The 70,924-nt window shown below is 41.8% G+C and overlaps 8 protein-coding genes across 8 annotated transcripts in view; 6 read left to right on the top strand and 2 right to left on the bottom strand.

The window, feature by feature from the left end:
• The window catches only part of fgf22 (fibroblast growth factor 22), a gene marked incomplete at both ends in the record, with an annotated part of 25,205 nt that extends 5,551 nt beyond the window's left edge, over positions 1-19,654 (top strand). The window contains 2 exons of the mRNA XM_079220573.1: positions 17,879-17,982; positions 19,460-19,654. Coding sequence (XP_079076699.1) covers positions 17,879-17,982; positions 19,460-19,654 — 299 coding nt within the window. The remainder of the gene's footprint in view (positions 1-17,878; positions 17,983-19,459) is intronic.
• A 12,375-nt stretch (positions 19,655-32,029) lies between these two features.
• Positions 32,030-33,215, top strand: LOC306739015 (mast cell protease 1A-like; the record flags this gene model as incomplete). The annotated part of the gene is made up of 5 exons (XM_079220955.1): positions 32,030-32,090; positions 32,174-32,321; positions 32,428-32,560; positions 32,694-32,960; positions 33,054-33,215. The coding sequence occupies 5 exons, from the start codon at positions 32,030-32,032 to the stop codon at positions 33,213-33,215; spliced, it is 771 nt and encodes a 256-aa protein (XP_079077081.1).
• Positions 33,216-38,496: 5,281 nt separating this feature from the next.
• On the top strand, positions 38,497-39,603 carry LOC306739099 (serine protease 1-like). Its single transcript, XM_079221051.1, has 4 exons — positions 38,497-38,618; positions 38,782-38,920; positions 39,069-39,317; positions 39,423-39,603. Exons 1-4 carry the CDS (start codon positions 38,518-38,520, stop codon positions 39,588-39,590), a joined length of 657 nt encoding a protein of 218 aa, XP_079077177.1. The 5' UTR covers positions 38,497-38,517; the 3' UTR covers positions 39,591-39,603.
• Positions 39,604-43,086: 3,483 nt separating this feature from the next.
• On the bottom strand, positions 43,087-44,345 carry LOC306738894 (duodenase-1-like; the record flags this gene model as incomplete). The annotated part of the gene is made up of 5 exons (XM_079220822.1): positions 43,087-43,254; positions 43,360-43,608; positions 43,757-43,895; positions 44,059-44,206; positions 44,288-44,345. The coding sequence occupies 5 exons, from the start codon at positions 44,343-44,345 to the stop codon at positions 43,087-43,089; spliced, it is 762 nt and encodes a 253-aa protein (XP_079076948.1).
• Positions 44,346-46,189: 1,844 nt separating this feature from the next.
• LOC306738840 (serine protease 57-like) lies at positions 46,190-47,882 on the top strand (the record flags this gene model as incomplete). The annotated part of the gene is made up of 5 exons (XM_079220762.1): positions 46,190-46,232; positions 46,336-46,489; positions 46,773-46,902; positions 47,048-47,302; positions 47,568-47,882. 5 exons carry the CDS (start codon positions 46,190-46,192, stop codon positions 47,718-47,720), a joined length of 735 nt encoding a protein of 244 aa, XP_079076888.1. The 3' UTR covers positions 47,721-47,882.
• A 1,763-nt stretch (positions 47,883-49,645) lies between these two features.
• On the top strand, positions 49,646-52,698 carry LOC306738838 (spindlin-1). The gene is made up of 5 exons (XM_079220760.1): positions 49,646-49,737; positions 50,452-50,493; positions 50,759-51,006; positions 51,127-51,360; positions 52,465-52,698. Exons 2-5 carry the CDS (start codon positions 50,474-50,476, stop codon positions 52,668-52,670), a joined length of 708 nt encoding a protein of 235 aa, XP_079076886.1. The 5' UTR covers positions 49,646-49,737; positions 50,452-50,473; the 3' UTR covers positions 52,671-52,698.
• Positions 52,699-54,935: 2,237 nt separating this feature from the next.
• micos13 (mitochondrial contact site and cristae organizing system subunit 13) lies at positions 54,936-57,058 on the bottom strand. Its single transcript, XM_079220761.1, has 4 exons — positions 56,927-57,058; positions 56,321-56,477; positions 55,322-55,379; positions 54,936-55,075 (listed from the first exon to the last, which is right to left on the bottom strand). Exons 1-4 carry the CDS (start codon positions 56,953-56,955, stop codon positions 54,978-54,980), a joined length of 342 nt encoding a protein of 113 aa, XP_079076887.1. The 5' UTR covers positions 56,956-57,058; the 3' UTR covers positions 54,936-54,977.
• Positions 57,059-58,439: 1,381 nt separating this feature from the next.
• Positions 58,440-64,046, top strand: hsd11b1la (hydroxysteroid (11-beta) dehydrogenase 1-like a). The gene is made up of 6 exons (XM_079221513.1): positions 58,440-58,581; positions 61,268-61,398; positions 61,614-61,817; positions 61,915-62,008; positions 63,052-63,217; positions 63,326-64,046. Exons 1-6 carry the CDS (start codon positions 58,497-58,499, stop codon positions 63,507-63,509), a joined length of 864 nt encoding a protein of 287 aa, XP_079077639.1. The 5' UTR covers positions 58,440-58,496; the 3' UTR covers positions 63,510-64,046.
• The last annotated feature ends 6,878 nt before the right edge of the window (positions 64,047-70,924 follow it).

The raw sequence follows: 70,924 nt of genomic DNA, 5'->3' as shown, positions 1-70,924 counted from the left end.
CACCATTAATTTTCGTAGAGCTCAGACTGGGACGTGTGACTGGATCAACAGCACCGGGGGCTGGAGGGTCTAAAGAGGGAAGCACCTGGCCGAAGGAAGCGCTTTGGTGTTTTGAATCGGGAGAATACACATGTTAATGAGGCTAGGAGAAGGGCTGGGGCGTGCTCTGCTCAGTATTGAGGTGGAAATTAAAGGCTAGAGAAGTGCTGGAGCGTTTCCCGTTGCTCATTAGGCATTATGTAAGGTTTCCTCTGGGTCGTCTCAACTGAGAGCGGGTTTCGTGGGCATTTTGGATGCCAACAGGAGGGTAAAATCCCACGAATCATGCATTTATTATCCCTTCAATAAGGACAGTGCATGGCCTCGGCATGTGGGAGACAAATGGAAATCGACCCTTTGCCAGCTGTGTCTTGTATCAAGAGGCCGAAAGCTAAATAAAACATTACTGGCACACGCATGCATGTTAAACATGCATGTCAAATCGGTCTCTCTCTCTCTCACACACACACACACACACACACACACACACACACACACACACACACACACACACACACACACACACACACACACACACACACACACAGACGATAACTGTCCTGGGAACATTGCAGGACAAGAGTGTCAGTGTCACCCTAATTAGCGGAGGATCCCTGGTTTCTGCCACCAGGGTTTGATATCATGAATGGGCTCTAGAAATGTAGCAATTAGTAGCTAACAACCTTTAGCAGTCTGGCTCTGGCTCCTTTCTGGGATTTACTGGGTTCATCAGCAGGTTTATAGAGTCTGACTTTGGCTCCGGCAGCCAATTCCTTTATAGCATCCCACAGCTCTTGACATCCTGTGGGTGTGAAGGGAACACAAAAGGGAAGACTTCACAGTGCCAGTCAGCGGCTACTTGGATCTTAAGGCCATTGATAAAAGGTGTTTGCACTGATGTTCTGAAAAGCTTCTTTAAGGCGGAGATGGACGCTGAATACAAGGTTCAAGTATATCCATTTCTAAATACTTGCAGGAGGAAATAGTGTGAACATCAGTAGATGATTTAAGAGTGTAATAGAGCAAAATTGAGGTTTGACTCTTTAAATATTCTTTGGGCCAGAAAAAATAAGCATTGTGGTCCTATTTTCCGTCTTTTTTGACGTAGAAAAACTACTCCCTCAATGATTTAGGTGCTTCATACATTATTGTAATGAGCCACAATTAATTACAGCACAGCAATACAACGTTGCACATGGTCACAGCCTGGCAGTACGTTTTTTAAAACAGGGGTAAAGAGTTTGGCCTTTTCCTCAATGAGAACACATTAGCACTGTTGTTACTGTGTGCTTTTTTTTCTTCTTCTTGTGAAAGGTGTAAAATTAGTTTTAATTAGATCAGATGGGAACAGTCGGCCAGCTAGTCTTACTCATGCAGCAACACATGTTTGAAACCTTTCGCCAAAGGAAATTCTCACCAAGGAGCAGCCGCCACTCACATCTCGGATCCTACACACACACACACAGTGACGTAATCAGCCCATTGAGTCAGGGGAGACCGGTCTTGCCTCAACCTCAGATAGACCAAGACAGATTAATGGTTTTGTTTTGACCCTCCCAATAAAGCCTCTCACCTCCCTGCTCGATCTGAACCAGACATCATGTCTTGGAAGGCGTTTAACCATTGGCCCGGGAATAAAGAAGCTGGAAGAGAACCCCTGGGGGACAGCTTGGCATCCCTAAATACATCTACGGCTGACTGGCTAAAGCTTCAAGAGTTTAAAGGTGTTTAAATTTAACCTAAAATCACAAGGAGTCCGAGACGAGGAAGCAATAATAGCTGGAATGCATTGCACCTGTTGCCCTGAAGACAGACCCTGTAGGATTTGGTCCAAATCATAAAGGAAGTAATAAGAAGCAGTAAAATCAGGCGCTTCTTTTCCCATAGGTGACATTGAGGTAAATCTGGGTATCCTCGCCCTTGTTTTCCACCCGTGAAGCTTCAAGTTAGCACATGGGAGCTCTGGGGAACGTCAATAGACTTTAATCTCAGCCACAACCAACTCACACACGCAAACAGAGCAACTACAACCTGCTTATCAATCTGTGTAGTTAAATATTGACTTGCTGTCATAAAAATCTAGTTTGCAGCTCCTAGCAATGTGTAGTAGACTGGAAATATGTTTAATCATGACACTTCTGTGGAGAAATGGAGCTGCACTGACAATCATAACTGGAAATGACACATTTACTGTATTTAACTGATCATACTGATCTGAGCAGAAAGCCAACATTTCTTATCATTCATGTATTTCTGTGCGAGTTCTGGTTATTTGAAGCAATATTAAACAAGACTAAGAGTCTACACAGCCATGCTTGCTGCTCTGCGAGGCTGTCATGCTCATTGTAAACAGGTGGTGATGTCAGGGAGTCATTAGGATGCATCCTCTGGGGAACATGAATGTCTGTACCAAAATATCTCGCCAATCCATCTGGTTGATGTTGAGATATTTCACAGAATAAGTAAACACTTTGACCGGCTGTTGGGGCCAGAAGAAAAGTCACAAAATCCCCAAATGCATTCACATTCATCCTCAGGGAACCATGAATGTCTATACAGATCGTAATGGCAATCCATCCAATAGTTGTCAGGAAGTAAAGTTTACATTTTGTCGTTAGTCCGTCAAGTTAACGTCAACTAACCAACCAAGCTGTGTTATTTGACGCATTGGTGCCACTCCAAAAAAACGAAAATGCCACGAAGAGAAAGACACAGGGATCAGTAAAGTCAGCAGGATTTATCCTTTGGGGACCATGACTATATGTAAAAACTTTAATAATAATCCATCCAATAGATTCTGAGGTTATTTAGTCGAAAAAGTTGACACCATAAATATAGAAATAGAGCTGAATATAGGGACTAAGTTCAAGGGATACAAGACTGACAGTTTTGATACACGTGAAATAATTTGCTGTTCAAATTGTTAATTATGATCATAGCATCTTTTTTATCTCAATCTCAAAGCCCCAATGTGAGATTAGAGAGCATGTTTGAAGACAATGTAGAAATGCAAACTATATGGACTGACACCTGGGTGGGAACAGGGTACACCGATCTCAAATTGGATCTCACTAAAAAGGTTTGATTTAAAAGGTTTGTCTTGAATTTCGATGTCAGTTTTATGAAAGCAAGAAATTGTGTGACTTCAAGATTGAAGCAGAGAAGTCCGTCTGTTACAGACCAAATACATTTCCTGAGAGTAGGATAATTAATGCAAATGTGGAAGGGCTAAAAACAACGACTTCGAGGCAGGTCTGCGCGGATCGACAGGTTGAGACCGTGCAGCGTCTTCTCTGCACTGCATTACCCACATCCACCCGTACCTGCTTTTTATCTCTTCGGCCGTTTGGCTAAACGAACCCGAGCAGGATGTGAGTGTCGTGTCGGGGGCTCTTTGAATGTGTGTGTACATTTTAGAAAGCATGTGCCTGTGTTTATACTTGTGCCATTGCAGGAGCATGAAGTGGACCCTAAACTGAAAAAGATGTGCGTTTCCTCTCCCTAATGGCTAATATGAACCAGACTTTACCTTGCACTCAATTCAAGATGCACACACATGTGTGTGTGTGTGTGTGTGTGTGTGTGTGTGTTTGTGCGCACGCTGACATGTGCAAGCTTTTGTGCACACGGGTGTTTTCCCGTCTGGAGCGTCCATGCTCCTCATTAGAACACAGAGGGTGGCAAGAAGCGCTGCAGTGCTATAGAGCTAACGTGGGACAGTACAGTCCTCTACATGCATCTCTGTGGACACACTGAGATCTTCGTCCTGAACGCAGCTTCCTTCTTATTCAGTTCATGTAATCTGGCTATTTAAAGACGCATTCACACATGCGCTGCAACCCTGAAATGATCCAGACGTTACCCGGAGGAACTGTGAGGCCGCAAATGCCCGAATCATTAAACGGAGATTACCGTATATTATAGTATATATTCCTATCCTACATTTGCATCAATTAAGTTACCCTCAAGAAAATGTTATATAATATGAAATTATTTTACACAATCAACTGTTGTGTGCTATATGTGTGAAAGGGAAACAGGAAACAAATAAAAGACCATAATTATAACACTGTTCTGAGTTCGTATGAGAAAACTGCTTCAGTTCTCAGAGCTAACATTCATAACATTCATCTACAACATACCTCCCATTTCATCTATTTTTCAATGATTCAGGAAGAAAAAGTCACGTTTATAATACGCTTTTCTGCTCCATAACTGAGCAGGCAGAGAAAATCTTCAAATGCATGTGAAACACCGGGTTCTCGTCCCATCTTTGGGCAGCCAGAAGCTGGTTTGATGTGAACCTCCTGCCCCTCTCTCTCTGGACCAAGTGCTTTTCATATATTTATTTCTATACACATATCTTTCACTATCATCCTTTCGATTCTTTCTTTGTATCTGTCTGCCTCTCTCCACCTATCACCATCCCTCTCTCTCTCCTGCTGTCTCCATTTCCCCGTCTCCTCCCCTGCAGTGGATAGGATTAGGGTCAGGCCCCTTTGGCCAGTGGAGCAAGTGACAGCTCTGACAGGGCCCTGATTTCACTCTTGTGCCTTCTGTCACCTCCCTGTATGCCCATCTCATTTTAATAATGTAAATATGGGGCAGGCTCAGGCCACAGAGAATATTCTGTGTCCTGGTGCTCAGTCACTGGAACCTGGCTCCACACCTGAGCACTTATACTTGGCAGTATTCTCCAAACTAACTTGAATTTGGTGGGTTTTCAGACTGATGTTGAATACAGAACTACTAGCAAAACAAAAAAAAGTATTCAGCTTGTTTAGGGGCGTCCAGGAAAGTTCTTTCAATCATCACACCTCCAATTTGTTGTACTTGAAAATAATTAAAGCCTCAACCCTCAAGGCCTAAAGCGAGATTTCACATGAGGGTCCTTTTTTCAAACTTTGTGAATCTCCCACAACAGAAGACATTAAAATAAGCTTTATGTGTACAAGTTGAGTGCCCCTTAATAAGTATTTTGTATCCAAGAAATTTGGGTTATATATCTTCAACACAATAGTTTAAAATACTTTAGGACATGTGAGGCATCTATGTTTGTTTGTTTTTCAGCCTAAAATTACAGAAAAGTTTCCCAGTTGTGATTACAACCTGGAGTTTATACGTGAGCACTATATTTACAAGTTGAGAAATCGCAATTTGCGATTAGTGTGATGTGACATGAATGCAGCACGAGCGAATATACTTTGACAAATTTAACCAGCCAGCCTGCACAATCACCTGCAGGATCTCAGTTAATTTAGCTGAAATAAGATGCTCAATCTTGTCTACAAAAACAAAAGAGTATTTACCAATGTAGGTACTTGAAACTGACTGGACGGGAATGCTGGTTTGGCTCAGATGTGAATGCTCTTAAGAACTACCATGGAAGAGGATGATAGGAAAACTGTAAACAAGGCCTTTGTTTCATCCTGATTATGTTTCCACTCAGGGTGGCTGAGTCTGGTCTGGACGGCCAACCAAACCAGCCACAGATGCCACACGCCAGCTTACTGCAATTTAGTGGCACAGGAGAATGACCTCAGCCTAATGTGGATCCCGCCATCCCAGCCGCCCCCTCCGTACCAAAGTGCAGGAAACTGCAGAAGCCGTGAGTCACGAAGCTCTCGGCGGGGCAGATCTGTTTGTAACTATCTGTGAAGCCTTTGATAGCTTTGCTGTTCGCCTGTTACGGATGTGATGCATGATTTGGAGGCACTTTGCCCTCCTTGATTAAAGAAAAGGCCTCTTGGTCGGTAGGATTGTGGCCCCTCGGTACCACACAGACACAGAGGAGTGCACCGTGGGCTTCGTTAACCTTTTTCACCTCTGCTATCCCTCAGCCTCACTTCGCCGGCGCTCCACCACTCCGCACACTCCCCCAGGTTGTCCTCTAGTGTTACCTTTTCTGCCCGGCTCTTGCCCCCACCGTGCTTGTAAATTTGGGGTTTGATCAGCGGTGGGGTCTTTTCCCGTTTGGTTTAAAGTCCTGGAGGCCCCTAATGAACTGACTGATGTTCCATTACATACAATCACAGCTTAGCATGTCCAAGGAAGTTAGTGTTCAGTGGTGTAACTACCATGGAGTGCATGCTGACAGGACATGCAGATACACTAATCACTGTTTGATGGGGACCGTGTGTGGTAGAAGAGATCCCAATGCTGCCAGAATCTTTGACCTGAGCCATGCCATTGTTTCTCATTAAACTCCTGTCTTTGTACTAATATTTAATGTCCGTTAGTATTACTTTTTTCAGTTTCACTGCCTCTATTTGCCGTGTTTTTGAACGTTAAAATTGTTCAAACACACATAGAGCTGAGGCACAGAGATATACCCAGATGTGGGAGGTTAATCTGAAGTATTGGGTCAGTCTGTCTGGGGATAAATCAGACAGACTAATCTGCCCTGTGAGGGGATGGAGGGTAATTGGTCACATTTGACCCCCGGCCTCGCGGACTGTGGGAACGTGGGCTTTATCTACCAGCGGTAATTGGCTAATGAAACACTTCCGCAACCCCTCCATTAGATTGTCATCCACCGGTTGGGATTGGGCGAGTCGTGCACGTGTGTGTGTGTGCGTTTGCGTGTGTGTGGCCGGCACAAGTTGCCAATAGGCCTGTGCGTGCAGGCGGGAGTGTGTGCGACTAGTCTAGAGAAAGGAAAATGGCAGGATGCGGAACTCCCAGTGGCCATCTCCACAACGCTATCAGAAGCATCAGCCACGCGATGCCTGCAGCGTACTGATAAATTGACGGATTAATGGTTGTGTGGTTGCAATTTCAAATTTAGGTTTGACATAGAAATGGTTAATGTAAGTCAAATGACATCTTTGGCCCAAGGCGAGGCTTTTTGTGTGGCGCACAAACAAGCCATGACTGAGTGTTTGCAGCATTTAGATCATTCTCCCAATCCCGCGGTCGATATGACACATGCCTTGTGTCGTATTTCATTGAATTTTTCTCATGTTTTATAGTCGTTTTTGTGTTATCGGTCATCTGGGCAAAGCCGTGCCCACATCAATCGAAAGACGAGAAAACCAGGGTGGGGAGAGTGAGTTGGGGGGGTTGGTAGGAGGGGTACTAAGAAAAAAAAAAGAGGCTAAAGTTACGGTGGTGAGACAATGTCTCTGAGGTCCCATCAAGTGAGCCATTCATAGATGCAGGCCTACCAGTTTGTGGAGCCAGGGAGACACTCCGATAGAGTGGGGCCCAGGGTGGCCTTGTCTTTTTGTCCCAAGCTGACCCCTGCTCTCCCGCCTGGCCTCTGCGCCCCTCACCTGGCCTGTCCCAGCGCACTGGTAACAGGATACCTGTAATTTGCTCTAATGGCCTTTGAAAGACCTGGCTGGGCTAATCCCTGGAGTACTTCTCCCAGCAGCACCGTATGAAAGGGTGGGGGTAACGGGGCCGATTGCGAGTCCTGAAAGAGGACCGGCCTCTGGATTGTGTGTGAGAGAATGTCACCCCTTGCGGCCGGGGCTGGGGCCGAGGGAGTGCGGGAGTCAGCTTTCAGCGGATCACCACCATGTGGCTTGTTCACATGGCTTTAAAAAAAAAAAAAAAAAAAAACTGGGCCCGGCTTGTAGGGGAGAAGATTGTCTCTGCTTTACACCTCCCTCAGTGGCTTCGTCTGGCAGGCACGGGGAACTGGCCGAACACCAGCCTGCAAACACACAACTCTGAGAGAAGGCACTTCAAATTGTTTCCAGATTAGCTTTTGTAATTTGTGCAAAGGGGATGACATTTGCTCACTCAATAACAGAATAGATGTATACCCCTGGTGCTCCTCGAGAGGAGCGGAAATAGAGAGGGAATGATTTGACGGGAAGTTAAAAGGGTCAAGGGGATGAGACAGTTATTCAACAATAATGATCGTGATAAAAATGAAAACCAATGCTGAACAAAACGCTATGGCCATAGACAGTGATTAAAAAGACAGGAGAAAAATAATCTTATCCGTCTCATCTTGACTCTCATCCCTCCAGAGATTTGAATGGAATGTGGGAACAGCAAGTGATATGTGGGCAGGGAAGACCAGCCCTCCGCGAGTCTTTTCTCTCCTTTCTTTCTGTCCTTTCTATCCATCGTCCTTGTTTCTTTGATGGGGCGGGCCACATGCAGGGGAAAGTATACTCACAAAAATACTCACACATGCAGACCGGTCTTTCTTCTGTCCTATACTTCCTCAAGGTATAAAAAGACATATTTAAATGGCGGCACACATGAACGCCATGTAGAGTGATTGAGAGTGACGCCGTGTTTAGACCTGTGAAAGTTCAAGTGTGCGAGAATTTTTTTTTTTTCCTGTTTCTTATTTCCTTTGCTGATACTTAAATTATGCACTTTATACATTTTTGGGTGATCAAACGTGAGTCGGTTTTGAAGGATTCCTCACTGAGCTAAATTAGGCAAGAGAAACACTGTTCAGACTCCCAGACAGTCTGAGCTCATTTGAGGAACTGAATTACTCCGCTTATTGTCTTGAATGTGCTGCTTGTTCTTATCCACTATGTGTACTTATACCGTAGAAAAATAATGCACCCTAATTCAAATATAACCCACGTAATCACGAGCCAGGACGTACGGGTCTGCCTCTCAGGTGACGTATATTAAGAGTGAAAAAGTAAGGAGGTTAAAGTGGATGACCAAAAAGTCAATGTTTACCTATTTTACCTTACTTTTGTTATGTAATTTACGTAATTTAGGCCACAATCTTACAAACCAAATAGTTTTGTTGCCTGTAAGTAATTCAAACATACTATTTTTAACCCAAAGCACAGCTGCACTCAATGCTTGTGTTGCCTTAAATGTGAGCAATAACCTTTCGTAAGATATCACATGAACGATGTATTAGGAAACGCTGGCTGCTTTGACTAACGTGGTGGATGATGAGAGTAATGGCTGCTCACTTCATTTCATTTCATCCATTTTCATTTCACTATCGGATATCGAGACAATACATTGTGATATATTTTATTATCCTCCTTGTTTTGTTGTCAGTGTGACAAAAAAACCTGAGATTTGTAACTGCAGGCGGTGTGTTTTGTGTGTTTTTTTACGTGTGTGATAATAAGTCCGGCCCAGCTCAGACATATCATAGCTGTTAAGGGATGAATAAATCATCCCAGTCCTACGAGAGTTAATAGGTGTGATGCATGTCCGCCGACCCCGCTGCAGACAGGCCGCCAGGCAGGGAGAGGAGGGCTGACCCGGGACAGAGAGACCAAAGAGGTACGACAGAGGAGAAGTGAGGGACAGACGGGCTGTGAAAGGCAAGCTGGCAGATGGGAGACAGGAGGAAGGAGAGAAAGACAGGTACAGTTTGTAGAAAGGGAGGGAGGAACTGCCGGTAGATCGGCAGCTGCTCTGCTCTGCAACACACGCGCGTGCACACACACACACACACACACACACACACACACACACACACACACACACACACCCTCTGCTGGAACAGTAGAGCTCTATGACTGGCAGTCACAACTCCTTTAAAGTGACTGTAAAATATATGTTTCTGTCCAGAACTGGTCGGTCCATTGAACCAATAAAGGTATTGCATCATATATATTTTTGAGCATAATCGTGACACTTTTTCAAACAAAAATACATTTCATAATTGAACCACTATGTGTATGACACATTATGTGACTCAGAAGGGGTGTTTTTACATTAATGAAAGAGTAAAACAAAGATAATGAAGAGTGATCTAAATCTCCGAATGAAGAGCATAACATTGCTTCTCCTAACCTTAAAATGTATGTCAAATGGACCTGAAACCTCATAAAAATATGTAAAAAATTAACTAGGGGAAAAAAAAAATCAATTGGAGAGTATACCTTCACTGCACAACTGCTTATGAATTGCACAGTAATATCCTTGGCATGCCTTCAAAAGTCTGAGCACAATTAGTAATTGAGTCAAAGATGACCTAATTTATAATGTTATTTAAGATATAGGGCAGAAAATCATTGTGGCACTCCAATCAGTAATGTCAGTGCAGGTACTTTTGCCTTTAAACACAGATGCAAAACACCTGCTCTCTCGTTGGGGCGTGGCCAAAAGTGCTCATGTTTTTGCTTGTCGAGCAGTCCAGTCTATTGTGTTGCAGTGCACACAGTTTGTGTAATACAAGCATACGTAAAAAGCAAAAAAGTTAAAGATGTCCTTTCCACTGGTGTGGCTGCAGGAGAAGAAATGCAACCTGGTGCACCCAGTCAGCCTGATCCTAAAATGACGTTGCTCTCAGATCCTGTTGGGTTTTGTGGCACAAATCAGATTTTAATCAGAGGCTGCTTCAGAGAGGACGAGTTGGATGGTCGGGTCTCACAGGTCTTTGTACCCGGAGGCTGGCGTTCGTGTCCCGCGTGGGACCAGAAGTTATACTTCTTTTTTTTTTGCTTCTCTTTTAAACTAAAACATGATCGAGGGAATTCCTCACCATCTGCTAATCAAGGGCCGTGTGGGACGGATTTGTCCCAGGGGTGAAAAGTTCGGTTGATAGAGTATACTTTACCGGGAGAGACTCTCAGTCATCCCCTGAAGTCTTGGTTCATCAGGAGGATCGTGTTTACTCTTGCCTTTGACGCAGTTCGGGTGTGTTTTGTATATGTGTTGTGATTCGACTCTATCCTCTGGTTTCAACTAATAGTCTCTGTGGGGCTGATCAGTGTTGTTCCTGTCTGTGCCTCCCTGACCTGACCTGCCTCCATTTGACATGAGAGAGGCATGCAGCTAAAGGACCATATACATGTACCCTCCAAAAACATACAAAAGGCTTTTTTCAAGTCAAATCAATAAACCTTCCTAAACACCTATAACTACAAATACTAGTATTGAACCGACGGAGTTCATCTTCACAACGAGCATACCACGGATGCTTCCAGTGATTTTATATCCTCTTTCTAAGAGCGTGGATTACACATTACTATTCAAACTATTTCAGTCCAGAACACTGTGTTTCTCGTAAATACAGTCTCTGTCACTGCGCCACTGTCATATCCTGCAATAAATTGAAGATCAGCTTTCATATCGGCCAACTCGCTGCAGTGAGATCACCACTGATCCAGTATCACGTGCCAGACAGCAGAGATATTGGATTTATTCGTTCGGTCGCAGAAGGAATTTGCCATCAGACTTAGTTTATACTTATTGGTTTAAAAAATAAATAAACAATGATATCTCTCAGACAGAGGGTTCAAATACAGTGGTGGAACTCACCAGTACTCAGGAACAAATTCAAGGAATTTTACTTGAATATTTTCAATTTATGAAGCTTTATACTGTCTACTATTTTTTTTCTCCACTACATTTGTCTGACAATTTCTTACTTTTCAGAATAGCTTCCATTCCATTCCCAGAGAGTGAAAATCATGTGTTCCTTTATGCGTTGAGAAAACTCTAAAACTTAATAAACTGTTTAAAAAGCCTCTCGGATCAGCTGTTAGATTCAACAGGGCTGTTTTTTCTCAGAACATGAAAAGTTGACTTTTTAGAGATGCATGGTTCTCACAAATAATGATTTTATAAAAGATAATGCATTGCTGTTGATTAAACAACTCTGTAAATGTGAAGTAGTTCAAATTAGAACAACCTATATGCAAATGTAACATACACATTAATGCAGCAGTATTAATCCAGAAACATCCTATATAATGGTTAAACATTGGCAGGGAACATTTTACTTCACAATAAGTACTTTTCATACTTTATGTGAGTTTTTCTGATAATACAATTCAGCATTTATACTTGTTGTGGTGTATTTTCAATGCGGTTTTCGTTCCTTTACTTCAGATGCAGGGATTCCTGTGCCGACACACTTCTAAACTTGTATTTGATCCGTCACCACATGCTAAGGGCCATAATCATTTTTATGTGGCTCAACATTTTGTTGTCAGGGAATAAACAGTGGCCTCTGCCCCAAAACCATGTCATGATTATGCTTTAAGGACTATTAAAGGAAAGGGCAGTGTGCAACCGTTGCTCGTGTTTCTCATTTCTTCATTTGTGTGTGTGTGTGCGTCTCATTTGCGTGGCGTGTCAGTCAGTAACAGATGTGACGTCGAGCACCACTTCACAGCCCACAGCAACTTTTCATGGGGATTTCCAGGTGGCGAAGAAGCTCAACGCAGCAACAATGGCTTTGCTTAGCAGCGCACAAGCTAACGAAACGCAAAAATCCCTTTTGCCTATGACGGGATTGTAACAGGCGATGACTCCGAGGGCTTAAACATAATAAAAGGCCCTTGAAAGCAATGCAAACATTATGTTGCGCTCAGAGGAAAACAGGTCGAAGACCCCTGCTGTCCACTAAGTCGTGTAATAGGTCATCCGAATACATCTGAAGGCAAATCTTTGTGGTTGAAGTAGAAGAGTAGAGAAACACGCTGCCATCACAGCCTTCTCCGGGCTGCATAACATCGCCTCAGAGTCTCTCTCCAGGAACTGTCTTTCGTTTGCATGTCATTGCAGCCTCAACTTAATGAATCGTGAATCGATGAATAATGCACCCTCGCAGGCAGTCATGGCATTGGCTGAAGGCCTTCTTAATTAACTCATATCTAGCTACCACATAGCAATACCACAATCCTCCCCCGGGTGGTTAATGTTATCGCTTTGCAACGACGGCACACCATGCAAGTGTTTGGAAGACTTGACTCCTCTGGAGACTTAAAAAAAAAGTTAAAGCTCAGTTTTGGGGTGAGAAAAACCTGCATTTTAGAGGGAACAACGAGCTGAATTAAAGAGAATTCCAATTTTGGAAAAGGGTTAGATTTGACATATTGTTTGTAATGGAGGTTTTTAGTGGAAGGACAGAAAAGCCTCATCGACTGCAATCTGTATTTAAAAGCAAATGACTAACAGGTGTTATGGAAATGTCCAGACTTTGTCCTTTATCACAGTGACCAAGCAGAAATGGCAAAGAAACCCTCCGTGTTACTTATTGGTAAATACATGTTATGCCTCTGCAGAGAGCAAGCCGTTAGTGCCTTCATTAAATGTTCAAGGACAGAACAAGATAAGTACCTAACCAGCGAAAAAAAAAAATGTAATACACAGCGCTGTGCCATCAGTGTCTGATTCAATATAGAATATATAAAATGCAGTTCATGAACATACACTTATATTTTATTGTGTTATATAACAATTTTTAAAGGATTTTTTAATGGATGCTAATTTTAAATGGATTTAAAAAAAATCTCACACACCTCCTGGGTTACACTTACCCACATTTGAGAACCACTGCATTAGACTGTGGCGTGAGTCCATCTGCAGATGCTGAATTGAATTTACAGTAAGACAAAACTCGACTTGATATGCCAAAGTTGCATAAATATGCTTGAACATGATTTTATTTGGGGTGGGGGTGAAAACACAAACATTGTGTATAGGTTGCACAGTTCCCTCTGGTATTAGTTAAACGAAACCAATCCTTCTCCACAATTGTAATAATTTCTTGCTATTTTACTGTACATTCAAGGGTTAATGTCCAAGTTTCCGTATCACACCACCTGTGATGGCCTCCACTAGAGCGGCCTGTTCTCATGCTAATACCTCAAGGTGTTTAAAGCAATAGTGAGTGATGCAGCCTTTGTCTGTGCTGATACACACAGGCGGCTGCTTCGCCCGGTACCAGACCCTCCGAGGGGGTCATGGCAGATCAAAGGTGCTGGTCACAGCCATTAGGCCCGGCTGCCCAGACCCGACATGAAAAGCTTGTGTTTTGAAAAGGAGGGCAGAAGGAAAAAAACAACAGGGCCCTCTTCGTTTAAAAAGCAAGCAAACTGTGAAATAATTGAAAAGGTATGTCAATCAAGGGCAGGAGCACAGCGGGAACTCCACGATTCCCAGGCTCGGCTCTGGTCGAGCACTGAGCCATGGAGGGCCGCTCAAGGGGGCAAACCCAAGAAATTAAAGACCTGAGAAAAGGAAGAAAAAGAAGACGGGAGGAAAAGGCACAGAAAAATCTCTTTTCCTCACTCTCTCTCTCTCTTTGCTCAGTCTTTCACTCTTTTCTGCTTCACATTTGTGATGAAAGGAACCATTTTGCCACACTTTGTAGGGCCCCATTCAAGACGCTTGGTCATTAATAAGATCTTGTCTAGCTCTTCACCTCTCAGGTGAGTAACAAAGACTTATTCGGGGGGGCAGCCGCCATTGGGAGCGCAGGCCCCCACCGCCGAAATCCCCCCCCCCCCCCCCCCCCCCCCCCCCGTCTTATAACAGCACCTTCACCCTGTACTCGCTCCCTCGTCCTCCTCCTCCTCCCCCATACCATGAGTCTGACAAAAGGGAACCCCGTGAGAGTGTCTCTCTCTTTCCTTTTTGCATTTTTTTTTTTTTTTTTCAAAGTCAGAAAAGGCTTGAATGATCTGACGTTGGGCTAACGTCCAAAAAAATGGGGGACGGAAAGAGAAGAAAGAGTAAAAAAAAAAAAAAAAACTGGGTAAGAGACTTTTTCTATGCTTTTAAAAACCCCATAGAGGAGAAATAAATGGCAAGTCCACAGTTGACTAGACATGTATAGTGCAGGATTTGCTTGTAATGGCAGCTTGAGCTTATTGACAGTCCCAGCCAAAACATGTCAAAGGTTAAGAGATCTTGCCAATTGCAAGTGGGAAGCCAAAAGTACCTTTTTCATGAGCTCAATAGGGCCGTCGGTTGATACTTGCTCAGCAGAACGCGGGGCAGGAGTGACCTTCAGTTTCCAATGCAACTCAGGAACAAAGAATGAATTTGTTTCCGTTGTTTCTCTCTCTTCTTTCTAATTGTGATATTGTTCAAAATATTTGAAACTGTTCTTGAATGAAAATTATTCACAGCTTATTAAAAATACTTTAATTCTCTCTAAATGGCGTCTACTATTACACGAGAAAAAAGGATAATTTTATCAGAGCGAACTATATATTCTTGTCCGTTTGTGTTGAAGGTTCTTAACAATTTACACCAAGCCACATGTTAGAAAACAGGGTTCATTAAAGAGGAGAGTTTAATGAGTTCATTAAAATAGTTCATTAAAAGAATCCCACAATGCATTTAAAATTCAGAGATGTGTCCAATTTAAATTGGTTTGCAGGAGCCTAAAATGTCACAAACGTTTTAGGATTTCTTAAGAACCACCAAGAATACAAAATAAATGATTAAATCTAATAGTTTCAGTCAAAAATAAATACTTAGAAAACTGTGTCAATAATAACCCAACTTAGCAAACAGCCTTTCCTTCCAGTCAAGTGACCTCTGGATTTCTGTTGTAGGAAAACCCTCTAATAGCTTGAAATACCTCACTCTGATTTCTCAGGCTTTCAGCACAATGGAGTGACTTTTCAAAGGGGGGGACTGTGAGTTATATGGATCTAACTGGTCTTTATGGATGTGTGGTCAAGCGTCCAGAGCCCAAGTGATTCCTGGAGACAATGGGAAATCCCCATTTCATGTCCTCAGATCTTTTGTGTCTGCTGGCTGCTACACCAGCACGTATGAATGAAATGACATGAAGGCTACCTGTGAGGCTGGAGGAGAGAAAGTATACAATGTGCTATAGAGAGTGCTTCACAAAATGATTGGTATACCATCGCGACAGATATCAGCCAGGGGACGCCTACCATTTTAAATATTTAATTTTATATCTATTTAAAACTATTTTCTAGTGCTAACCTTTTTTTTTTTCTTCGTCTAATTAATTTTTAAACTTTAACAGTTCACTAACAACTCGTTGCGATGTCTCAGATGTGACAAACATCCTTTTCCCAATACGCCCACTGTGCCTGGAACTCAAACCAGCAAATAATGGCTGGCACCACTTACAGGCACCAGCGGTTTTCATTGGCCTGGACTAATCCCCCATAAATCCTTGCAGCGCTCCAATCACCTGCCGGGCCTCGGCTAATTGCTTACGAGCCCCTTGCACGCTCCAGGTGCCACCGTAGAACCACCCGGTGTCTGTAAACACAGCTCGTAAAGAGGAAGGCTGCCATCAAAGTGTTAATGTTTCCTCGGAGGATCAGAGGCACGGCAGGAATGATGGGGGCGCAGCTGGGCCGGTACCTGGATGGACTCGACTCGAGGCATCCCCTCCTCCCCTGCAGCTGTGGCGAGCGGATAGAGGGGCTTCATTTACGCGGTCCTGTCAGAGAAGAAAGACACTCAACAAGAGTGTGTGTTTGTTTACCTTCCTCGTGGTTTCTTTCCTCCTTTTTCACTCTTTGTACTTCTTTGGGTCTGTGCCGAAAGTAGATGACGCCACTTGGTGAGCACCACTGGGGATGATCAGAGCAGAGCTATAAAGAATAAGAAGAAGAAGACAGTTGGAGAAGTTGCGTGTTTAGAATAATGGGAGCAGCAGATGTTGTTGTTTTTTTCACTTTTGAAGATTTTCAGATGTGCCCATTGAGTAAAGTCAGCGTGGACAAGTTTGCGTGTAGGAATGGTTAACCAAACGTCAGACTTTATCACGGGAGACGATGATGTTCACTTACCTCGTCTTTGCTTTTATTTTTCTCTCTAAGTATGACCACAATCGTTGCCAAACCTAGACCAAGTGTTTACTATTGAAACCAGGAAAATGAAGCTCCCACAAGCTTTGCAAAGTGGTAATTTTCGCCCCCAAACCACAATCTTTCTGAAACCCTCACCAAGTACTTCTTTTAACCCAGACCGTGATCTTCCCCTGAACTTAACACAGTCATTTTGGTACCTATGTTTACCAGAGCGTCGCCATGTCATAACACAGAAATAAGACAATTCTGGCAGACACAGATTCGTAATGGCAAAACGTAAGATCAGAAAGTGCTTTAATGTGGCGTTCTCAAGGGCATGGATACATTTTCTATTTTGATTTGTTTAATTTGAAGGACTTCACATTGTGATTTGCACAAATAAGTAGAAATAAAACAAGTTTATTACAGCGTCTTTCCAAAGCAAACAATCCCTTTTTCCCCAAATGTCCCACATGGCCTGGCCTTTGAGCAGCAACATTGCATGTTTTCTTTGCGCAGACGTGGTTTCCACGGGTGTAAAAAGAAGATGTTGTGCCCTGATCAGATAGCAGGCCACATCAGGGCGCTTTTGAAGTGGGCGAGAAAAAATATCAAAACCCGAAAGAGAGCTTCATCTCCAGCAATTAGCTGCCATTCAGAACCCTGCGGTGAGCCTCCAGGTCATCTCCGAAGCATCTCCCTGTCGTAGTCGTGACAATTGGTGTGTGCCGTTGTTCTTGCATGCGGGCAAAAAAAATCAGATCAAGAGTGAGCCACATGGGACTTGTTTGCAATCAGTGCCCAGAGGAAACAATTAGCCCACAAGCTTGCCAGCTTTTTTTGGTGGGGGTGAAGTGAGTTGGAGAGGCTGCTCAAGTGGCCAGCAGACGCGGGTTTTGTGTCCCTCAGTAAAACGAAACATCATCGGGACGGAGTGTCACATCTGGAGTCAGGAGGCTTGAATGGACGCAGGCAGCGAGGCAGGAGTGTGTGCGTGTGTGTTGCAGAAGTGTGTGTTACAAATGTGATGTATCTCAGGAAGTATTCTGAGACATCAGAACAACAAAAGGGTGTACAGTTTAGGTTATTTAATTAAGCTTTAGTAATTTCCCGCCTTTTCTGATTTGATCAAATCTCAACCTTTTGTGCGAGAAGTTCCAAACTCGACTGGTCTTCTTACAAAGGGAGCTCTTTCGAGCCATCCTGCATGTCATGTGTATCTGTGTGTTGTTTTCTCTTGCCTCCCACCCCCTCTAGAGCATATGTCTGTCTGGTATTGTAATCGCTAATGATAGAGCGTCTTTTGATGGGGAAACTCCCAAAGCTACATGTTTCTAACCCAGACTCTTGTTCCCTCTTTTATTTTCCAGGCCTGATGGAAATCCGATCTGTCAGTGTGGGAGTTGTTGCCATCAAATCTGTCAGCACCGGGCTGTACTTAGCTATGTCCAAGAAAGGCACGCTCTTTGGATCGGTGCGTATACAACCCGGCAACATTGTTTCTGCAGGTCAAGATGGGGAGGGCTGGGAAAGGGAAGGAGGGTGGTGAGGGTAGGGGAGGTATGCATGTATAGGGGTCCCAAATGAGTGCCTACCCAAGCATGCTTGATTCCGCGGCAGTAAAGGGAATCTTCCGCTGGAAAGTCCAGAGGAAGGTCAGAGTGTCGCAATCAATCATGCCTGTACACCTGGGCCACGGCTGATGATACCTGCAGCTTGAGTTGGCTTGTTCCACTGTCAAAATAAATAGCAGAGAGAAGACACCAGACCAGCAACGACTAAAAGCCAGCTGGGCTCCTTTTAAAAGTCTTCGCGTGCCATCTGCCAATTGATGCTTCACACAGCGAGCTTTCAAAAGTAATCATCTCCCCTTTGTTATAACCAGGCTCACATCAAACCTGAGGTGTGTGATGTCTAGGTCATGTATTTACATCTTTGGTAAGTAGAAGATCAGGGACAAGCAATCAGTCAGCAGCGATAAGAGAAGTGCCTTCAACAAGCGAACACAGTGAATAAGACATAAGCAGATAGGAAGACCTGAAAGCTCCCATAATAACAAAGAGGCAGGTGAATCACGCCAGGCTCATAGTATCCAGATGCTATCACAGGCAGGGCCTCATTATGGCGGCACGATTACGATCTGGAAAAGGGAATGGAGCAGAACCTCTTGTCCCTACAATATCTTTCAAGACTCAAAAGTGTCTTTTCTGGATTACCGTCACAGATTAATATACCTGAAGACAAAGCTCCTAACTTCAATAGAAAAGAGATAGCAAATTTGATAGAACTTAACATTACATTTTGAAAAAGGTATGTTTTAGTTGCAACTTTGTTCATTCTAATTATTTGTGAGTACATTACCTGTTCTGCTAACCCAAATTATTCTCAGTTTAAATGTGTGATATTTTGGAGGTTTTGAGTTTTTTTTCTCCTGCAACTGAATCCATTAAAGGCTGGCATTCAAACATAGCAACATGTCATTCCAGTAGCAATGTCCCAGTCACACCTGATACTTCACAGACCTCATCGTGATCCAGTCAGTGATCAGTTTTCAGTGATCGGTCCAGATGAAAACTGAAGTGTATGCAAGTAACCAGAACATTGTTTCTGGAAGGACATGTTGCGTTGAGGTTTAAATTCTTAAATGATTTTAGCAGCACAAACAAAATTCCACTGGCAAAAACTGTATTGAGTTGAAAATCGTGTTTTCTTTAACAATTCGGATGAACCAAGCCTTTAATTCAAGACAAAACTTCCATTGTGGCCTCAAAAAGACAAACCAGCTAAATACTTGATGCAAAAAAAAAACCACGATAATCTACAAACACCTGGGGAATCGTTTACTGCAACAACAGACATCAACCTCTGTGCTCTTCTTGGAAGCTGGCCTAATCCGGCACAGCAGGAAAAAGCCTCTTAAACCTCTCTGTCTTTGCTCCCTCTGATCACAGGTGAAGTACAACCCGAGCTGCAAGTTCAAGGAGCGCATCGAGGAGAACGGCTACAACACATACGCCTCCCTCCGCTGGAAGCACAGCGGCAGGCAGATGTTTGTTTCGCTGAACGGGCGGGGAAAGCCACGGCGGGGTCACAAGGCTCGACGGAGACACCCGTCCACTCATTTCCTGCCCATGCTTCCCTCCTAGCTGCCCAAGTCTGAACTCTGACCGGCAACCGGCGGACTGGCTCCCTCGCCTCCTCACATGTTGATCTAGCCGTGACGGCAATCTTTATTTTTATTACTCCATCCTCCTGTCACATACATGTACATTTGTTGAGGACTGTAACAATTGTAGATTTAGTATAATATGTACTTTTAAGTTATTTCCTCTAATGATGTTCAGTAATACAGTCAATATACAGTCGAGTGATACTATATCCAGGCATCTGTCTGGGTACGGTATCGGTCTGTGTGTCTGAACTGCATGTAAAGCGGTGTTGGGGTGACTTTAGGAGGCTGTGAGAGGACTGCAAAGGGACAGCAAGGCTATTCTAGATGTTCCGCTAATTTAAAAAAACGGGAGCGATTGATAGAACACAAAATACTATTAAAAACAAAAAGGGCAACTTTGAAACAGCTCCAATCAGGGCCATAGCTACCAAGTCTTTTGAAGGGTTTGAGTCACACTCCACAATTACATTTTCACAATGTATCATACCATGTTGAACACATTTCTCATCTTCATCACATGTTCACCACCATTTCACATTATGAGAAATTAAAAAATATTTGCAGGCGTCTCAAATGTGAAATCTAAAACATGATGTAAAAATAGTAAGATTTCATGTGCAACACCATTTCACAAATGATGTTGAACATTTGCATATACTGGTACAGGGTTTATTACATGTTAAACAGTATTTCACTGAACTGTCTATGGGCATAATGTGGTTTTGGGACATTTTACATATTAAATGGAATAGCAGAATGTCTTTATAAGGCTGAATCTGACTACTTTTAGGCCAACGTAAATAAATTAATAAAGAACAAAATAGGTATCTATCCCCCAGAATTTAATTTATGTGGACTAAAGTTGTGAGGATCTACATAATTATAATCTCTATACACAGATGTACGCATCCATATCCAGAAAGCATTGGCCAAAATGCAATCTCTGACGATGATCGAGCTTTTTATCGGCTCAAAATAAGCTCGCAAACGAGCTAATTGCGAAACAATCCGGTCGTACGCGACGTCTCAACTCCAGTCACACGCCTCAAGTTGCTAATCAGAGTGTTGACAAGGAACGAGAAACCAAATAATTAATGAAAAATTGGTTGGGGGGTACTTGGACTCATGCCCTCAGTATTTCTAAAATCCTGGCTACAGCCCTGCTGCAAAGCCAACGTCCTCACTGTTGCTTGGGATATACTGTACTGACACTACTGGATGAAAGACACTGATCTGCACCTGAACTGTGCAGACGAGATGAAAATCTCTGTGACTTAAACACATTGATAAATTAACTGTTCTGTCTGTTCATGTCTACGTACGACAAGAACGCTAAGCTAACTACTGGGATAACATGCTGGATTTTTCTGAGATGACCTTTGTGTGTTTGCGCATGCTTCTGTCGGACTGCTTCTCCCATTCAACAACCCACAGCTAGTAGAGTAGGAATCAGTATCAGAAAAAAAGAAGAAAAAAAAAATGCAATGGTTCATATAGTCGCTGATTCTTGGTCCTTAGTTCAGTTGTGAAATAAAACAAATATACGTTTTGAGTCATTTAATGCATTATAGCAGACGTAGGTAAAGCAGATGTCACATAGCAGCAACTTCATTAATTTTGTATACAGTAGAGAAGGGTTATTACATACTGCCTCTCTTAAGTCTCGCTAACATTTTCTCAACAAAGCTGTTGCTAATAGAACATTTAATATATTTAAAACATTTTGTACTCTAACTGTTTGACGTTGAAGTTTATTGTTGTTGTCTACTTTTTGTGTTGGATTGTAGTCATACTGTTTAAAAAAAAAGGGGAAAAAAAGTAATCAAGTCCATATTCAGCTCATTTTATATGGTATTACTACTGGATATCGGTACACATGTGATCCACTTATTAAAAAGATGTCAGCTCTAGGCCAGTCATAGTAGGTTGTATATAAGGCCAACTTCTCAGAACAAACAGTCTTTAGATTCATTTTGGCAAAGTAAAATCATTTGAGTGCCTTGGTCCATGCTATTCAATAAAAAATGTGGATAAATCACGAGTCACGGCTCACTCCCTTGCGCTACAGTAGCGAGCTGTTTGCAAATCATGTCTCCCCCCCCCCCCCCAAAAAAAACGTCATTTTAATCCCGTCTCATGCGTGACGCTGATTGTTAAGTGTTGGTAACATCTCCATCAGAGCTCTCAGACATAATCCCCCTCCTCATCATAATCATGACAAAACTCACAGCAGGAGAGGCGTTGATGTGGAGGACCTCCCCGTGTCTGATGAAAGGTCCGCGGTTATGAACTATGCACCCGAGCATCAAGGTCATTTACACACAGACGAGCCCTCCAGTGGCACAGGAGGCCACTCGGGTCTTTTCAGCCAACAGAAAGGCGAGTCGGGGATGAATAGTGGCTGTTTGGGGTGAATAAAGGCCAACCTTTCAGCTTGTCATAATGTGAGATTACTGTGACGGGGGTACATGTCTGGTCAGGATGGCGTGAAGTCACACTGTAGTTCAGCTCCAAAGGTCTGGGTGCAGCACACAGATATCAGTATGGGGGGTCTGGCGGTACTGTTGCCATGCAAATGTCTTTGTCCTCAGCTGTGCACCCTTGAGGGCTCGTTGCATGTTGAAAAGCAAAGACTCCTTGTAATTGTTCCTCCTGTTGCCGTTGCATTCTAACTGTAAAATATGTCATTTGAAAAGGAAAGGTTTGGCACGTTGGAACACGCGCTCGTTCACTTCCTTGCTCAGAGATCGATACCACTTTCATGTCTGTGCGTTTAAAAAATGGAGCTGCCACCAGCAGACGGCTAGCTTAGCTTAGCTTAGCTTAGCGTGGGGAAACGGCAAGCCAGTCTGTCCAAAGGCAACGCCCGACCGACACGCCTTCAGTTCTCTAATCAAAACACATTTAGTTTGTCTTACCTGTACAAATGCCTAAGTCTAAAAATGAAGGTCCCAGCTGAGACCTTAAATGCCAAATTTAAATGTTTACTTTTGTTTTTTTCGTGCAAGCTAGCAAGCTCACAGTACTACAAAGTTCCCAGTACTTGTGCTACAACTCGAGTGTATATGATGCATATTTCAGCTGTTTTGCTTTCTTGTTGTCAGGAAAAAAAACATACAGCTGTGCAGATTACAGCACATTTTACTTTTACAGGTCTCTCTGGACGTATGATTGTTAACCCTCAGCTGGCACATCATGCACGGCACAAAGCAATCCCCATTTTCTGCCCGTTCTCCCGATTCACCCGCCTCTTTGTCCGTTTGTCGTCCACCTTTTCTCCTCTACCTCTCTCCTTTTTTAACCATCCAAGAATCTCTCATTTCTTCTTGGCCCGAGGGTGCGCACTGGCCATTGGTGCCAGTTCCAGGGACACCGAATGGGTAATTATCATTGCTCCACCACTGTCCTGTCAGTGTGCTCGCCAGCAAAACAAGAGGGATCCTTTGGAAGTCCTGATCAAAAGCTTTGGCCTTTGATCACGAAGGCAAAAGGAAAAACCTAAACACTGTGCAAAATCAACGAGGAATGTCCCAAAGAGGGCCCGGGAGAATGGAAACGACAGCCATCCAGAAGACATCCACGGCCCCTCCTCTGCCACGATGTGTTGATGTCCAGAGCACAGGTGTTTGGGCTGTGTTTGATCTGATCGGTGTAAACAGAGGACCGGTAGAGTGAGTCACGCGATGATGATGATGATGATGATGATGATGATGTTTTTGCTAAAGCATCTGTCAGACAGCACCTGGTAGGCCGCGCAGCGCGTCATCTCTTTGTGCTTCTGCACAGGCCTCTTACGCAATATGAATTTGCTTGAAACGTCTGCCCACTTAAGACATCACAAAGCACATCGGCACATCAGCACATGCATGGAAACGGCGCCCGGCTGAAGGTGTTCCGCGCGGCCCAATAAAAAAGGTTACATTGACTGCTTCGAAATTAATTCGCAGCTGAGTGACGGAGAAAAAGTAATAATAGAAGCCCATTTTGAGGGCCTGAGCCAAAATCTACAGGGGCACAAGTCATGCTGCTTCAGCGACAACAAACCACAGCCCCTGGAACCTTTGAAACCCTGTGTGGTCATTTTCTCTCACAGTGACTGAAAAGAACTGTGGTGGGTGGGAAAGAAAAAAAAGAGCCCCTCGCCACTCATAATACCAATCTTATGTATGTAGACGAAAATGGGAGGGATGGGAGGGGCTCGGGGGTGGCAGACGGACTAAGGCACAATTTTAAAGCGCTTATTGAATTGCCATTACAGCTCCTGAGACTAATTGTGGCTGTTGTGTGTCTCTCGGTGGCCTAGGGGGCTCTGGAGTGGCCCTGTATGCTCTTACTCAGTGGGGTTTTCAGACCGAGTGGCCCTGAAAGAGAACAGGACCACCGTAGATCAATGGCAAACCTTTCACTCTTTCACAGGCCCTCGCTAATCCTTCTCATTTGTCTGCCATTTGTTGAGGCACATTCACAGCTCCCTGAATTTAGGATTAGGCCTTGTTTTGTTACAAAAACAGCCCAAGTTATAATGCTGAATAGATGGACTAAAGGGTGGACGACGGATGAGTGTGTATGTGAGTTTGTGAGCATGTGTGTGTCTGTGTGTGTCTCTGTGTGTGTGTGTGGTTATCAGATATACACTACATACATACATGTATGTTTGACCAAATTCATGAGAGAGCAGGACTCAGGATTGTGTGTTAAATCCCATTTCGTGTCATAAGTGGTGCAAAAATTACAGCTTGTATTTTTCCTATACGGAGGTTTAGTTGCAGATTTTATGTTTAGACAGTAATAAATATCTTAAAATGTGCAGAATCCCCCTCAACACTGTATACTGAGTGATGTGAAACAATATCATGTTTAACACAGTCATAGTGTGATCATTTGTGTTTATGTGGCACAAAAGGTGGCACTTTAAATTGACAACATTTTGGACACAAGTGGGTGTATTACTATATTGTGTTCAGGTCCGATTGCATGCAAGGTCAATAAAAAGCCGCGAAATTGTCTAGAAAATTATGGTTGAATAATCGTTCTTAAAAAAAACACATAGGTTTGAACTATTAGAATATTTACTTTGCATGTTTGGAGCTGAACTTTTGTCCGACGCCTTGTTACTATTTTTTTCTATCACCTGCTTTGAAAGGCCACTGTAGACGAGCTCGAGGTGTCTCTACGATAACTCCTCATTTCACTACAAAGACCATAAAGTGGCAGCTGACTCCAGATGGTCAGGAGATCGCCTGAAAGTTTCCACCTGGCTGTTGGCTTTATCACATCATTTCCAGTGTTACGACATTAAATGTATTCTCCTGTCTTTTTTTATTATTCTTCAAATACATATTTTAATTAAAAATATTCTTTGACAGTCCGAGCACAAACTGATGCGTGGTGCTTTTTTTAACGTGGTGCGCTTCGGCTCCCCTCGTGGTCTTGGCGCTTGGTCGTGCATCTCTGAATTTCTCTAACATGTTTCTTTACAGAGCTTGAGTAAAGTAGTCATAAATATGAGATATGAGTTTACAGATCATTACAATTACTTCTCAGCATTGTGGAGGTTAGTTTAAGGCTCTTTTTGCCGGTTATATCTACAGTCTCGAGAGGTCCCTAATAGGTGGGCCGCGGTCAGGTGCCCGACCCAGACACCGTTGTATCCGGCACTCGACCTACCTATAGATCATTGAGAATTATTACATTTTGACAGAGCGCTTTTATTTTAACCGGCTCACCTTTTCTAGCCTTTGAGGCACTCGTTCATCGGTCAAGGAAACACACCGAGCAGTTGCATGTGTTGTGAATCATATCGCTGATATACACACATGGGAGAGACGGGCGAGAGACCGAATGGTCGGAATAGTACGTGAGTCAGAGAAGTTATGACATGGCGTGCTCCAAAAAGAGAAAAATGGAGAGCGAGACAAGAATGGACTGACTCTTAAATGTTTATTCTTCCAATGGACAGTTCAAAACCAGCATGTCTCATATGTTCACAGACCGTGGCGATTATTTAAAGCGGCGATGTGAAGCGCCACTACGAGACAAAGCACAAATCTTTTGAGCAAACGTACCCACTCACATCCGAAGTGAAGACACAGAATATAAACAATCGAAGAGCCCAATATGATCAGAATCCTCAATGATTTAACAGAAACAGAAATATGGTTGAGTGGTTTCCACAACCACAGATATAGACCTGATATTGGGGCTTTCTTGGGTCGCTTCACACCTCAATGAACTGGATTTAAATCTGCAGGGCAAGAAAAGTAACTTAAATACATTTTGAAACAATATTAAATACTGAACAAAGTAGGGTAGGTGTAATAAGTTAAGGCTAAATCGTGTTCAGTCAGCATTAGTTTGTCACCGCTTCGAAAGCAACGACTTAACGAAACTAAACTAGCTCTGAGAACTTTCCTTTTCCAGAGAAACCAGATATGTGATGCTATAGATGAATGATGTGCATTCACTTATGCAAACTCACAAATTGATAATAACTTTGGAGCTACTTTAGAGGTAATGAACTAGTAATCAGATAGAAATAGGTAATCAGAGTGAAATAGGGTAAAGGTTTCCACTTAGCAATGCAGGTATCATTTACCGTAGCATTGCTCCGTTAAATACAGGGCTTTTAAGTGTTCCGCATGCTGTCTTTTTCATATGTCCTCAACTTCATCTGAGAGCAAAGATAGAGTTCACTGTCCCGAGTCTCTTTTCGAAAATAAATATTTCATAAGAAAGAAGGAAAGCATGAACAAATTGATTCATCACAGTCAAATACCTGCAAAGGAAATGCAATTTCATTAAAGTTGCAATGATTCCCTTTGAAGCCTGGAGTTTGTCCTCGCCGTGCTCCGTCTGAACCCGAGAGGGTGCTCGGACAGTCTTGGCAGCCTGCAGCAGAGCCATCAGACGGAGGCCTTCTCATCACTGAGTGGATTAGTGTTCATGTCTGAAGCCACTTACTGGACATCAGACAGGGCTGCTGAGTGGCACATGCGCCACATTTCCCCTAAAGCCCTGCCATGCCACGCCGCAGGTATGTGGGGCCGAACCGGCCAAACCCCATGTCGGGCATTCTCTGGATGCCTCCAGTCGTGCCAGACACCGGGGGACGAGGTGAAGAGGTGGACGGAGGGATGATTGTGTGAATCAGAATGGATGAGAGGAAAAGTAAGGAAATTAAATGATTGTTTTTCTCATATGGGCGGATAAACCGAAAAGGGTATCATATTAGCGAGACGTACAGAGGAATAAAATGAGAATTATTTGTTCGGTTGAAAGTTAGGGAGAGACAGAGTGAAGACATAGATGCAACAGTGTGTGGATGCGTGGTGACATGCGTGGTGGATGCGTGGTGGCGCAGGTGCCCGACACGCTCTCAGGCCCCAGATTATGGTCTCAAAAATGAGAATTTTAAAGAATAGAAAATAGATTTTTTTTGCTTTCCGGGCAAGAGTTTGATGAGAAGGTTACTACCTCTCTCAGGTCCGCACAGCGGCAGACAATGGTTAGCAAATGGTATGGTTAGCTTAGCATAGCATAGAGCCGGAAAACAGGGATGAACAGCTCTTCTGACTCTGTGCAACGGTTAAAAAAAAGCCACGACAAGCATCTCTAAAACTCCCTATTCAAGACATTATATAAATGAAGTTATATAGACCTAAGTGTGTAAACGGCAAGGGGTTTATGTGCTGAAACTATTTCTTGGCCTGGAGCGGTAAGTTTCACCGAGATGTTGCCAAGCAACCATTGGAGGCTCAAGACTAAACAAATGCGATATAATGTGTTAATTAGCGAGCTTTAGAGGCGCTGGTAAGCACATTTCTTTTTCAACGTTGGACAGAGGCAGGCTAGCAGTTTCCCCCTGCTTCCAGTTTGTAATGCTAACCTCAGCTAATTAGCAGCTGGCTGCAGCTTCAACGTGGTGTAAAGATATGAGAGTGGTCTCGATTTCCTCGTCTAACTCTCATCAAGAGAGAGAATATATCCTCACCCTTAAATTATGTCCCCACCAAGCTTCACATTCGCTATTGTGTGAGCAGAAAAGAAAAAGCAGGAATAACGTGCCATCAACAAATATGTTAAAGTATAGGCCAGAATGAAAATATGTCACACAATGCTACCAAGTGTTCCGCTTACCCAGGGACAAAAAATAAAAATAAATAAAAAATAAAAATAAAACATTATTTTGGGAATGTTTCGGGGACCAAAGAAAGATCTAGAGCGCACAATTATTGTCACACACACACGGACACACGCACACATAAGCCAAGAAGATAATAAGAAATAATAATAATACATAATAAATGATAACTAAATTGTTCCAGTTGTTTGAGTCTACTGCTGATTTTTCTCCGTCCACCATTGTTTCACTCTTTGGTTTTGAGAGACAGCTGTGGGCAACCACAAGCTGCATATAAATAGACCTCTTTATTTAATGTAGACTCAGCTATGATCAACTTTTTTTATACAGACGAGAGTATAAAGGTTGCAACCCACCTGGTAAATTGTCAAAATATAGGAGTGTGAGTCAAATGTATACAAGCAATCGAAATAAAATCTTTAAGAAGACTTTAAGAAGATGATCACAGAGAAGGTGGTGGCAGCCTTAAGGGCACAGACCAGCGGAAGCCGGCCAGCCACATGTTGGCCAACGTCCCAGTCAACATCATAAGGTTGTCTTTGGCTGTTGGTGACTGGAAAAGACCAAAGTCAGTGTCGCTTCATGCAAAGTTTTAGTCGTGCCAAAGCCTATCCACCCTGCCCCTCAAGCCCCGGCTGTGTGAAGTAATTCCTCATACCCGTGAAACCAGACAGACTCTGGGTTTTGTCACGGCGGTACTTTTTCAACACTGAAGTTTGTTGTTTTTTTTATTCAGAGATTAACTGGTGTGTTTTCCTCCTTAAAAGCAGAGATATTCCATGAACAATGTTAAAATCTGCTTTCCTTTTTCCTGTCAGGATATATGACGTGAAGCAGGTGAGAAGGTTTTCGTTGGATCGAGTCCTTCTGCAGTGAGTTGTATCAGACTGTTAGCATTTACTGTTTCCAGGTCTGTCAGCAAGTCGGAGGAGAAAGAACTTGACACCAGCAAGAAAAACTGGATCCACTCCCACCGTGTCTGTAAAACAATCTTCCACTCAAATCCTGGCTGAAACTAAAGCTTAAAAACAAGCTGTAGGTAAAGTGCATACTTTACCATCGCAGACAGGTTGTGGAACAGTACCTGTGACATTTTTACCAAAAGCATTTACCAAAAGCTGCGTCTAGACGAGCCGCGGGGTTCATCTGCAGGCCAAAGAGTGGAGCCTTCAGGACCAATGATAAATCTGTCCTGGCTCGACACGTTTGTACTTTATATGAAGGTTTGAAAACACATGACTTTGAAGCAGTGCCTCTAGAATCGTACTCAACGTTTCTGTGTGTACAGAGTTGGCCCCTTTTAGCTCATAACATCCCATCGTAGCCAGAAAGGAAAAAATCATGGCAGAATAAACTATGATGACGGTACAGAAAAATCAATCTCAACCCTGCTGGCATTTACAGCAATGAAATAAGACAATGTGGTAGGATTCTGTTGCTGTTTCATCAGAAATGTAATTGAATTGGTGGTTTTCCTTTTATATATCGCTGTCCCACTTCATGAACCACCTCACTGTGAGACATGTACCTCGTGTATTTGGAGCGAGATGACATGCTCACTGTGAGTGGCCTTAAAGGCAGCACAGGCAGATGCTACGAGAAGATTCATTAGACGGCTCAATTTGTGACTTTACATTGGATTTGCAGCGATGGAGAAGCGGCACCCTCTGATGGTGAAAAAGCAGAGCAATTCTAAAAGTCTTGTTGCAAACTCTGGCACTCTCTGCTGGATGTTGTGAAGAACTAACAGAGTACCTGTAACAGCTGATGTGGAGTAGATTTTAGAAAAAGGCAACATAATGTAATAAGACTGCACCCCTCTCCCCATCAAGGTTACACTCAAATTAACAATGTTTATTGTGATAGTCAGTAAGTTGTTTTTGGGTAGAGTATAAGCACATATCATGACTATGCTTCAATTTCGAAAGCTGGTGCATTAATATTCATGTGCACATTAATGTAATGTTGCTGCTGGTAAAGGAGGCTTCATGTTAACCTTCCTCTTGTGTTTTAGGTTTTTAAATGCATAAAAGAACCACACACATTTGTTCATTGCATCAAGGCTTTTGGACTTTGTCAGGAACCTCTATTTCAACAAAATAAAAACAAAAAATGTCACTAAATTAGAAAATGCTCTGGTTGAAATTATGACTTTTATGTTTTTAGGGTCGGGTTCGACCCAGTTATAAAAATAGGATTTGCTTGATTGGTTGTTGTTTGCTTGACCTTGCAAATCTATATGTTGTGTTATGACTTTTCATTTTGTGTTTGTATTAAAGTTCTATAAAGTAAATATAGAACTTTAAGTAAATATATGAGTCGAAATTGACCCGTAACACCATTGATGTTACTATAGTTAATAATATTAAAATGAAAAAATAAATAAAACAAATGTATTTAAGAGATGTGTTCTAATACCCCTCAGTAATAGTCAGGTAACACAACAACCTTTTATTTATTTATATGATTCTCTTGAGGTTCATTTGACCATTTATTTAATTGAAATCGAGGGTTATCCTGACAAAGAAAAGGCCCAGAGGCCCACACCAAAAATATTAAAACATACAACAATATTTTCATGGATAAGGAAGTCTAACAAGGTAACCAAGAGATGAGAAACACATTGGATGATACACAGCTGTTTTTTTTAGTGTATTTTATAGCTGATTTAAGACATGGGTCAAAACTGACCCGTTAACATAAGAGATGGTAACAGAAAGCTAACACAAGATGAAGGTTAATACTCACAAAACCTGAGGGTAAGTTAAAGGAGTACTACTCTCCTATTGCTTAACCTTTCTCTGCTTGAGGTGCAGAGACTCTGACCTCTGCCTGCAAATAAAAGGGCCGTACCGAATGCAACACAAATCCAACTGGTGCTTATGGTTTTCAAAAAGCCTTCAAACAATTAAACATGTATTTCATCTGCTGCTGTCTATTATGGTATGGTTTCAAAACTGCAACTGTGTGAACATCAATGCTCAGATCTTGCAGCTGAGAACGGTGGTTTCTGTAGATAAAGATTGTAGCGCAATTCAAAGAAACCTGTGGGTGGTTTCAGGTTGATCAACATTGGTGTTGCATCTCTGTTTTCCACTTCACACGTATACCACCACAGCGAAGGGTCGTTCGATGTGGCTGCAGATTAGTGTTTCCCAGAAGTAACACTAGTACAAAACCCTAACAGATGAGACACGATGGCTCAACCGCTTTCTGGCTGTCAGTCAGTTAAGACTTTACAGTCTTGCACACTTCTGACTGTGAGAATCTAGACACCCCAACCTGTGGTTTCTTTTCTGTTACTCAATTAGGTTTTGGAGCAACATCACACTGATAAAAGCCCCCAACAGCCCAAAGCTCACAGCTAAAAAGTGAAACAAATGATGTTTCACTTCGGTTTATCAAACTAAAGGTCCCCTCGGCTTAAGTGGCTTGGTGTATACAAAAAGACGAAAGTTTAAAAAGTCTCAACAATAATGAAAATACAGTAGTGACAGATGCGTGGATACATGAAGAGAACTAGTGGTTCCTTTAACCCTGCCTCCCAGCCCTCGGCCCAGCATCGTTGTGAGACTCAATCACATGAAGGGAGGAAGGGAATTAACTCTGGATTAGGCTATTATCGCAATTACCAACTTGTTGGGACCTATTGATTTAAATAGGGTCTATTAAAGTGTTCGTACCGGGAAGTTAATTAACCTTCTACAACAGACGTGTCTTTCCAAATGTAAGTCTAAGAGAAAATGTCTTTTTAGGCCCAATGGCATCACGGGACATACCTAGATGTTGTAATTCCAGGGTTTGACCACTAGGCAAAATGTGCTTCAAAGCCTGCCGCTCTTCCTGGAGGCCTCCTCCAAAAGGGAACACTGAAGACATCAAATGGAGGAGCGAAGGAATTGCTTACCGGCACAGACGTGTGTGAAAACTCATCCCACGCTGATCACATAATGCGTGTACGTGCTTCAGGCCACGGAGGCAGCCGAACCACACACTTTATATTCGCTGTAAACAATGGCAATACTGCATTTCTCTGACCACATGCACTCATCACTATAAGACAATTAAAGGTGGAACCTGACGCACAGAGGATGTGGCTGAAGGGGTGTTGTCGAAGCAGACCTTAACCGCAGGGTCCCGTACTGAGCACACTGTGGTATATAAGGATTGACACGACACATCAAAGACAACAGGTTCAGCATCACCATTATGATGCACGCTCTGCACGGGTTTCTGCTTTTGCATCTCCTGACATGTCTTGGACTTCACGGTAAGAACACAGCAACTGGTCATTAGTCTCTGATCACCTAACACTGTGTTAACTCATCCTTCTTTCTTCTCTTATCTTCTCAGCACTTGGGAGTGAGATCATAAATGGTCAAAACGTCCCGGAGAACTTGATGCTGTACATGGCCTCAGTGCAGGTCAATGGAGCTCACCAATGTGGAGGATTCCTCATCAATGAGCACTTTGTGGTCACTGCAGCGCACTGTGAGAGCTCGTGAGTTAACTTTTCTCGAATGATGTAATCTGAAATCCAAAGAACTTAATATTACATGCATTTTTTTTCTACATTGCTGACAACCTCTCAATGATCACTCACTCAGGAATCTCAGCGTCGTTCTTGGTACGCACAATCTCCAGAAAGTTGATAATAACGCAATGAGATACGATGTAAAGGCATGCAAGTTTCCATCTTATGTGAACGTCAAAAAAGGGGATGACATCATGCTCCTCAAAGTGAGTAGAGAGTTAACCAGTCTAACAGTCTCAGGTGAAGCATTTTTACAGTCAAATCTAACTTTCATGTTCTGATGGTTTCAAACGAATGCTGTAAATTGGTTATTCACTTTGTTATTCTGTGTGTGTCCAGCTGTCCAGGAAAGCTCGACTGGGCAAAAAAGTACAACCGTTTCGACTTCCAAACACTGAGATTAAGATAAAAGACAACTCAAAGTGCCGTGTAGCAGGATGGGGTTTCACGAGAACAGGTGCTAAAGCTGTTAAAGTGCTGAAAGTGGTGGACGTGCCGATCGTGAACCTGGAGGTCTGTAAGAACAAATGGAGTCATAGAATGACAAGTCTTCCTGCCAATGTTATCTGTGCAGGTGGATATGGCACCAAAAAAGGATTCTGTCAGGTATGTTTTCTGTCCAGTCATAAAACAAAACAAATTGAATGTCAATGGTTTCTAGTCTGAATGGTTTCAAATGAATCCCCCTCCTTCTCACAGGGTGATTCTGGTGGCCCTCTGGTGTGCAGCGGGAAGGCTGTTGGTGTCGTGTCTTTCAACTTGGGAGGAAACTGCGACTATCCAAATGTACCTAACGTCTATACAAATATATCCAAATACCTTCCCTGGATCAAAAAGATTCTCAAGCAAAATGATTGTTAAATGTAATGATTCAGCATTCTTTCATTGTCCTCTATTGCACTGACTCCTCATCTCTAGAACAGCTGTCCACCGCCACACATGGTCAGCTGATGTCTTTAAACTCACTTTTATAAAAATGGCCTTTCTTAAAAGCTGTCATCCTTTCTGCCTTATCATGAGATGGCTGATATGTCGTATAATAATGTTTTTTTTCTTGTGTATGCCTTGTGAATTTTCAAACTTTCAAACTTTTGCTTTTAGAGTGCTCTATAAAGAAAACATATTACTGTGAAGGTATTGCTGTATTCAAGTTTCCTTGTCACCGTTTGTTTTATATCTAAAATGAAAATAAAACATAACTTTTCAATGTCAAATGCTGTATTTTAATTACTGTATTTATAGAAAAAATATATATGTAGAGGGTTTCTTTCCAAAAGGTAGTTTGTTGTATAATATATTATTTAAAAGGCCCTGCAGACAATGAAACTCAATACTAGACTAAAAGGCAACTCTTTCCTGGTGTATTTTCTATAGCTGATGAAGAGCATTTTCAAATCAAATTTGCAAGACCTTAAAGCAAAAATTATACAAATAGGAAATACACCTTTGTTTAATCCTCAGCACAAGCCTGTTGTTTTGGTTTTAATAACCATGTTGAATTTATTACCATAGTGTTCTAGGTATATTTGTCAAAGTACAGATGGTTAAATTTGCACAAAGCCAGTATCCCCAGTCGAAAAGTATTTTGTAAGACACTTTGTAAGACGAAACAGCAAAACTGTTGCAAAGCTGTTTCATAACAGTGACTGCACTGATGCTCAGACCTGAATTTGGAAACTGTGGTTTCTGTGGTTCATAGTTTGTCACAGAGTTGAGACAAATGTGTCAGTGGGCTGTTTCAAGTTGATCCACTTAATGTTAAAGTCTTGCATTTGTATAAAACTGGAGGATGGCTTGATGTGGTGGATTAGTATCCACAGTCAGGGAGAGGAGAGGGTTCAAAAGAGTGTCAGAAACCAGAGAGACAGACAAAATTAAGCTTAAGTTCAATCAGGAAGGATAACTATAGCTTCATTCTCTGGCCCTCTCACTCTCTCAACTCAATCAGTTGAATGGGGGCGTTCACTCTTCCAGTTAAACCAATCAGATTCGGGCCACAACCTCTGTGAGCCAATCATCTCGTTGCTGTTGAGGTTTAAAAACTGTTTCTTTATATCTTTAACAATTAAAATGTGCTTATAGTTATGGATCACCAGTACAAGCACAAATAACACTGCTGGTTTGACTGTTGATGAAAAATATAATATATGAGTGCAAAGTCGCTTGTGATATGAAGTGGAATTAAATGTGAGAGGCCTCATTATACCTGTTACGATGCCTTTAACATGTCCTTTCTATACAATCCGGCTTCAATTCCCCACCTCACCATCGGCCTCTGAAATGTCCGCATGCATAGGTCAGAGTTTCCGTGCATGTGGGCCTATATTCTCCCATCAATTTTTGTTTGTTTTGTTCACAAAGTTTGCATTCGAAGTGGCGTACGCCTCTTTCCGACCCTGTTTTGTTCGTACGCAATGGTTATAAATGAGACCCCAGGACTCCGACTCCTCTGGGAAGTCCTGAGCACCTCCTCTGTGGCTGTGTGTGTGTGGCAGCATCCAAAGCAAGGACCAGAAATCCACTAACACCAATGTTCTGTTTTTAACTGCATATGTCGGCATATATCTTGGTTATAAATGCGATCTGGGGGGGATCGAACCTCCTGAAGGACATGCAGCATAGTAAGCACAAACGTACACGTAGTTTTGCATCAGTATTCTTTCACCGTGTTGGAGAGGTATTGTCACATCTGCATTGCTTCATCCGTGCTTTCTATTTGACTGAAGTGCAAGGTAAATTAGTGCATTCAATTAATAATGTAATTGTCTATTCTGTCGATCAGGATGAATGTGCATCACACAACTCTCTCTCTCTCTGTCAGAAGGATGACAGACACATTGTTCGGCTTGGAGTGAGGGAGGTTCGTAATGCACTGCAGGACGTGGCGCCTACTAGTGGTCAAAAAGCAGAGAAGCTATGCAACCTTTCGGTCTGATTCCGGCCCTCTCTGTATAATTACAAGGGTTTAAAATTGTGTAATTGTGTAATCCGGAAGATGACATTATAACCAGACAGCAACAGCTTGCATTTATGAATATGGGAACTGTGTGCGAGTATAGATTTGAAGAGAAAAACACTGAACTGTTTGATTTACCTATCTAATCAGCCTAATTGTTTCTCAACACAGATGCAATCCATTGCCTGAAGGACGATACGCGTGTGTAGACATCAGGGGTCCTGGGGTCTCCGCATCGGCGTCCAGAGAAGGAGACGACGCCTGCTGCAGCTCCATCACACACCAACGGGCCACCTGAATCCCCCTGAAACAGAAAAGAATACAAGACACTTAACAGAAGGGACGCTTTGTTTAAAATAGACATTTGTTTTCTTCTGTGCTCAACATTAGTTGCTTTCTGCACGCCTAAAATAAGGCGGCATCATTTGGCACCGGGGAAAAACAGATCTCGCCATTAACAAGATAATCTCAGATCTTTACAAAAGATGTTTAGCGTCTCTCCAACTTTACACAGAACTCCTCCAAAGGTTAGTTTGAGTGCTTGATGTCCTGCCAGTGCGCTCTCTTACCGAGCAGAAGCCTTGAAAGACGCGGGCCCCCGTGCCACAAACCATAGTCCTGGTGATCGGAACAGTTTGCCATCTGCGACGACATGTCTGCTGTCGCAGGAGGGTCACGTTGAGGAGGGTCATTGGTGGTGTAACAACATATGTGGCTTTTAGATTTCCGAAACAGGGCTTCATATTTGATGCAAAATATAACCGCCTCCGGTTCAAACTGCCATTATGTTTCAGCCAAAAATCTACTGATGCACTGAAAGCTAGACACTTGTTTGACAAAGGTAAACATTTCGGGATAAATGGTAGTTATAGTCCACAAAGTGGCATATTTGTTTGTGTGTATGTATGTGTAGTTTATTCCTAAATGGTAGCGCTTGAATTTAAATCATCCAAAGTGTGATGGGTTATTTCTCTTTTCATTGCATTGCATCACATGAGTTCTTAAGACAGACATAAGCCAGACAAAAAGTATGCAGTTATAAATATATGTAAGTATGGTACAGCGATTGTACAATATACGGTAATCAAAACTTTTAACACTGAAACATCATGATTACCCAAAGCGATTATACTAGTGCAATAGTAAAATAAAACACTGGTTTCGTAACTGTGCCGTGTCACTCAAAACTGAAGGAGGAAACTGGTTTGTGTGGTTCATCTGATACTGTCAAATATGTTTTGAGTAGGTCTTTTTACCCCCCAAAAAAACAGCCAAATGATGAAAATTGCAGATTCCCAAAAAGATACTAAAATCATTACTATCTGGTATCTTAGCATTAACGTCTCCTTTTTCAAAAAAGAGAAAAACACTGAACTGTTTGATTTGATGACGGGATCGTTATCAACCCACTGCCTCGGACACTCACAGGACAATTACATTAATGTCTCCTTTTTCAAAAAATAGATGTACAACAAAGTGTTATTGCATCATCAAATTCACCCAATGTAAGTCTACTTATTGTGAACTTGTGAGGGGAAGTGGGTCCACAATGAAAAATATGTAAAGATGCTCCAAATAAATGAAGAGGAAAATCCAGATTGCATTAATAGAGTGACCCGTATGGACACAGTGACACATTTTGACTTCCACAATACAGAATCCTGGTGTTGCACCAGAATTATCCAGTTATTGAATCAATCCAACAAAAATCACTTAATGTTGCTCAAGAATATTCATAAAAAATGGAGAAAGGAGGCCTAGAGCCCTTTTAAGCCCCTTCTTTTAAATTTTAGTTAAACTGTGTAAAACATTACAATAATCATGAACAAATATATTGATGCTACACATCAAATTAAACAAGAAAACCTGGGCTACAATACTTAGTCAGCCATTTCAACACAACTCAAACAACAACTAAAATAATTATTAAAATAAAATAGTTATAATTTTGTCACGAGTCAGCCCACTCTGCATGTTTCCGGAACTAGCAGCCCGTAGCTTAGTGCTATCAGAAAAAGACAAATAGCAAAAAGCAAGACAATTTCACACAGATTCCAAATCTATTCCAAATCCCTCTGCCGCAAAGCATCACCGAGATACGAACCAAAGAACACAGCAACATAAATCGCACAGTCAGCACATTTTGAAACTTTATTTTTTGTTGTTGAAAAAATGCATTTCCCCCAGTAAATCCACACTGATGCAAGTTTATTGAAATCATAAGCCACATACAAGTGAAATATAAGGTTTGCTACATGAAAAAATTCAAATGTCACAGATGCGCGAAAATATGCGCAAATGTGCCGAAAGGCAAATTTTGGAAACCTCGTCTGAGTTCTCTCTGTACTTTACCTCTCTGACTTTGTTCTGCTTCACTTTTTCAAGTGAAAACATTGCAGAGAGACTGTTCACAAATTGTGCTATGATTTGGGAGAGCCTCAGGGCAAAGTGAAGCATCATTTCAAGGATATAATCATCCTGAAAGTGCTTTTTTTTATAGGCGGACATGAAACTTCTATTTTTTCTGTGTTTCAATCTTTATTTACTCTTAGCCAGCAACATATATACTAATATTTACACATCTGACCAAAAGCTCACATGGGTTTCCTTTATTATAACACCAAAAGTATTCAAATAGCCCTTGTGGTTGCAGAGATACACCCTTTTTAGTTTGGGTATGCTATTTCGAGCAGAAAACCTAAAAACTGCCATGGGGCTTAAAAGGTTCAAGAGGCTGAAATTGTCCTAAATATAAAAGTGATTAATGAACGACAGGAGAGGTAAAAGAGGAAGAATGTGACAGAATGTGTAAAACTCATAAAGTGCTTCATGCCGTTGAGGCATCAGATATCATCAATGCAAAAAAAAACATACATTGCAAACTTGCAAACAGATTGATCAAAGGATGCGGTCAAGTCAAGATAAAGCAGATGATAATCACGCAGGCCAACACATCACACGTATAAAAGGTCTACATGACAGCCCCAAGAAGAAAGACAGGTCACTTGTCTCTCTGGCATCATGCTCGCTCTGCACAAGTTTCTGATGTTTCTTCTCCTGGCGTCTCTCGGTCGAAACGGTAAGATTCCCAAAACATTATTAACATTTTCCAACCATGTAATGTGAGTTTAAACTAATTTGGATTTTCTCATCTTTGCAGCAGATGGGAGTGAAATCATAGACGGGGCCAACGCCCCGGAGAACTCCATGCCGTATATGGCCGCGGTGTTCAGCGGGACTAACGTCGTCTGTGGAGGGTTCCTGATCCGGGACAACTTTGTGCTCACTGCTGCACATTGTCATGACTCGTGAATAACATTACCTTCCAGTAATCTTTAAATCATGTAACTGTAAATCAATTGAAGAAGAAAAAAAAGATGTCAAGATATAAAAACCAACATTTTTCATTTATAAATTATTATTATACATTATAATTTTGCTCTGACAACTGCTCTGTTTTCTCTCATTCAGTGACGTTACACATGTTGTTCTTGGCACCAACAATGTTCACGGTAGTGATGGAGTGAAAATATCGATTGACAAAACTATCAAACACAAATCTTGTCAAACTAACAACTTACTCAATGGTTATGACATCATGCTCCTCAAAGTAAGTACACATTCTCAGGTGACATCATACATTTGTTGGGTCATCTTTTTTATTATTATTATCATCTCCGTATTCCAGCAATTGTTTGTTCAAATTAAATAAAAACAATGTGTGTTATAACATTTGTTTTAATGTTGTGTTTCTCCAGCTGAGTACGAAGGTTGAACTGGGCAACAAGATACAAACCATTCATCTTTCCACAACTGAAATGAATCCGTCAGCAAAGTGCAAGGTGGCTGGATGGGGCGCTACAAAGAGTCTTGGTGACGTTGTTGACGATCTGAAGGTGGTGGATGTCTCCATCATCAACCTGCAGTACTGTAAGAGTAGGTGGGGCCATCTTCCCAACAATGTTATCTGTGCAGGTGGTGATAATACGGGAAAAGGAATCTGTCAGGTGTGTTTCCTTTCTGTTAACACAACATGTCGCCTGGTATAGAAGTGCAACAAACGTCTAATATAACACGATGAATAACCAAATGAATCCTCCTCCTCCTCACAGGGTGATTCTGGTGGTCCTCTGGTGTGCAACAGGAAGGCTGTTGGTGTTGTGTCTTTCAACGACAGAAAGAAGTGCGATTACAAAGAGAACACCGATGTACCCAACGTCTACACCGATGTATCAAAGTACCTGAAGTGGATCGAGACCCAAATCAAAGCTAATGAGTGAAAATCTAGCACAGCGCACACTCACTGTAATATGGAGGTTTTGCAGTCAGTCAGTGTGACCGAAATTCAAAATAAAAGTTTGTTTCAAATACCGCGTTTGATTTCCTTCATGCCATCTGAAAAAACAAATGGTGTTTAAGTGAATAAAAGCAACAGTAATAATAATGGTAATTGTGAATGTGTGAATCGAATAACTTAGATTCTTTCTTTCCTTGCTATTATGGTCTGTGAAGCATTAATCAAAAGGTGCCTTATTAGAAAGTGGTAGTATGTTAACTGTTTAAAATTACTCATTTGCTTTGGCCATACCAATTAAATTAAAGCTGAAAAAAACGGACAGAATGCACAGAAGTAGGTCAGTGAGGACACTCGTTAGGAACTTAAAGAAAAGTATATAATTTAAAACAATAAAACTTAGAAAGGTGCATCTGCAATGACCACTGCTGTACTGCATGATTGGATGAACACAACCCAAAACTAGCTTGTGTGTACTGCTAGTTCCGTTAGCTGTTAGGGAAACATACCGTACACATAACTAATAACTGAGTTAATAAATAAGCTCACATCTTATAACTCAGCTGTGTTATCACTAGCAGCCCCTCGCAGACGGTTTAAGGGTAGTGTGTGAGGAGTTACCAGGCAGTTAAAGGCGGTTCAAAGCAGCCAGTAAAAGATGTTCTGAGAAAGTGTGAGTGACCGCAACCACGAGGGGCCCTTTGGTGAGCATTCAGCCATAATTGGGCACCTAAAATGTCCTGCATTTCGTTTCAGTAGAACACAAGATTAAGATTAGCCACGGAGAGACACAGACATGCCCGCTAATTCAGTCATGCACACACACACACACACACACACACACACGCACACACACACACACACACACACACGCACACACACACACACACACACACACACACACACACACACACACACACAATCTCATGATCATCCTAGAGGGGCGGGGGAAAAACATAATGTGTGAATTAACTGAAAAAGAAACGGAGCTATTTTCAACCCTAACCCCTGTTCCCTACCCTTTACCTCCTAACCCCTGCTCCCTACCCTTTACCTCCTAACCCCTGCTCCCTACCCTTTACCTCCTAACCCCTGCTCCCTACCCTTCACCTGCTAACCCCTGCTCCCTACCCTTTACCTCCTAACCCCTGCTCCCTACCCTTCACCTGCTAACCCCTGCTCCCTACCCTTTACCTCCTAACCCCTGCTCCCTACCCTTCACCTGCTAACCCCTGCTCCCTACCCTTTACCTCCTAACCCCTGCTCCCTACCCTTCACCTGCTAATCCCTGTTCCCTACCCTTCACATGCTAACCCCTGCTCCCTTCCCTTCACCTGCTAACCCCTGTTCCCTACCCTTCACCTGCTAACCCCTGTTCCCTACCCCATTTTTCACATTTAATAGTATATACATATTCAAATCTATAATAGAAAGTGAGAGTCCTTTTGTGTATGTAAATGTGATTTGCTTGATATATGTAAAAATACATCAAATCTTTCTTATAATATATACATATAAATAGATATATAATATATATACTGTATACATAATAATAATTATTAATAATAATAATATATAATAAAGTATAAATATATATTCAAGAGCAGATCATAATGCCGGCTTTAATAGTGCATTATCAAGCAAATTTGCAATGTAGTGGCTACAAGGTGAACCTGGACACCCTAAAGGTTTAGGGCAGTAGTTTGTAATTTGTATTCTTTACTCATTTTCATCTTTTAAAAATTGGAAATTTCACTTTCTATTCAGGAATAATGTGTTTGTGGGTAATGCAACGTAATGTAATTCTTCTGCAAAGAGCTGCTCGACCAACAACTGAGCCTCTCAGCTGTATGCGATTAAAAATGTACATTTTATATTCACAGGTATTAAGTATTAAGTACTTATGATTTTAGTAACACTGTTGAGCTCAACTGAACCCTGGAGAAAGAACCTTTGCATTTGTTTTATTGACTGGAATACAATGTTATATCTCTTGATGAAGAACGTTATCACAGAATGTGAATTAAGACAGATTTTTAAATTGAGATTCATTTGGAACGGCCATATTTTAATCAACTTAATTTCTTTACAAAGTGAACAACTAAATAACACAGACGCAGCACTGAGGCTCTTTTGTGTGGATGACCTTGACAATCTTTGACTTGTGTAACAAAGTAGCTGAACCACAGGAATCATCGTTTCCATGTTCACAATGACACCAGACTCCAACACACACACACACACACACACACACACACACACACACACACACACACACACACACACACACACACACACACACACACACACATATGTTTTACTATATAGTAAATTAAATAATGATGAGATCATGATTATGATTGGAAAAGGGTTGAAATTGCTCCGTTTCTTTTTTGGTTAATTACACATATTTTTTGTCCCCCGTCAATCATGGGATTGTGTGTGTGTGTGTGTGTGTGTGTGTGTGTGTGTGTGTGTGTGTGTGTGTGTGTGTGTGTGTGTGTGTGTGTGTGTGTGTGTGTGCATGACTGAATTAGCGGGCATGTCTGTGTCTCTCCGTGGCTAATCTTAATCTCGCGTTCTACTGAAAGAAAATGCATGACATTTTAGGTGCCCAATTACGGCTGAATGCTCGCACAAGGGCCCCTCGTGGTTGCGGTGACTCACACTTTCTCAGAACATCTTTTACTGGCTGCTTTGAACCGCCTTTGACTGCCTGGTAACTCCTCACACACTACCCTTAAACCGTCTGCGAGGGGCTGCTAGTGATAACACAGCTGAGGGGGGGTAACGTGTTTGGCTAACAGCTAACACCATGTGCAGTGTGTTTCGCTAACAGCTAACGGGAGTAACAGTACACACAATGCTGTACCTCGCTGCAACTCAGCTGTTGCTACACGGACAGAAATCTTGGCGAGATTTTATAGTGTCTCATACGACAACTTCGAGCCAATGGTCTGGATTCATTGCTGCTTGATTTTGGGGTTGAATGAAGCGCGTTTCACTACACCTTACAGGACATTGGGGTTTCCAGAGAGAGGGTGGCCTTTCTAAGTTTTATTGTTTTAAATTATATACTTTTCTTTAAGTTCCTAACGAGTGTCCTCACTGACCTACTTCTGTGCATTCTGTCCATTTTTGCAGCTTTAGTTTAATTGGTATGGCCAAAGCAAATGAGTAATTTTTTAACGGTCAACATGCTACCACTTTCTAATAAGGCACCTTTTGATTAATGCTTTACAGACTAGTCATTTATAAGAGCAGGGAAATAAAGAATCTAATTCGCTATCCACTTGATTCAAACATTCACAATTACCATTATTATTACTGTTGCTTTTATTCACTTAAACACCATTTGTTTTTTCAGATGGCATGAAGGAAATCAAACGCGGTATTTGAAACAAACTTTTATTTTGAATTTCGGTCACACTGACTGACTGCAAAACCTCCATATTACAGTGAGTGTGCGCTGTGCTAGATTTTCACTCATTAGCTTTGATTTGGGTCTCGATCCACTTCAGGTACTTTGATACATCGGTGTAGACGTTGGGTACATCGGTGTTCTCTTTGTAATCGCACTTCTTTCTGTCGTTGAAAGACACAACACCAACAGCCTTCCTGTTGCACACCAGAGGACCACCAGAATCACCCTGTGAGGAGGAGGAGGATTCATTTGGTTATTCATCGTGTTATATTAGATGTTTGTTGCACTTCTATACCAGGCGACATGTTGTGTTAACAGAAAGGAAACACACCTGACAGATTCCTTTTCCCGTATTATCACCACCTGCACAGATAACATTGTTGGGAAGATGGCCCCACCTACTCTTACAGTACTGCAGGTTGATGATGGAGACATCCACCACCTTCAGATCGTCAACAACGTCACCAAGACTCTTTGTAGCGCCCCATCCAGCCACCTTGCACTTTGCTGACGGATTCATTTCAGTTGTGGAAAGATGAATGGTTTGTATCTTGTTGCCCAGTTCAACCTTCGTACTCAGCTGGAGAAACACAACATTAAAACAAATGTTATAACACACATTGTTTTTATTTAATTTGAACAAACAATTGCTGGAATACGGAGATGATAATAATAATAAAAAAGATGACCCAACAAATGTATGATGTCACCTGAGAATGTGTACTTACTTTGAGGAGCATGATGTCATAACCATTGAGTAAGTTGTTAGTTTGACAAGATTTGTGTTTGATAGTTTTTTCAATCGATATTTTCACTCCATCACTACCGTGAACATTGTTGGTGCCAAGAACAACATGTGTAACGTCACTGAATGAGAGAAAACAGAGCAGTTGTCAGAGCAAAATTATAATGTATAATAATAATTTATAAATGAAAAATGTTGGTTTTTATATCTTGACATCTTTTTTTTCTTCTTCAATTGATTTACAGTTACATGATTTAAAGATTACTGGAAGGTAATGTTATTCACAAGTCATGACAATGTGCAGCAGTGAGCACAAAGTTGTCCCGGATCAGGAACCCTCCACAGACGACGTTAGTCCCGCTGAACACCGCGGCCATATACGGCATGGAGTTCTCCGGGGCGTTGGCCCCGTCTATGATTTCACTCCCATCTGCTGCAAAGATGAGAAAATCCAAATTAGTTTAAACTCACATTACATGGTTGGAAAATGTTAATAATGTTTTGGGAATCTTACCGTTTCGTCCGAGAGACGCCAGGAGAAGAAACATCAGAAACTTGTGCAGAGCGAGCATGATGCCAGAGAGACAAGTGACCTGTCTTTCTTCTTGGGGCTGTCATGTAGACCTTTTATACGTGTGATGTGTTGGCCTGCGTGATTATCATCTGCTTTATCTTGACTTGACCGCATCCTTTGATCAATCTGTTTGCAAGTTTGCAATGTATGTTTTTTTTTGCATTGATGATATCTGATGCCTCAACGGCATGAAGCACTTAATGAGTTTCACACATTCTGTCACATTCTTCCTCTTTTACCTCTCCTGTCGTTCATTAATCACTTTTATATTTAGGACAATTTCAGCCTCTTGAACCTTTTAAGCCCCATGGCAGTTTTTAGGTTTTCTGCTCGAAATAGCATACCCAAACTAAAAAGGGTGTATCTCTTATTATCATCTGATAAGATTATCATCTGCTTTATCTTGACTTTTAACCGCATCCTTTGATCAATGCCTGTTTGCAAGTTTGCAACGTATGCTATTGTTTTGCATTGTCTTTTTGCATTGATGATATCTGATGCCTCAACGGCGTGAAGCAGTTCATGAGTTTCACACATTCTGTCAAATTCTTCTTCTTTTACCTCTCATGTCGTTCATTAATCACTTTTATATTTAGGACAATTTCAGCTACTTGATTTAGTTAACTCTAGGCCTCCTTTCTTCATTTTTTATGAATATTCTTGAGCAACATTAAGTGATTTTTGTTGGATTGATTCAATAACTGGATAATTCAGGTGCAACACCAGGATTCTGTATTGTGGAAGTCTAAATGTGTCACTGTGTCCATACGGGTCACTCTATTAATCCATTCTGGATTTTCCTCTTCCATTTATTTGGAGCATCTTTACATGTTTTTCATTGTGGACCCACTTCCCCTCACAAGTTCACAATAAGTAGACTTACATTGGATGAATTTGATGATGCAATAACACTTTGTTGTACATCTCTTTTTTGAAAAAGGAGACATTAATGCAAAGATACCAGATAGCAATGATTTTAGGGTCTTTTTTAGAATCTGCATTTTCATCAATTGCTGTTGGGGGTTTTGGTAAAACAGCCTACTCAAACATTTTTTCTGAATTTATGTGACAGTATCAGATAAACCAGAGTGACACGTCACAGATATGAAACCAGTGCACTATATTTATTATCACGCACCATGCATTTTTCTGAATTCATGTGACAGTATCATGAACCACACAAACCAGTTTCCTCCTTCAGTTTTGAGTGCCACATCACAGTTATGAAACCAGTGCACTAGTATAATCGCTTTGGATAATCATCACAAGTTTCCGTGTTAAAGGTTTTGATTATTGTACAATCGCTGTACCATACTTACATATATTTATAACTGCATACTTTTTGTCTGGCTTATGTCTGTCTTAATAACTCTCTCACTCAATGTGATGCAATGCAATGAAAAGAGAAATAACCCATCAGACTTTGGAAGATTTAAATTCAAGCGCTACCATTTATATGGAATATATGGAATTATATGGAATAAACCACAACCCACATACACACAAACAAATATGCCACCTTGTGGACTTTAACTACCATTTATCCGGAAATGTTTACCTTTGCCAAACAAGTGTCTAGCTTTTAGTGCATCAGTAGATTTTTGGCTGAAACATAATGGTAGTTTGAACCGGAGGCGGTTATATTTCCAACGGCACCGGTTTCTTGCATCAAATATGAAGCCCTGTTTCGAAAATCTAAAAGCCACATATGTTGTAACACCACCAATGACAACAGGACATGTTAGCAAACACAATGAAGCAACAAAGACCACAAAATAAGCAAGATATTTTCCTAAAAAACGACAAGCCCATGAGTAGAAGGTGTGGATTTGACCAGAGACCATGGCAACCAGTTACCTGCTACTGCTGCTCTTCGTCCTCAATGGTAAGCAGTCGATACGCAGCAAAGACATTATTTATCTGCATTTACTACAAAGCAGAAAAAACACCTGGATAAACACATAATGCATTGTGATTTTGTGTTTCAGGAGCGGAGGGTTCTCATATTGTTGGAGGCAGAGACGCTGCCCCGCAATCGCGCCCCTACATGGCCTCGCTGCAACTCCGAGGTCGCCACAACTGTGGGGGAGTCCTGGTGAGAGAGGACTTTGTGCTCACTGCGGCACATTGCCAGATACCCAGGTAGGATCTTTTTTAAAAGACCAATGTGTTTTTCTGTTTTCAATTCCGTCTGGAAATCCACTTGCAGGGACTTTTTTAGTTTGCCAGGCGTAAGTAATCCGTTATAGTAAACACCACATTTGTTTTATTTATTTGTCAAACTGAAGCTAGGTTACAAGCAGGAGTCATTTTGAAACAGTTTTTCCTGGTACATGGATGCTGTCTTTGGCAAATGTTCACAGAGATTATTACCAGCCTTAAGAGCATATATTATGTCCAGTAATCACTACATTCTGATCTCCAGATCATACACAGTTGTACTTGGAGCCGGCTCCCTGACCGCTAATGAGCCTGCAAAGCAGGAGTTCAGTGCAGTCACATCCTTCCCACATCCCAACTATAATGGACATGCAAATGACATCATGCTCTTGAAGGTGAGGACAGTTTAAATTGTTTTGTTTATTACACTACATCAGACTTTAGGCAGAAGAATGATCCTAATTACTGTTTCTAGTTTGCACAAAAGCACACAACATGACTTTGAGATTACATTTTTCACCATTGATGTCCTTGTTTCAGCTCGACCGTCGAGCCCAACTGACTGCAGCAGTGCAGCTGATCCCTCCGAAAACGGGCAGGCTGAATGCATCCAGTCAGTGCATCACCGCTGGCTGGGGGGATGTCGGGGATAACGGCACCTTACCAAACAGACTCCAGGAAGTCAACGTGACCCTCCTGCGACAGCAGACATGTCGTCGCAGATGGCAAACTGTTCCGATCACCAGGACTATGGTTTGTGGCACGGGGGCCCGCGTCTTTCAAGGCTTCTGCTCGGTAAGAGAGCGCACTGGCAGGACATCAAGCACTCAAACTAACCTTTGGAGGAGTTCTGTGTAAAGTTGGAGAGACGCTAAACATCTTTTGTAAAGATCTGAGATTATCTTGTTAATGGCGAGATCTGTTTTTCCCCGGTGCCAAATGATGCCGCCTTATTTTAGGCGTGCAGAAAGCAACTAATGTTGAGCACAGAAGAAAACAAATGTCTATTTTAAACAAAGCGTCCCTTCTGTTAAGTGTCTTGTATTCTTTTCTGTTTCAGGGGGATTCAGGTGGCCCGTTGGTGTGTGATGGAGCTGCAGCAGGCGTCGTCTCCTTCTCTGGACGCCGATGCGGAGACCCCAGGACCCCTGATGTCTACACACGCGTATCGTCCTTCAGGCAATGGATTGCATCTGTGTTGAGAAACAATTAAGCTGATTAGATAGAATGGTAATATGTCAGCATGCTTGAATGGGATCTACTTTTCAAGATAAGGCCCTTTTTAATATACAAACACGTGACGTCGTGTTGTTTTATTTCTGTTTAACAACACAGTGACAACACGGTGAATGAAATGAGATGATAAATTGTGTTACTTTTTGTTTTTGCAAAATAATCAATAAATACAAAACACGCCAAAAGTGTTCAGTGAGTTGAATATAATCTAAAATGGTAAGTGGAAGAAGAAAGTTACATTTGAAAAATGTACATACAGTGACAGCACTATAAAACCATGAATTATGTCTTTACAACTTTGGAGAAAAAAATATTTTGTAGGTCCTGTTTTGTTCATGTTTGCATATTTAGTTGGTATAGGTCATTGCATTAAAAAACAATAAAAGGCGTGCTATTCAGTTGAACGTTTAGTTAGCAGGGTGATATCATGCCCACTAATAGCCTGTAACTTGTAAACTGCAACCGGGATGTGCAACTCTAATTATAGTGTAATTAATAACGTGGCATAATTCTGATAGCTTCCTTCTTTAAAAGTCCACGAAGCCATAGAAATATTGTAATGATTAGTGCTCAACTTACGTTACATCCATTCAGGTTACTCACGGTTTGCTGTCCAGCGGTAGTTCAGTAGATGAAGCTGATGATGAATGAAGTGTGTGTATTGGTGTGTGCGTAACTACGCGGCAAAAACAAGAATAAAGCTATGCCGCGGCAACCCAGAGTAACGAAAGAAGGTCACTTTTACTTTGTCAAATGAACAAGTAACTCAACCTCTTTAAAACACGTTGAAAAACTACTGCGGCTGCATGCACCGTGCCCTCAGCGGGTACTGAAGCCAATGACGTCATCAGCGGGTGCCAATTTATTAACAACGTATTACCTCGGTTATAGCAACGACAGCCTAACATTACACTTGTATTCATATAAAGACATTTTGCTTATTCTTTTTTTTCGCCTCTATTATTGATCATATATGCTCAGGTGATAGTGGCGCATTGAAGTTATGCAGAGAGGGGGCGTATTTCAGCACGTTGAAATGCAATGTTTTCTGTAAGATTTCATTTGGGACAATGTATGAATACCTGTAAAACATCTGTGACGGCAGGGTGCCCAGATATTCCCAATCATGTGTGCATACTCTAAATGCGTGTCGAGTGGTGAACGGGACTAGCTGCCCATATGGATGTATGCATGGTAGTGATATGCATTCAGATAATATGTCAATGCATCATCTATACAACCATCGCGTGCTCCCATTTGCACACTGTACTTGCAGGGTTGAATCATGCAAATATAGTTCGTGCATGCTCGCGTTTAAGGTTTAAATATAACCAAAATACGTCACATAATTGTATTCAAGATGTGTAATTTCCTCTGCAGCAGTGGTGTAGACTAGAGGACGAAATGTGTCGCAAGCTTTGTGGTGTTATGCCATCTTATTTTCTGAAACTGACGATGCAAAATGTTGTCGTGGGCAGTACATGATAAACAAAGAGTGAACTTGGAAACATAATCATAAGAACGCTACATTTATTGCTAATGTTGCTTGCACACGTATCATGCGCTGTCTGCCCCTTTAAGTCAAATTCAAGGAAACTCTGGCGTCACAGAAAATCCCGGCCTCACTTCGCCTGTTGTGGTCGGTCGGGTTGTGGACGTTTGCATGTCAATCACACGCTCTAATGCCGTAATTACGCTATTTCCGAAAACACCCGAACGCAGCATGCAGTACTGCCTGCAACACCTGTGTAACTTCGGTCGTTAAAAGTCCACAATCACCGTCGAAAAAAACTCAAACTCCCGGCGTCCACTGCGCGCGTGTTCGCGTCCGTCTCCGCGGTCGTGGTGACCGAGGGCTCGCCGGGAACTCGAGTCTCGTCTCTGCATCTCCCATTTTCCACAGGTTTCGCGAGATTTACGCAGGCGGGTTTGGTGTGTGGCAGCATTTCTCTGCCAGACGAACTGAACAATACTGACATGACATCTGCGTAAAGGTAACGAAGGCATTATCCGAGGCTGTTAACGCCCAGTTGTTGCCGGTGTTGGTTACCTGTCGGCCGGTGGGGGACACCGAAGAGCGCGTGTAGCTCCAGCTAGCCGCCTCCACTTCTCTTACAGTAACATCTGCATTGAGGTGGAAGCTAGGACAGACGAGTGGCATTGATAACCTACAGCGTGAGGTGTAGGTGTGTTGGATTTAGTCCAGCACAGGTGGTATGACGGCATGCCTCAGCGCGCAGTTTATCGGACTCGCCTCATCATATGTTACATGTATATTGCTAATGTGTAAGTTGTGTCCACTGTAATGCACCCGGCTAACGTCACATACTGTACATTCGTCAGATACAGTGAAATGGCTGACACAACTTCAAGAGAATATGTCAGCCGTAGTTTTTTTTTTTTGCAGTGGCTTTTTAAATCCTTTAACTGAGGCCGTGCAATGCAATAATATGACAAAACGTGCACAGACGTTACAAACAGTGACCTCCATGGCTGTGTAGTTAAAGTAAATAACCAGGAAGTTGTTCCATCGTGCTACTCTATTGGCTGCTGGAGGTGTCAGTCTCGGGTCTCTGCAGACAGGCCAGCCTCTCAGCAGAAGCAGAGGCCTTCCTCATGCTGGAGTAGAACAGTGCATGTGAAGTTTGGCAGCTGTCCTGCTCACTCACACAATAACTGAACCATGCCCTGTCTTTTCTCTGAACCAGTAGCCTTTGACTCTCTGGAGGCATGTCCAAGAAAAGGGGCAGGTATGTGGAAACAAAGCTACTGTGCATGTCATCACGTGATGCCGTGAGCGGTGGTTTCTGAGCAGAATAGTATATTACATACTATAATGTCACAAACATGTCAATGTGATTAACCCAGGATTACATACAGCACTGTAAATAATAACCACTGTATTGGATTTATGTCTGGAGTTTTTTAATTTCAATAACCAGCTGCATATAATGTAGTTTTTTTTTGTTTTATGGTGGCAGCCGCTGACCTGTGTTATTCACGTTGTATTACCAGAAAGCGGAGTAGCGGGGAGCTGAGTGACACGTTGACCCCGGATCCCAACAGCATTCTGGGAGTCCGCATTCAGCACAACTGGCGCGAGAAGGGGAACCAGAGCAAGTGGAAGGGAACGGTGCTCGACCGGCTTAGCGTGAACCCTTCTCTCTTCATGGTGAAGTACGACGGCTTCGACTGCGTGTACGGCATCGAGCTGTTCAAGGACGAGAGAGTGTCGAGCCTGCAGGTCCTGTCGGAGAAAGTCGGTGAGTTACTAAGGCGCTCTTTTAATCTGCAATGACTAACTTTTTTTTTTGCAGCAGCAGCAGTTGTATTATGAATGCTCACTTTCACATTGCATATCCTTTGCGGCTGTGTCTCCGTAGTGAACAACAAGATTAAGATACCTCCAGGAGCAGAGGAGCTGGTGGGCAAAGCTGTGGAGCATCTTTTTGAAAAGGAGGATGGAGAGAAGAATGAGTGGCGAGGAATGGTCCTCTCCAGAGCGCCAATCATGACCAACTGGTATTATATCACTTATGAAAAGGACCCCGTACTTTATATGTACCAGCTGTGGGACGACTACGCTGACGGAGACCTCAGGATTCTGCCTGAAGCAGGTACTGGTGATTTGTGTGTGTGTGTGTGTGTGACGAAGACAGATCGATACCTCATAAAGCTTCATTGAATACTTTTGCCCTGAAGCGTCAAAGATGACCTCAAGACCTGCCATGTGACCGTTTTGAAAAAGAAAAAGAAATTCTGCTTTGGAGACCTGTTAAATCTTTTTTGACATGGATACCATGTGAGTTCACCAGCAGTCATGGTCGTTGAATGAAGGCTGTATTGTCTACGTCAGAAGGTTTGACTCCTAGAAGCAAGCTAAGCACTTAGACACAGATACTCTTGATGTCACATTGTCAAGAGTTTAAGTTTCCCAAGAAAGTAAGGGCTTGGAGTTAAAGCAAAGGCTTGGTTTTCTTGGGGAAATCAGATATGTATGGTCAAGATGTTGAAGAATCCAAGACTCTAATCAGTGTTTTCACTAAGACAGCTGTTTCTGGAGCTGCTCCAGAGGTAATGGCTATGTTTAAACATCCACAAACTGCTGCATCTAATTTGAGGATGTTCTATTGGCACACATCCTCAGTAACACTTAATCAAGTTTTAATTCAGACAGTGGGACTTCTTTGTGTAATGTCAGGACACTGAAGCATTATGCAAGATACTAAGGCCTGTAAAAACTCATAAATTGTAATTTCAGTCTGTTAAAGCTTTGTTTCTGTGATCATTTTCAGTTAGCAGATTACAAGCTTGACTAACACACGATAAAAACATATTTATATATATATATATATATATATATATATATATATTCAGGATTCTTACATTTGTCTGGAAAGTCTTGACAATTATGGAGAGTGTTTTTATGACAAGGTCTGTAAACGTATTGACGTAATGGGGATATGAAGAAAATTGGATTTGAGGGAAAAAATGAGAGAGAGAGGGACATTTTGCGTAATTTGAGTAATGATTAGATGGACCGTACAAATAACTACACAGAACCTTTGGTTTTAATACTTTTCATGCATGTTTTTCTCAGAAACCGACCTGGAAAACATTATTTTATACCCACTTTTCAGATACTTGTTAGTCGGCAGTGCAAGAACATTTCAATCTAACTCGGGCTTCAGTGTGACTTGTTTTAATGTTTCACTCCTCAGAAAACAAACACCTGTTACCCGCAGACAGGAAGCCAGGAGAAGAGACGGAGAGCCTGGTGGGGAAACAGGTAGAGTATGTTACTGACAAGGGCGTGAAGAGAACAGGCCTGGTCATCTACCAGGTCCCGGCCAAGCCCTCTGTCTACTACATCAAATATGATGATGACTTTCATATCCATGTCTATGACCTGGTGAAAACCACCTAGAGATAGTGGACACTCTCCAGCCTCCCTCCATCTGCTTCTGTTCCACCCGCCGTTCCGGTCCGTTTTTCCAAAAGAAAAAAAAACAAACATGTTAGGGTTCAATAGTTATTATGCTTTATTGTTCAGAAGAAAAAGTGCAATCTGTTTTCCATATGCACAGCAGAACTGTAGCACCGCTATGCTTGGCTATATTTCGAGGAGATTGGATTGTTTTATTGTTGCTGTTCTACTTTATACCTTGATGTTTGGACAGTCAAAGATTGCACTGCCCAACAGCTCCGAAGTGCAGTTGTTACTGCATTTGTATTGCTGTCCTTGAGATACTCTGATTTGTCCTTAAAGTATTATCTTAATTAAAGTATGACTCAAAAAGCTGCTCAAAACATTTTTTTTGAGACTTTTCTTTGGATCATCCAACTAGCCAGTAAGCCTGATATACACAATATGTTTGGGATGGATACCCTCCACTGAGGTGTTTATGGAATTCAATGGGCTGATAGATTTGTGTATTGTATTTATCTAACCTTCTCACATTTAAGGAATGAATGAAAAGATTGCAAAATCACCTGAGTGGGGCCCCAATATTTACAAAAGCCTTTTAGATGAATAACACTCATGTAGAAATATACTCCTGCACCATATTAAGCTTCGTATCGGATCCTTTGCACTGGTGATGAAGACGCAGTTTGCTAAATTCTCATTTAAATTTGATCCCACACAAATCATAAAAGTGCCTTCCGGCTTGTCATTTTTGCAATATTGTACATACCGCATCTCCGACTACCTGCGTATGAAGGCTGCTGTTTGGGTTTCATTCAGAAGTGACAAGTCACTGACAGCTTGAGGAAAGTTTTGCAACCATGTAGTTTATATCAGTGCTGTGTTTTGCTCTCAATGCCGTATGAAAATGTACTTTAAATATTACACACATCTTCATTGGTTGTATAAGCTCACTGTTGATCTTGTGGGGAGCACTTTATTGTATAAAGTTTACATGTTTAGGTTATGGTACGCTATATATAGTTTCCCCAAAAAAATGCTTTTTTTCCCTTAAGAGCAAATGTGGCAGAATAAATGCTTTCACGCATGAAGAAAAAAGAAAAAGAAAAAAAAAGTGTTGTAATACATTTAGATGACAGTATTTAATATGTACAACTTGTGTAAAATGCCTTGTAATGTTGCCTGTTGTGATTACTCTCATTTCTATGAATATCTCATTAAAACCACCAGCTTTTAGTGAAAGGGTCGTTTATTTACATAAATTATAAACTTAATATTTACCCAGTATAATCAACGGACGAACCAGTTTGTTGACAGCAACTAACTAGCTCTGGTTCTAGCCGTTCTAACTTTGTCTCTTTGGCTTGCAAACATGACACGTATGATTGCGGTTTTGGTTTCCTCCCAACTTCGTCACTCGTCGCTGAATTGTTTTTTTGCCTTCTCGGTCTTCTCCAAGTCGCTCAGTGTGTTCCTCAGTAAACCAGTCAGTCAGTCAGTATGCTGTTACTGTGTAATCTCAACAGTGAAAACTTTATTTTGACAGTGGAGAAGTGACAACGTGTGGCAGAATCGGTACGGTTTGTTAAACCCACATAAAAAAAGAAAAGAAAAAGAGGTTTGCACTGTACATCACCGCTAGTGGTGCTATGTGGCATTTCTGTGTTGTGTAGAGTGGTGTTACAAATGACTGTACACAAGTCGTCTTCATGCATTAAATCACTTCCTGTTCTGAAGTTGTAGCAGCATCAACAGGCAAGTTGTGTCATTGTTATTCTGCCATGAGTAATAAAGAGTTTTGCACATTTGCTTGGTCTTGTTCTTTGAACACGCAGCCTAGATTAACCTTCCCTTTCCACTTTGCCTCAATAAATCAAACTAAAGACTGGACGTGTTTTAAGATGGATGTATTATTTAGTCACAAATGATGAAACTGCATATAAATGTACACAACAGGCACTCTCTTCATTGGTGGTTTGAGAACAAAGGGGAGTGAAATACTGTATATTAGACATGACTGAGCAAAATTAAATATGGTGGTATACACAAAAGGACAGAACGTTTTTTCAAAATAAATTTAGCTTCCGAGCATTATGTACAATACAATGCCAATATCATTTAGAGAACCCCAGTACCCTTCCAAGAGACTGCACTCCATGCAGCTGAATATCACATAACTTCTTTTTGTCTAACTTTTCTGTCATGTTGGGGTGTTTCTTCTTTCTTGGGGAGGGAGAAGTAATGTCATTTCTTAAGTGCAAAACTCAAAAAGATCGATAAATGTCAGGTTGTCCAGAGAGTTCCTGTTCACTTGGTGAGGTCTTTCAGGTACTGCACACCCTGATTTGTGTATTTAGTTGCATTTGTTGGAGCCTCCGAAAGAGATGAAATTGACTGTCGCACCCCTGAAATGAAAACAAATAAAATCAATGGGTTGGGTTTGAGGCATGGAAAACACATGTAAGGTTTTAACCAAGTCGTTTTGGTGATGCTGAAATTGATTACTGCCAACGAGACCACTTCATTGGACAAGTAAAGTGCATAACCAAAATTTAAAATCCAAGCAAAAAACACAAACTCATGACATTATCAAATGAGTGACCTTTCTTTTTAAAAAAGGAAAAGAAACAAGCTTTTCATTCAGTTCTTACCAGAGTTCCACGCCTGAACCGGGGAGAATTCAACTTTAGGCATGGTTGGAAGCTGAGTCTGAGGAGAGGAGGAGGCCCCTTTAGTTTGAAACAGTGCAGTGCTTTGTATCTATTCATTTTGGCAACATAAAAAAAAAAAAACTGTGCAGAAAGATATTGAAGAAAAATGCGAATAAATAATTATGCCTGATTACTCTTCACCCGCAATACTATAATAGTGTGCCATGCCTACCGGTGGCAATGATGATGGAGGGCAGACAGTTACCCCAGAATAACACAGGAATAGAAAAATGAAACATAGGGAAATATGATTGGGCTATTTTGTAGAAACGATAATTATTGTATTAACATACTATTACTGAGTATACAAAGACATCCTCTGTTTATTGGCCTTTTGGGACAAAATTATCATTTTTATTGTCAAAGGTAAAATGCTATTTTACTGAAAAGCGTGTTCGTTATATTCTACCAAAGAAAGAAACGGTCTCTTTGTGTTCAGATTACTACTGGTATACTGCCTCTTCATACTGAAATAGACAGGCATGTTGTTGTAGAAGAAGAAAGTGTAATTTGTCCAGTTTGTGATTAGGTACAAATAGACAGTGAGTATTGTCCCATTTATTTGACTGTCCTTGTAATGGAAATGGCATGAACTTTTGTGAGTGAGCTGCAAGATACGAATGACTCACTTCATCTGAGATGGTTGTTTCATTAAAAAAAAAGAAGAGAGAACTTAAATTTGGCGATCAAGTGCATTATAACTCGATGGGCCATTAGACAGTAGGACAATTAGATAAAACCATTCCGTTACCTATTATATTAATCATCAAAAGCTTTGTCAGGGGTGTATATGACACTGTTTTCCTACTGAAGGGTTGTTTTGGAAAGCTGTCATATGCTCCTTCTTTGTGTTTCCTTATCATGCCTACTTGCTGGTATCCAGCTCCCATCCTGGAGCAGAACTGCCCTTCAGCAGTGCACTTGTATCTGTTGCATTACCTCCAGGCCGAAGTACTTCATCCACTCCTCCATGGCGGGGGGTATGACAGCCTTGGCCTTCTGCAGGGCGACGGAGCCCTGCTCGCTGCTTCCCAGCAGACCAGAGTCCCAGGCGACGTACAGAGCTCCTCCTGCAATGGTCACCTTGGTGGCCAGTCTGGAAGAAAGAAAAAGAGAACAGAGGCGTTCAGGCTCCAATACCAGATAACCATCGTCCTCCTCTGTGTCCAGCTATACACGTGTCAAAACCGAAAGCATAAACACACGAGTGTCAATCGATGTCAATTATCAGTTATTATCAGCTAGGTTAGCTAGTAACGTTAGCCATTTGTAAAACATTGACTAACGTTGCAGTAAGAGCACGAAGAAACTTGATGTAAATTGGGCGGAATTCAATGTATATGACATGATGAAATACGATAGTTATTGATCCAACTAGTTATAACACCGGTAAACACGGGGTTAGAAGATGACAGCTGGAAAGCTCTCGGGCAAACTGACAGTAACGTGATGCTTATCGTTAGCTAACATGCTAACAGTGCAGCTCGCTATAGCAGCAATAAGTTCAGAGGGAATGAACGCTACGGGTGAAATTAAAATACTAACTTCACAACGGGAAAAATCTTCGCCGCCATGGTTCACAGCGGGATGTTTTTCCTTTAACGTAACGTTACTGTTATTCCAGGTACGACGAGTGAAGGCTGGACGGCTCAGGCTTTACTGAAGGGCAACCCTGCAACTCAATCTCTGCGCCTGCGCACACAGTTGTGTTAATAAAGTTGTTCTTTTCAAACGCTAACGCGAACGATATTTAAGAGCCGCAGATTCGCCCTTCTCATTTGTTTTCTATTCTTTAGATTAAAATCACAATCTTGACAATCTACCTTAAAAAAAGAGGATTTTTTTAAATAAACAAATGTACTTAGCTATTTCTGTCTGAGAAGCAGATAAGCCAGATCTACAGGGAAATATCGAATATGGTCTTGTGTTGAGACGTCTTACAAATTGGGTTTCTTTCAAGGAAGATTTTGGTTATCTGTAACATAGTATGGGAGGAAGGCTGCCAAAAGCATTGAGGAAGGCTAAAATAATTTCTATAAGGAAGCCCGGAGAGGATTCTCCTAAAGTGTATAGGTCAACATACATGAAATATTTGTAATATTATAGAGAGATAGGTTAATGAAGGAATTGCATATTTTATAGGGAGGACTCCTACCAAACTATCAGAGTGTGTTTAGGAGAGAATAGGCTATTAATAAAGAGTCATGAGAAGAATTTCAAGTTGTTTAAAAGGCGTATGATATTTATAAGGAAAGAGGGACTCTGTTTCTGTTTTAGTTTCTATTAGGTACTGTGATATTACTTCTTAAACATCGTAGATTTCTACTCTTTTTTTTAATCTTATGTTTTTTGTAGCTATTTTTTTTTAAATATTTACCTTACAATCATTGCGATTCTATTTTGCACTGCAGTCATACATTATGCAATACTTATTACTCTATTGTTCATTTATATTTGTACTGTATTGTTTTACTGTTGTAATCTCTGATCAAACTCTGGCACAATCATTTCCTTCCGACATAGTAAAGTTGATATCTTATATTCTCTTATCTTAAAGTTAATTGGCAATGGGTGGAGGAGGAACTACAAAGGATTTAGATAAAACTGTTCAAGTAAGTTAAACAATGTGCACGGAAAGTGGGATTCAGGAAGCCACTACATTTGCGATACAGCATTAAAGGTTCTGCAGAGAAAAGCAATGCAGTAGTTTTCAATTGGAAAAGAGTTATCCGTGACGAGTCTGCAGAGAATTATTGTTTGACTCCAACATAAAATGCTTACATTAAACTATAATGCAAGAGAAGAAAAGAAGAGTTCACCTTCAACAGAATCAAACTATGTAATCGACACATGATCATGCAACAGGATCGCATCCAATTGGTTTAGAAGCAGTACCCGCCCACCCCTATTCGAAAGCATGGCCAGATTCATGTAAAGCCTTTATCCAAACAACACACCCCCTTCACACACGCCAAGAGGAATGAATGCACGGGGGAGATAAATATGGCACTTTAGTGTCATCTTACCCGCGCGCGCGAGGCAGCTGTGGAAAGTGAAATTGCTGGAATTGTCGCTGACACTTACAAAAAATAACTTAACCAACAAGTTCACAAAAATGGGAACTTTCACTAAAATTCTATTCACTGCTATGTGTGTTGCTTTCCTGGCTGTCAAGTGGACTGCGCCCCGTTTTGATCCAGGTGAGAGAGATATAAAGTGGATTTATCTAAAGTTAAACTTATCTACGGTCATGTCGACCGGTAAGGTTAACACGACCATTTAGTTTATGAGGTTAGTTGTAAAAAAAAAAAAGAAAAAAAAGAAAAATGCATTGGCTTGCTGCTGTTACATAATGAAGTCCATATACTGAATATTTTGTATATAGAAGTATTGCAATTACTTGCAGGCTCAATATTCCAATTAATTCCTGTTTATCAACTGCTGACCTATAAAGTGCTACATGCTTTTATTTATTCCCGGCTTGATTATTGTCACGCACTGTTGCAACATTGACGTGGGTTGTTTGTTTATTATGTTATTATAAAGGAAACGCAAGGTGGATTTAAACACGGCACACGGTGGGAGCATTAACGTAGACGTGCGTATATATAAAGTGCCCGGTGACGAGAAGCAGGTGCGTGACGGACAGGACGCGAACAGCCGGTATAACGTGTTGGTGCGAGCGGGCTTCCGTAGTGTCTAAACCGGTTGGACGCGCGACTGGTAAAAAGAGGAATGTAGACAATCTGCTCTGCTCCCTGCCCTGGCCTTAGTTTAAGAATGCATTTAATTAAGTCTCCAACTACTTATATATCTCGTCTAAAAAACCTTTCCATCTGTGCAAGCTTTTGTGAATGTTTTATATATACTTTTATTTACTTGCATTCATCGGATTTTATTCCCTTTGACTTCCTTTGCCTCCCCTGTGCTCGTGACCTTTTGCATTACTATAATTGTATCTGCCTTGTTTGGCTTTATTTCATTTTTCAAAACACTTTCAAATATGAGAGAATTGTCTTTTTGGTATTGTGGCAATATGCTGTAATTGAATGGGTTTATTCAGAACAATATTCTGTTAAAAGTTTCTTCAATCTGTTTTATTGTGAGATTTCAAATAAGAGTACATATTCTAGTTATAACAGCAAACTAGCTTGATGATATACCGTGCAGTGGCAGAGTACATCCATTCACTATCTGTAAGCGCTTATCCTATTCAGGATAAACAGAGTCGATCCCAGGTGATGTAAGATGAAGGCAGGGTGCACCCTGACAAGTCGTCAGGTTATCACATGACACATGGTGAAAGCCAACCATTCACACCTATGGGCAATTTAGAGTCAACAGTTAACAAAAACCTGCATGTCTCTAGACAGACAAAAGCCCACACAAACTGTCCAATCAGCAGGTTTGAATCCAGAGCTCTGACAGTGCTCTCCACCATGGTAGAGAACATTTACTGGCCAATTTAGCAGAATTGCTGTGTGCTTTTTCTTCTCTCTCAAAAAAAGAAGAGAAGGTTATTTAAATTGTGTCTTATGACTTTAGTTGAGGTTATTTGAGTTGTGCCTTGTGACTGAACCATTTGGATGCATCTCTCTAATTCAACCTTAATGAGTCTATTTAATGCAAAATTGTCCACAACCCAATACATTTCTGGGGGTTTTGTGTCTAATTCTTCTCCAATGTCTATGTATTGTTGAACATGACAGTATTCCATTGGTTGAAGAACTACTGGAATCCACATGCTGAATTGAATCTGTTCTTTGTAGCTCAAGGTAATCTGATAAGCAGGCATTAAGACATTTATCAAATATGACCCCATTCCAATTTCCAACATTCTGATGACCATATGATTTCTAATCACGGTTTCAATATTGCATAGATAAATCTGGAGCGTTGCATATGACCATGACGTATATACCGCCGTATCACATCATGGTCGTGCAGCCTCAACTGCACAGTGCAGTCTTGAATGTGGCCCTTGCAAACCCATCATGCAACAACGGCGGGACACATATACATTTAAAGCTCCCCTGGCCCCCCCAGGGGCGTCTAGTAAACGAAGCACAAATTATGCGAGTAATTGGTGATAGTCTGACACGCTTTCCGCTCCTGACCGAGCATTCATCCTCCCTATGAGGAAGCAGTGTACAGTCCAGTGTCCGCAAACCATAAAATCACATCGCTTGAGTCAACGGGGTAGTGTGCGTTCAACAATTGCGACATTGTGCCAAACTACCACTGCTGATAATACATCTTGATGAAGATATGTTCAATTATGATTAGTTTAGATGTATGGCCCTTTGCATTATTACATAACAGTACAGGTCCTCTTTATGCAGATGCATTATCCTGGAAATTCAGGAGACTCTTCTTTCCTTCTTAAAATGAAAAGGGCAGGATTAGGTTCTATCTCCGAGCTCAGTGTCAGAGTCCAATGTTTAAAAAGCCCTTTTGTGTTTTTAAAAGCCCTCTCCACTGAAACAGCCGGTCGGGGACTTTGATCGCGTTTGTGTTGCTGACGTTTACGTTCATCCTGATGCACCACCTGAACGCACCGTTTTTGTTTCGTCACACTTTTCTTCGTGTTCCATAAATGGACCTGGAATACAACTGCACGTGTTGTCCAAAGGACCCTTGAATCTTTATGTTTAAGATAGGACAGGGGGTCGTGGGTTTACAAATCTGATGTCGGATAACAGTTCAAAGCCATCGAAGCGCTTTCAAAACTCTATATAATTATTTGAAATCCCCACATGGATATTCATCAAGTTTATACGCAAATACCTGTAGCAGTGGCACTCACATGTACATGTTTATTTCAATCAACGCAATTGTGCTCACAGCCCACACGTCTTTGTTTCGTGTGTTTCTTTTTGCTTTCAGAATCTCTCAGAGGTGCGAGGGTATTGGTGACTGGGGCCAGTACGGGCATTGGTGAACAAATGGCTTATCACTATGCCAGCTTTGGGGCCCAGGTAGTAATTACAGCGAGGAGGGAGAAAGTCTTAGAGAAGGTCAGTGAACTTAACAGTGTGAAAATGGACTTGAAGCTACAACCAATACATGTATAAATCAATACGAGCTAATAGTTCTGTTCTGTGTGACACACAGTCTGGACAGACAACATCATGCTTGTCTATAGGTTAATAACACACACTCTTCTTTTGTTTTCTTTATACTATTTTCTGCTACTCTCCTGGATCCCTTCTGTCTCATCGCTGCTTGTAAGGTGGCAGAGAAGTGTCTGAGTTTGGGAGCCCAGAAAGCTCTCTACATAGCAGCAGACATGGCCAGCGAGTCAGAGCCCGACAAAGCTGTGGATTTTGCCGTGGAAAACCTCGGCGGGTTGGATTACCTGGTTCTCAACCACATTGGCCCGAGCCCCTTCAGCATGTGGGAGGGAGACATGGATCACACCAGGTGGCTGATGAAGGTATAGCGCGGTCTGAAGGTCTATCAACAACATAGAAACATGAGGAATTCGCTGATCCGTGTGTGTGTGTGTGTGTGTGTGTGTGTGCTTTCCAAAGGTCAACTTCTTCAGCTACACTCAGATGGCTTGGAGAGCTTTGGCTTCCCTTGAGCAAAGTAAAGGAGCACTGGTGATCGTTTCATCGCTTTTAGGTAAGTCTGCCACATCGGATTTACACACGTTGATGAAAGCAAACTGTGAAACGTATACGCAGTATAATATAGTTTTCACCCAGTGGTGACAAACAATGTTTTGGCCTCATTATTTTCATTTTCATATTATTGTTAATATATGAATACTTTGTATTGCACTTCTTCATATCAAAGTGCCTTTTAACAATAACATAAAAAATACATGGTAAGATTAGACCATTTTGAAAACATGTTCAGCAGGCAAAGAGCTTTTTATCTCGTCACATGTTTTGAAAAACAAAAGAGTGATTCAAGAGAGAGAAGAAGCCAGAGGGGTCTATAATATGCATGTCAAGCATGTCAGACTGATTCAGCATAGAACACTTGGTATGAAGATAAAGACAGATGCCTACAGATTACAGTGCTAATGTGAATCTTCACATCTTCTGGCATTTGAAACATGAACCAATTCAATTAAGGAACATAACTGTTCCTGTAAAGCCAGTAACCATCATTAAAAAGCAAAAACAGCATGTGTAGACATTCAGTAGCTAGCGTAGCATAGAAGTGCTCCCTAGGTAATGATGTGTTATTGTACACTGCTAATGTTAGCTCCACAGGTTTATTATGGAGGAACGCAACGTTTTATGAACCCATATCTCCTTCCAAATCAACAAAACCAGCAATAAAATGAAGAAAATCTGAAATGATTGCATTAAAGTCTCCGTAGCAGAGCCAGTTAGTTGTCTGACCCAGGTCGGAGCTGGCTGATGTTACTCTATGATTGGCCGGTCTGCGTTCGAGGGCGGGACTTGCACCGCTCAACCAGAGGAAGGATTTGTGCTTCCTTAGATGAGTTTCTCCGTATAGCACAGCACATGTACATCCACAAGGAAAGTGTGTCCTTTCTTGTAAACTTTTTGGAAGAAATATCAATACTGATTTCCAATTTATATTTATACACAAGATTAAACCTGTGAATGTCATTAATTAAAGGGGGAAAAAGAGGCGACAATAGATTATATGTTTTACATCCGACTCTAATAGCTATTGCTGCTTCACAGGTAAAATGCCCAGTCCCTTCGTGGTGCCGTATTCCTCAACAAAATTTGCCTTGAACGGTTTCTTCGGGGCCCTTCACCACGAGCTGGCTATGAAGAAAAGCAATGTGTCCATCTCCATATGCACACTGGGGCTCATTGATACTGAATCGGCTATGGATAAAGTCAGGTCAGTCAAGTCCTAATGCAAAGTGTCTCACATACAAAGTATTTGGCATCATGTTACCAACTGCTTTTCACAGTATAGTTGATGGCAGTGTTTTTCCGTATGCCGCAGGGGATACACCAATGTACCGGCATACCCCTCCGCAGATGCAGCCTTGAACATCATCATTACGGGAGCCACGAGACAGCCGGAGCTCTTCTACCCCTGGTTCACCTACATCGTGACTCTGAGCAAAGACTGGTTCCCTTCCATCACAAACTATATCATCCAGAACTCCTACAGCTACACCCCATGAAAAACATGCACTCTGTATTTGATATAGTAGACTAGTGGAAAGAAGTCCACACAAAATACTATAATTTCCATCTGTGGCTTTGTTCTAAATCACTAACATTATCATAAGATAATGCTTCATTTATATATTTATTCAGGATATTTAAGAAAACTTGAAATGGAAAAAAGCTGTAAGTAATCAACAGAAGTGTCATAGTGGCTACACTTGTTTTTTTGATTATTTTTTGTACCTTATTCACCTGTAGAGTCTTTTAAAATGTATGGAATTTTGTATTGCATAGCCTTAAAGGACCTTTTCTCAAAATATGTTCATGTTCTCATAAACTTCCATTGTAGTAGCACTTGCACAGACCAAATGTTCCAGTCCCATTCCTGTCTGTGTTCTGAATGTTTTTAAAGTGAGGTTTGTTCATATATTCATTCATAGCCCGATTTCAACAACATTATATTAGTGAAAACAAGGAGAGAATAGCGAGCGAAACAAAGACATATCCAATCCAATTGATTCCAATATGTCAACAAAATGAAACAAGATTTTTAAAACTGCCTTCATCCAATGATTTAGATGCAAATATACAAAAATCATTCAGTTGTTCAGACTTATACGAATCAAACACACTCAACACGTTGAGAAAGAAACATTGGTCAGGATCAAATAGTACTTTGATTGTCCACATGAGGGCAGTAGTGCCAAAGTAGTGAAGTCACATTACTTTGTCCTTCTCCTTTCTTTGTCGAAAAGAAAAAAATCCTCAGTAGCAGACTATCATGCATTTGATGGCGTTGTGGTAAATTGGTTTGAAATGATTCTTTATCTTTGTCCCGGTATTCACAGATTGAATCATCTGTTTTTTATTGTAGTTGTATTCTTTATTTTCTTAAACCTCCATCACCATATCAATCCTCACCTTTAATCCCTTTCCTGTCTTCACTGTTCTCCTCACCCTGGATTCCACTCCATCTCCATTCTTCTCTATCTCACTTAGTTCCCTCTTCTCCAAAGTCGGTCACAGTGGGCGTCGCAGACTTCCTACGGAGCAGGACTTTCTCTTTGTGTCTTTTGTTCATCATCCCCCAAAAGCACCGCAGGCTTCCTGTGAAGCTGTTGGCTCAATCCATCCTGGTGGTCTTTGCTTCATTGTAATACACCCCAGAGGTTGTACCCTGCTGATAAAGTGGTTTTCCACTGTATACCCAGAGTGAGTTGTCATTGTGGAACCCAAATGGCTCGGCAAAAAAATTATAGTGCCATTTGAAAAGTTGAGAAAACAAAACTAAGTGCACTTTCTCCTGGACGCTCGGAGCAAGTGGCCTTCAGTGGGTAATCTGAAAGTTTGCACAGTTTTCTTGCACTTTGCTGCTGTTTTTTTCTACTGATATGACTGACGGGGGAATACATGTTCTCTTTGTCCTTATCTTGACACTTGATGATATGAGAGGCTCGTGGAGATGGGATGACCTCCCTTCAAGTGCCGCAGAAAAAAAACATTTGTCTCTTTCTCTGTCACACACACATATATGGTGTGTGTCCCCCACCCCCTCCCCCGGGGAGGAGAGCCGGCGTGGCCTGGGAGAACAGCCAGAAACACCTGCAACAGATTAGTGTTCCTAATGGCAGGTAATAAATCCTCTCGCCCTTCTCCAGCATCTCCATCTCCACCAAGCATGGATCTCATAGGCCGAGGAGCATCCGCCCACAACACCCGCTGCAGCACACACTGTACGGCACGAGACACTGGGACCGCGCTGCGTCCACGGCTGTGTTTATTTTGGTCTTTCTCCGTTACTATCAACCGCCGTGCTTGCTGCAGATGAAACTAGTGCAATCTCTATTCTACGCTCCAGCGGCGTGGAGGTTTTCCCCCCAGGGTTTTACACTTGGCTCCATATCAAGATCAAACATTCTCATCGTGGCTGCAAACAGCCAAGGCCGAGACCGAAGCTGAGGCCGGCTGCCTCACTGCCTGCACATAAAACCTGAAAGGTGGCAGAATGATTGGCCAATTGGACTCTTACTTAGAGAGGTTTTGTAATGGAGGCTGAATTCTGCTTTAATGTCCGTGATACAGCGTATTATTTCATCTCTACGTCGACCGATAAAGAAAGACAATCTGTACGTGCGCTGCAGTAGTAAACTCCAACGACATGTAAAATAAGTCTATAACCCTCTCCCTGACAGCACGCCGTACGTCCTCGGTTTTATATTTGCACACCACGTTTGCTGATGCAGCAGAAATTCCACGTTGCAGACCATAAATAGTCACCTATCCATGGCAATAGTACAGTGCAGCTCCACCATCAAGCACCAATTCCAATTTATGATTCTTTCTCGTGCTGCTCCTTTGAGCACAAAGGACACTGGTCCACAAATCTCCGCCCAGCTTCATCCATCAGTTACTTTGAGCACTAAAGAAAGAGCGGCCTTGGTGTACACACACATGCGTCGTGTCATGCATGTTGGCTGGCTTGTGTGTACTGTGTGTGTGTGTGTGTGTGACATTTATCATCCACTGGCTTGGGAGCAGGTGACCATCTGGTGAGAATAAGTGGAAGTGGGAGAGTAAACCATGAGGTGAGGTTAGAGCACTGATGTATTATTAGGAGACAGCCCTCCTGTAGATAAAAAAAGATAGATTAAAGAAGCAATTGGAAGTAAGAACTATAAGAAATGTCACACACCAAAATATAACTAATCTATTTAAAAAATTGTTTGATGTTGAATGCATTCATAAAATTATTTTTTGAACATTAGAGAAATAGTTAAAACTCTGTTCGCTTATTTGCTTTCTTGCCAAGAGTTAGAGCAGAAATTGTTGCCACTCGTGTGTTTGTACTGTAAAGCAGCCGGTTAGCTTAGCATTAAGACCAGTAGCTTCCCTTGAGTCTCCACTGTTGTCTGCCACTGGTCCCAGCTCAGAATCTGCTGCTCTTATAGTTTTGTTAAACTAGTGAATTACCTAGAAACTCTAATAAAGTGGAGAACCTAAGTGCCAACTTAAAATATTACGATGTGTAAATCTGTAAATAAGTAAACATTGACAAATACTTATATTGGTTTCTGTTCATGGCCTAAAGGCCCACAAATGTAAATGAATGATCTAAATCTAGTGTAAAGAGTGCAAATATTGGTTACTTTACCGAGATGTTATAACTATTTAAAGTAGAATGTGCAATGTATAAATATGAGGAATACGATAAAGCCATATACTCGTACTATATTGTGAGTCAGGTACAGTACCTGTTGGCATTCATCTTGACATTTTCACTGTTGTCTCTTGTAGGTGTTTAAGTGGCCTGTTCTCTCAGGCCATGTGACACAGGTCACATGACCTCTTGAACACCTGTACACATTTGTTCAGACTCCAAACCTACACCAAGTACTTCTTATCCCTGAAGAGCACCTGCTCTTTTTTTACTTCACCAACACCGAGTTGCTTGACCCTGTGCACCACTTCATTTTTTCCCTAATTTTCAATAAAATCTTTTACTCCGTTTTTTACATGTTAATTAGTGATCTTTTGAGGTACTTTCTGTTGCCGGATTTTGTTAGCTTTGAACAGAGGCAGGCTAGCTGTTTCCCCCTGTTCCCAGTCTTTGTACTAAGCTAAGCTAAGCTAAGCTAATACACTGCAGTTTCCAGCTACGTATTTAAATGGCATATATGAGAGTGGTATCAATCTTCTCATCTAACTTTCGGCAAGAAAGGGAAGAAGCGTATTCCTTAAAGTGCTTTATCACAATAAGATATACAATATAAAGTAGATCAGATCAGATATGTGAATTACTTTGAAGCTGCAGCATAGTAGTGAAGCAAGTGTATGTAGTTACAGTCTTTGTAGGCTACTGACACTAAAATTGAATAAGTATTTAACATATTGTCTGTGGTTGGTGCAATTAAAACCAAATTTGATTCATTCATTGGCTCTTCTGGTTAAAACCATGCCATTGATCTGCGTTGTGGTGTGACCCGATTCATTTTCAAAAGAATGTTAATCTTCCTGAATACTGAGCTTGTGTATGACCGCTGAAAAGTTTTCACAAAACATTGAGCTATGATAACAAAAGGAGAGAGTGAGCGAGAGAGACAGAGGAGGGGCGGGGGGTGGCGGGATGGAAACCTATGAAAGGGAGCGTCAGTGTGAATAAAAACTGTGGGTGTGAGAGGTGGCTGAGGTGGCCCTGTGACCCCTGACCTCCTTCCCCCAGATCCATTCAGAGCGGCACAATGGTTGACACCTGTGTCCTTTCAGTGCTGGCACTATTATTATTTACATCAGTCAGTGGGAGAGCGCGGGGAAGACAGAAAGAGGCCAGAGGTGCTGTGAAGCACCAGCCTCATGCCAACAGCACCCCCTCTGCCCAAAGACAGGTGCCCTCTCTCTCTCTCTCTCTCTCTCTCTCTCTCTCTCTCTCTCTCTCTCTCTCTCTCTCTCTCTGCCAATCTCTTCCTTTTTAATTATTTCAGATAACTCCAAACACATCGGCGGAAGGAGAGCATCCACAAAGAGGATAGACGGGTGTTTTTACATCCTGTACCTAATTGTCTGCCAGTGCTTCTGCTCTTCTGAATCACCATTAAAGAAAAGAGGGCGCATCAGTTTGAGTTATGGGCGGGTTACCAAATTAATGCACATGGCCGTCAGCAGAAATCCACTTTTACCTTCTGCTGATTTCTCTTATGCTTTGGGGTTATTTGACATTTTATTTCAAATGTGCGATGGTTCAGCGCTATCGAACACAGACCCAAAGAGTTTCAGTTTAATGATGTTCGCAGGACAATCCTTTTGTTCTGCTCTTGTCATTTATCCCTCTCTTGCTGATCAGGCCGGTGGGGAGAGTCACAGGGAGCATGGGTGGCAGGCTGGGGGTTACATGAATTCTTCCTTTTTTTTCATTGGGGGCGAGAAAGCCCAATTAACAAAGGATAAGAAGTGAACCGTAAACACCCTCAACAAGGCCCAACAAACCTACAGGAACAAGAGCTCTCTCTCTCTCTCTCTCTCTCTCTCTCTCTCTCTCTCTCTCTCTCTCTCTCTCCTGCTGACCACTCCTCCCTCCCCCCCTCTTGCTCACTCACTCTCTCTTCCACTTCCCTCACAAAAGGAAGGCTCAGAGCTTACAAAGTGCCAATTAACACTGAATGTTTGCCCCTCGCACCTCCCTCTCTGAACTGCTGACAGCTCTGGTGTTTGGGTTAATACCAAAGGCCTGCAAAGAATTATAATTCTCCTCCTTGCCCCATCCCCCTTCTCTCCCTCTCCTATCCTTTTATTTAGTTTCCAATGGGGTGGTTTTACAGTTCAATGCACAGTCAAAGGGTGATATAAAATGACTTTCCAAAGAATTTCATTTGGGGAGAAGAGGGTCTGTGTTGCATTGAGGCAGCCAGGGGCAGGACCAGGGATGGGTGGGTGGGATGGTGGGGGGGGGGGCGGTGAGGCAAAGAAAGGGAAAAAGAGACAGCCATAAATTAGAGACAGTAAAAAAGATGTTTAATCAAAATATGTTGATTTTACTTTTGTTTCCTTTTTTACATAACCTGTAAAAGAAAAATTCAAATTCCCTGAAATCCCTCAGTCACGATAACGAAGACATTAATGTGTTCACCCTGGAGGCTTTGTTTGCCGTTCATCCCTCTATCATCAGCGCATTGTATGCAAAATAAAATTATGTAAACATGCCCCACACACACCCACCCACACACACACATTTTCTCACCCATTGGAACTGCAGGTCCCACTTGAGATGAAGATAGCAGCGTGGGCCATTTATCACAGGCAAGGCTGATGGCTGTGCTATGCTTGTATTTCTCCCTCGTGAACTCCACTAAATCAGCCCTCTGAATAAGAGCGCGGCCAATGAGGAGAGGTGAGCGGGTTAAACTCTGGGAGAAACAGAGACCACTTGGCTCTTTAAGGGAGCTTCTGGTGGCACTCAATTCCCTGCCCAACCTGGGTCTGCCTCTACAATTTATGACCCCTCGGGACCAGCTTTCTCCGCTCTTTCTTTACTTTGGGGTGTGATGCCCAGTCGAAATTGGTTACAACACAGTAAATAACTCGCACGTAAAGGGAAACTGTGCCGATTTTATACATCACAATTATTTACAGGTCTTGGGGAGTACTACTGCATATGTGGAATAAAAAGTTGAACGTAGCCTTTTTGCGGCCCCAGAGGGAGCTGTGCGAAATCTGATAAACTGCCTCGAGGCAGCGTCGGTTGGGGCTTAAGACTACTAGTGTGAAAAATGAAGAAAAAAATTCTGTTGGTGTAGAATTAGAAAGAAATTAGTTTACAAGACCTCCGCAGCCGGCTCCTAATCTCTGCTCGAGGCAAGCGGCTAATCTCCTACTCAAACGTTGGCAGTCAAGTTGCATTTTGGGTAACGTAGCCACCAGGTTTTGACTAGGAAGAAGAATGAGTGGAATAAAAAAATCCCTTTTGGTAAAACTGTCCATCATAGACAATGTTGTAGAAGTACTATACAATAGCATATATATATATATATATATATATATATATATATATATATATATATATATATATATATATATATATATATATATATGTGTGTGTAGCCCTTTGGCATTGGATGCCACACAGGACACAATTACTTCACGGGTTGTTGTGTGCATAAGCTAGTGTCCTTTGTTCGTCAGTTTGTGGCCGTTTTTAACACACAAAATTACAAAACAAAACAGTGGGCTGTGACTACTGACAGAAAACATCAAATAAAGCCTGTTGAATACATATTTAACAACCATAATCCCACAAAAATACAAAGTATGCTTATTAAAGGCGCTCCAGCTAGTTTCACCAAACCCACGTGGAACTCGATAAACGGTCTTCTACCTTCAAATGAATGCAATCAACAGCACAATATTCACACTAACATTAGCCTGAGACCACAGTGGACAGCGGCTGGTGCCCAAAATCAAACCATCCTGTTAAAATATTCACAGATAACGTCCATAACGCATTTGGACAATAACATTTTACAAGATATGTGCATTTACCTACTACTACAACTACTACTACTGCTGCTACTACTACTACTACTACAACTACAACAACTACTACTACTACTACTACAACAACTACTACAACTACTACTACTACTACTACTACTACTACTACTACTACTGCTACTACTTTACACGACGGAGTCACAGCCCCGTCCACTCTGCAAATCACCAGGTTGTTCAAATTAAACAGGAAGAAAGACCATGATGCATTTGGGTTAGTAACAATAACAACAACACCTCGCAACCACAGTCTGCACTAACAAGTGAGACTGCGACGGCCCACTTACAATCTGTTTCACATTGTACGCCAAATTAAACACTGAAAAAAAAGAACACGTGCATTAACATTAAAACAACTTTGAGAACTATACCAAACCTAAGTGGAATATTA

This window comes from Taurulus bubalis (assembly GCF_910589615.1).
Source record: "Taurulus bubalis genome assembly, chromosome: 7".
Taxonomy (NCBI): domain Eukaryota; kingdom Metazoa; phylum Chordata; class Actinopteri; order Perciformes; family Cottidae; genus Taurulus; species Taurulus bubalis.
Note: the sequence above shows the minus strand (reverse complement) of the source record. Positions and strands in the feature narration are given on the sequence as shown.

Bases quoted from the DNA above. Each gene is read 5' to 3' on its own strand.
- LOC306738838 (XM_079220760.1), top strand. From the start codon at position 50,474: ATGTCCAAGAAAAGGGGCAG. The intron at 50,494-50,758 runs GTATGTGGAAAC...TTGTATTACCAG, and splicing joins ATGTCCAAGAAAAGGGGCAG to AAAGCGGAGTAGCGGGGAGC. The intron at 51,361-52,464 runs GTACTGGTGATT...TTCACTCCTCAG, and splicing joins CAGGATTCTGCCTGAAGCAG to AAAACAAACACCTGTTACCC.
- hsd11b1la (XM_079221513.1), top strand. From the start codon at position 58,497: ATGGGAACTTTCACTAAAATTCTATTCACTGCTATGTGTGTTGCTTTC. The intron at 58,582-61,267 runs GTGAGAGAGATA...TTTTGCTTTCAG, and splicing joins TGCGCCCCGTTTTGATCCAG to AATCTCTCAGAGGTGCGAGG. The intron at 61,818-61,914 runs GTATAGCGCGGT...TGCTTTCCAAAG, and splicing joins ACACCAGGTGGCTGATGAAG to GTCAACTTCTTCAGCTACAC.
- micos13 (XM_079220761.1), bottom strand. From the start codon at position 56,955: ATGGCGGCGAAGATTTTTCCCGTTGTGAA. The intron at 55,380-56,320 runs GTAATGCAACAG...TCCTCTCCTCAG, and splicing joins TGAAGTACTTCGGCCTGGAG to ACTCAGCTTCCAACCATGCC. The intron at 55,076-55,321 runs GTAAGAACTGAA...TTTTCATTTCAG, and splicing joins GGTTCAGGCGTGGAACTCTG to GGGTGCGACAGTCAATTTCA.
- LOC306739099 (XM_079221051.1), top strand. From the start codon at position 38,518: ATGCCGTATATGGCCGCGGTGTTCAGCGGGACTAACGTCGTCTGTGGA. The intron at 38,619-38,781 runs GTGAATAACATT...TCTCTCATTCAG, and splicing joins GCTGCACATTGTCATGACTC to TGACGTTACACATGTTGTTC. The intron at 39,318-39,422 runs GTGTGTTTCCTT...TCCTCCTCACAG, and splicing joins CGGGAAAAGGAATCTGTCAG to GGTGATTCTGGTGGTCCTCT.